Source organism: Oncorhynchus mykiss, chromosome Y (genome assembly GCF_013265735.2).
Source record: "Oncorhynchus mykiss isolate Arlee chromosome Y, USDA_OmykA_1.1, whole genome shotgun sequence".
NCBI lineage: Eukaryota > Metazoa > Chordata > Actinopteri > Salmoniformes > Salmonidae > Oncorhynchus > Oncorhynchus mykiss.
This window is the reverse complement of record NC_048593.1, coordinates 9,442,593-9,514,681: the sequence shown is the minus strand read 5'-3', so window position 1 is coordinate 9,514,681 and position 72,089 is coordinate 9,442,593. Positions and strand designations below refer to the sequence as shown.

Below are 72,089 nucleotides of genomic sequence, written 5' to 3'. Positions count from 1 at the left end.
TTTCCCAAATAGATTAAATAGCTTACCAGCTCCATAACAAGCTGCTCTGAGTAATTTAATGTCAAGCTAAATAAAAATGATTTCAGAGGTTTAAAAAGGAACAGAAAGGAATGCTATAACCGGTAGTTGTTTTGGATTCGAACCGGTTCAGTACTTTATTTTGCTGGTCGGAACAGTAAAATGGAACAAAGTAAATAATGGTTCTGTTGAGAACAAAATGATTGTAAAATACTTTTGGTTCCAACCACTGGTTCCATACTCTTTTTTTAATCAAGGTGTATCAATGTGTCCATTTGGCAGAGGCTGGTGCTCTTGCATAAGTTGATTTTGAACTTTTAGATTTTTATCATTTTATTCCGGTTTTTATGATTAACCACTTGACAATGATTTTGAGAAACTAAAACGTTATTGTTGAAATTAAACTGGTCCATTTCAAATAACGCATTTGAAAATCATACCTGGCATGCAGATCAGTAGAAATGGTAGGATAAATTGTAAGCTTCCCCAAACTTGAAACTCATGCACCACCTTTGGTCTTTACTGTAACACCCACAAAAGAATGTGGAGGTCCCGTGAAAAAAACCTGCCCCCCTCTATAGAAATCAAATGCCCATCTAACTGATTGGTCCTGTCGCTGGACCTACCCGCCTCTGTTTTTGTAAAAAAGCTTGGAGAAATGTAACCACTCTCAAAATCATAGACTGAGCTATGGATGCAAGGACTGACTGACCATGCATGATATCAACACAATCGTTTTAACCATGTTTTGAAGCCATACAGTGTTGTTCACAAATATATATATATATTTTGTTATATACTGTATATACTGTATATATCTTGGGTTTTGATGAGTATGACAGTTGATCTCGGCTCATGAGGAATTTAAAAGTTATATTCTTCAAGAATCAACGGGTCTACAGTATATCATACAAGTCCAGAAATTGATGTATAAACTAAGGATTCTTAGCTTTAAGGTCTTGGTGAGCAGTTACTTCGTAGAATCAGATGTGCTAAAGGAGGGTTGGACTGAGAACTCACAGGATGGTAGATCTCCAGGAAGAGGGTTGGACTGAACTTACAGGATGGTAGATCTCCAGGAAGAGGGTTGGAAAGCCCTGATCTATGCACGTGATGTCACTGTATATTTCTCCCTCTGTGATCACCAGCCTGTAGAGTCTCTGGCCAGTGTAAAGGTGAACATCCAGGCAGCTAAGCTGCAGCTTGAGGCCTACTCCCTCACACTCACCCAGCTCGTCAGTAAAATAGGTAAGTTCAAACCTGCTGACGTTTTCAATATAGTGCACTACTTTTGGGACCATCAGGTCAAAAGTAGAACAATAGGGTGCCATTTGGGATGCACATACATTTCATGCAGTAACAAATGCAACATTTCAGATCAACCAGAAACGTCTACACTTACATGTTACTGCCCTCGCCACTGATCAGACTTGACTTCCATCCAGTCAGTCATATGTCAGATAGAGAAGTCAGAATGGTCATTAGTAAATTGGTCCAAAAGGATTGCTCATACGGAGAAGGATTATCCTGACCTCAACCCACAACTCTAGGGTTGAGATAATGAAGCAATAACACACAAGGGGGTGTGCCTGGATACAGCCTTTAGCCATGTTATATTGGCCATATATCACAAACCACAGAGATATCTTATTGCTATTATAAGTTGGTTACCAACGTAATTAGAGAATTACAAAGAAATGTTTTGTCATACCCGTGGCATACGGTCTGATATACCACGGCTGTCAGCCAATCAGCATTCAGGGCTCGAACTACCCAGTTTATACATTTATACATACACTGGTATAAATCATGTAAATTAAACCCCTAAAATATTGCTATAGTTTTATTGATTTAAATGCAGAAACTAGCTGTGCATGAATTGATTAAATGGTTTTCTACAGTTCCCGTCTGCCCTGTCAATGAGTCACTAGGAGTCACTTATAGCTGGCGGGGTGTGTGGGACGATCCTGATCGAGAAATATCCCTCTATTAACCCCGTTATTGGGGGGGCACAACATGGTGGCACACAGATGTCAGAAGACAAGAGCCCTGCTGATGGCAAAAGTTTAATACTACACTCTTAGAAAAAAGGGTTTCAAAAGGGTTCTTCAGCTGTCCACATAGGAAAACCCTTTTTGGTTCCAAGTAGAACTATTATGGGAACCATAAAGGTTTCTTCAAATGGTTATCCTATGGGGACAGCTGAAGCACCCTTTTAGGTTCTAGCTAGCAGCTTTTTTACTGAGAGTGTAGGCCTGCTCAATACTCCTAGCTTTAAAGTACCCTGTTCATCCCTCCTTCTGTGTCTCACGCTTTTTCAAAATAACTCCTGAAAGAACAATGTAGTACCTCAAATACTATTTTTTTTCTGTTGACCAGATGGGGGCATGGCGCTGGAACGGTTTGAACGTATACTGAGTGAGACGGCAGTGCGGTTGAGTGTTCTGCGTGGCAGCGTGGAGAGCCCGGCCCTGAACGTGAAGATCCAGACCCTGCGATCAGCCGCCCAGGACCAGAACAGCCAGCTGACCCACCTGGAACAGGACCTGCAGGAGATCAGACAGGAGAGAGACAGTCTGAAGGACATTGCCCTGCACCTGCCCCAGACCTGCCCTCAGGCCTCGGGGATAGAGGGACACTAGGATCGGGGCACCAGGAGGACACTAGAGCCCTAGTCCATGCATTCTACCGCCTTCCTGGTGTATACACACTCGTTCACAACACTTCAATGATTTAAAAGAGAGGTCCCACCATGTTTCTTACACCAGAATAATTGTAATTGGGCATAGGAAGGTGAAGAGGGGACAAGTAGGGCCACAGATGATGGATAGGACATTGGTATTTGAATTATTTAGGGGAGATAGTATCTGAGTCCCAAAATGCACCCTATTCCATATAGTGGACTAATTTTGACCAGGGCCCATAGGGCAAAAGTAGTACACTGTGTAGGTATTAGGGTGCCGTTTGGGACACAGCCATAGATGAGGAGTGTAGGTGGAATCATCCAGGTATCCTTCTTAGTTTGTTCTTCAGTACTGTGGTTGTGGTTGTGCATCCCCCTTTGCTGCAGTACAGTCACACAGTTCTACCACTTTGTGTCTGTGCTTTTCAAACTTTGACCTCTACTATACTGACCTGGCTGATACCGTCAGTACCACTAAATCAAACCGTATTGGTCTTATACACATATTTAGCAGATATTCAGCCATAAGCAGTTTTCCATTGCCATTGCCCGCTTTCAACTTCCACCATCATTATCACGTTCTTTCTTTTAATTCTACCCCTCACTCCTTTTTGGCTTTAACTGTCCTCTCTCCTGTTCTAGCCTCTTAATCCCCTCTCTCCATCCCTCCTTCTAAATCCATATCACCCCTGCCCTGTTTCCTTAGTGTTTATGTTCATTCTCATTTAATTTCCCCCTTCATATTTCCAACAGCATTTGAATTCATCTGTGAATAATAACAGTCAGCTAGCTCCCTGTGTTCTATCAAGTTTTAAATAATGCTGATTTTCCACTTTGGAGGAAGGAGTGTTTGCGCTGTGGCGCTTCTCCAACCTGACACATTCATTTACACTTGAGTTATTTTTCATCAGCCCACCATAATTAACAATTAGTCATTTTGCCCTCTGTAGGGTTCAGCCTTCTACTGCAAACACACAGCCACAGACACACACACACACACACATAGTTTGGGATTCTGCGTGTGCCCCTCGCTTTTCCTCAATCTCCTTTTTTCACTTTTCTCTAAAACATTCTACCTTTCTCTCTATCTTTCTTTCTCTCTCTCTTTCTCTCTCTGAGCAAATTATGTTCTCTTGTCTGGCAAATGGAAAAGGACTAAAACAGCTAACTGTTTGTTTGTTCTATGTGGGTACCTGAGGCTGGAATACCTGCTGAATTATGGAAAATATAGAAATGGGACCTCTGCAAAGAATATGTTCCATTTCAGCAGGTGATTGTATTTTGTCGGACAACAAATAGTATATGATTGGTTTTGTGTTTAGATAATAGCCAGAAAAAACTGTTGAAAGCAAAAAATGAAAATAAAATGGATTGTGGGTGTGTGTGTGTGCACGCGCGTGCATGTTTGTGTGATTTTGTAAACAACATCTCTTTGCAATATCTCCTTCTGGCCACATATTGGTGCTGTTTACTAGTATTGAAGAAACAATTGCCAAAGCCATAGACAAGACTGTATAATGAACACCTAAAAATGTATACTGAATCAAATATCGATGATGAAAAGCAGTGATAGAAGTGCCTTATATAAATAAAATTGTTACATTAATAACTTCAGACTTGATGGGACTATATTTCTGTTCAATATTGGATCACTTATTGTAGATAAAACTAACATAAAACCTCCATGCAGTTATTGCATTTACCACACGGAGGAGACAAAGACTCACAATAATTTCTGGCATCCAGAGAACATCACTTGCTGTGTGTTGTTGACCCATATATACAGTACCAGTCAAAGGTTTGGACAAACCTACTCATTCAAGGGTTTGTCTTTATTTGGACTATTTTCTACATTGTAGAATAATAGTGAAGACATCAAAACTATGAAATAACACATGTAATCATGTAGTAACCAAAAAGTGTTAAACAAATCAAAATATATTTTAGATTTTAGATTATTCAAAGTAGCCACCCTTTGCCTTGATGGCTTTGCACAATCTTGGCATTCTCTCAACCAGCTTCACCTATAATGCTTTTCCAACAGTCTTGAAGGAGTTCCCACATATGCTGAGCACCTGTTGGCTGCTTTTCCTTCACTCTGCGGTCCAACTCATCCCAAACCATCTCAATTGGGTTGAGGTCAGGTCATCTGATGCAGCACTCCATCACTCTCCTTGGTCAAATAGACCTTACACAGCCTGGAGGTGTGTTGGGTCATTCTCCTGCTGAAAAACAAACGTACAAGCGTATCGCAGCATAATGCTGTGGTAGCCATGCTAGTTAAGTGTGCCTTGAATTCTAAATAAATCACAAACAGTGTCACCAGAAAAGCACCCCCACACCATCACACCTCCTCCTCCATGCTTAATGGTTGGAACCACAAATGTGGAGATCATCCATTCACCTAATCTGCGTCTCACAAAGACACGGCGGTTACAACCAGAAATATCACATTTGGACTTTCCACCGGTCTAATGTCCATTGCTCGTGTTTCTTAGCACAAGCAAGTCTCTCCTTGTTGTCCTTTAGTAGTGGTGTCTTTGCACCAATTTGACCATGAAGGCCTGATTCACACAGTCTCCTCTGAACAGTTGATGTTGAGATGCGTCTGTTACTTGAACTCTTTGAAGCATTTATTTGGGATGCAATTTGATGCTGGTAACTAATGAACTTTTCCTCTGCAGCAGAGGTAACTCTGGGTCTCCTTTCCTGTGGATGTCCTCATGAGAGCCAGTTTTATCATAGCGCTTGATGTTGTTTGCGACTGCACTTGAAGAAACGTTCAAAGTTCTTGATATTTTCTGGATTGACTGACCTTCATGTCTTAAAGTAATGATGCTCTCATTTCTCTTTGCTTATTTGAGCTGTTCTTGCCATACTATGGACTTGGTCTTTTACCAAATAGGGCTCTCTTCCTTGTAACAAGCACAACTGATTGGCTCAAACGCATTAAGAAGGAAAGAAATTCCACAAATGAACTTTTAACAAGGCACACCTGTTAATTGAAATGCCTTCCAGTTGACCATCTCATTAAGCTGGTTGAGAGAATGCCAAGAGTGTGCAAAGCTGTCATCAAGGAAAATGGTGGCTATTTGAAGAATCTTAAATATAATATATATTTTGATTACTACGTGATTCCATATGTGTTATTTCATAGTTTTGATGTCTTCACTATTATTCTACAATGTAGAAAATAGTAAAAATAAAGAAAAACCCTTGAATGAGTAGATGTGTCCAAACTTTTGACTGGTACTGTACATTATGCTGGGACCTCCACACTACTTCATTTAGCTGTACTGCAGAAAGCTCAGCATGATCTTAAACCCATACATTCTTAATGTATAATGACACAGGACGAGACCCAAATGCAGACACAGGAGGCAGATGGTTCGAGTCTCTGACATTTAATAAAAGACAAGGGGCAGGCGGGCTCAGGATCAGGGCAGCCAGAAAAGGTTGGAACCGTGAGAACTAGAAAACAGGGACTAGAAAAACACGCTGGTAAGCTTGACGAGACGAACTGGCAACAGACAAACAGAAACCACCGGTATAAATACACAGGGGATAATGGGAACAAATGGGAGCCACCTGGTGGGGGGGGGAGACAAGCACAAGACAGGTGAAACAGTTCAGCGTGTGACAGTACCCACCCCCACCTGGCGGCCTACCTGGGCACATACTTGGTTGACCGGGATGCCTGCTGTGAAAGTCAGTGATGAGGACCGGCTCCAGGATGTCCTTAGCGGGGACCCAGCAACTCTCCTCCAGGCCATAACCCTCTCAACCAGTAACTGGACACCCCTACCACGAGGTTGAACCCTCAGGAGGCGTCTCGCCGTGTATGCCGGGTGGCCATCAATGAGACGGGGAGGGAGGGTGGGCCTGGAAACAGGAGACAAAGGGCTGTGAGACAAAGGTTTAATCTTAGACACATGAAAAGTGGATTGTATACGGAGGGTGCAGGGCAACAGAAGACGAACATAAGTGGGTCTAAGGATTTTAGAGATGGGAAAGGGGCCGATAAAGCAGGGGGAAAGTTTACGGGATTCCACCCTGAAGGGCAGATTCGGAGTTGAGAGCCATACCCTCTGCCCGAGAAGATAGCGGGGAGCCGGCGTCTGGTGGCGGTCCACCTGTCGCCAATACCTGGCGACAGGTGGTCCCCTCAAAAAAGAGGGGACCGGGCTCTCTTCCAGGTACGCCGACAGCGACGGACGAACATCTGGGCTGAGGGTATGTTGACATCTTCCTTTTGCTCTGGGAAGAGTGGAGGCTGGTAACCTAGGGAACACTCAAAAGAAGAGAGCCCAGTGGCCAAGCAGGGAAGGGTGTTCCCGGGCGTACTCCACCCACACGAGTTGCTGGCTCCAGGTGGTGGGATTGGCCGAGATGAGGCACCGAAGAGTCGTCTCTAGGTCCTGATTGGCACGCTCCAACTGGCCGTTGGACTGAGGCTTAAACCCGGAGGACAGGCTGGCCAACGACCCAATGAGGGTGCAGAACGCCTTCCAGAATTGGGACTGTGGACCACAAACAGAGACCATGTCAACTGGAAGTCCATGGATTCGGAAGTGGTGCTGCACCATGAGCTGGAGCAACCCCTTGGCTGAAGGTAACTTAGGGGGGGATTGAAATGGGTGGCTTCAGAAAACCTATCCACCACTGTAAGGATGGTGTTGTTGCAATCAGACGGAGGGAGAGCAGTGACAAAGTCCAGGGATATATGGGACCAAAGGCTATGAGGCACAGGGAGTGGTTAACTTCTTTGGGAGTGGAGGGCAATATTGAGTAGCTTGGATAATAAGGTGCCCAGAGTAAACTGCTTGCTACTCAGGCCCAAAAGCTAGAATATGCATACAATTAGTAGATTTTAATAGAAACCAATCTGAAGTTTCTAAAACTGTTTGAATGATGTCTGTGAGTATAACAGAACTCATATGGCAGGCAAAAACCTGAGAAAAAATCCAACCAGGAAGTGGGAGATCTGAGGTTTGTAGGTTTTCAAGTCTTTGCCTATCAAATATACAGTGTCTATGGGGTCATATTGCACTGTCCAGTTGAAACATTATTGAAGATTTATGATAAAAACATCCTAAAGATTGATTCTATACATCGTTTGACATGTTTCTACGAACTGTAATATAACTTTTTAAACTTTTCGTCGGAACTAAGTGATCGCGCATTGAGCATTTGGATCACTAGGCTAAACGCGCAAACAAAAAGGAGGTATTTGGACATAAATGATGGACTTTATCGAACAAATCAAACATTTATTGTGGAACTGGGATCCCTGGAAGTGCATTCCGGTCAAGATCATCAAAGGTAAGTCAATATTTATAACGCTATTTCTGACACCTCTCCTTCTTTGGAAAATGGCTGTATGTTTTTCTGTGACTAGGTGCTGACCTAACATAATCTTCGCCGTAAAGCCTTTTTGAAATCTGACACAGAGGTTGCATTAAAGAGAAGTTTTTCTATAATTCCATGCATAACACTTGTATCTTTTATCAATGTTTATTATGAGTATTTCTGTAATTTGATGTGGCTCTGCACTTTCACCGGATGTTTGTTTGAGACAATGCATTTTTGAACATAACACACCAATTTCAAATTAGGTTTTTGGACATAAAGATTAACTTTATCGAACAAAACAGACGTTTATTGTGTAACATGAAGTTCTGTGAGTGCCATCTGATGAAGATCATCAAAGGTTAGTGATTCATTTAATCGCTATTTCCGATTTTTGTGAGCCCTCTCCTTGGCTGGAAAATGGCTGTATGGTTTTCTGTGACTAGTTTCTGACCTAACATAATTGTTTGGTGTGCTTTTTCCATAAAGCCTATTTGAAATCAGACACTGTGGCTGGATTTACAAGAAGTTTCTTTAAAATGGTGCATAAGCCCCCTGGTCTGTGGGGCGACGCACAATTGGCGTAGCGTCGTCTGGGTTAGGGAGGGTTTGGCCGGTAGGGATATCCTTGTCTCATCGCACACCAGCGACTCCTGTGGCGGGCCGGGCACAGTGCGTGCTAACCAAGGTCGCCAGGTGCACGGTGTTTCCTCCGACACATTGGTGCGGCTGGCTTCCGGATTGGATGCACGCTGTGTTAAGAAGCAGTGCGGGTTGGTTGGGTTGTGTATCAGAGGATGCATGACTCTCGACCTTCGTCTCTCCCGAGCCCATATGGGAGTTGTAGCGATGAGACAAGATAATACTACTAACAATTGGATACCATGAGAAAGGGGGTAAAAAATATGTAGTGTATAATACTTGTATGTTTGAGGAATTTTAATTATGGGATTTCTGTTGTTTTGAATTTGGCGCCCTGCAATTTCACTGGCTGTTGGCGAGGTGGGTGGGACGCTACCATCCCACATATCCCAGAGAAGTCAAAGGAGGCCAGCTGGAGCTTGCCTCTGAGTCTTGTTCTGAGCGCACATAGTGCAGGTGGTGACGAATGTTGAGGTGTCAGAAACCATAGTGGGCCACCAAAAACATTGTCAGATGAAAGCCAGGGTCCGGCGGGAGCCGGGATAACAGGTAAGCTTAGAACTGGGGAGTGCGCCGAATCAGGGACGAACATCCGGTTAGTTCAGGGTAGGCAGAAAGGACTAAACCGGGAAAACAAGAAAACAGGAAAATAGACAAGGCAGGAGCAAGGGGAAAAACGCTGGTAGGTTTGAGGAACAAAACAAACTGGCAGCAGACAAACAGTGAACACAGGTATAAATACACAGGGGATAATGAGGAAGATGGGCGACACCTGGAGGATCAGGGCATGACACCATAGGTCCTTAGGGTTAAGGCTATGAGGGAGTCAAGGTCCAAGGGTAACTCCTGAGCTGCGAGCTTGTCTTTAATCTCCTCTGGTAATCCATGAAGGAAGGTGTCGAACAGGGACTCCAGGTTCCAGGCACTCTCGGGGCACACGTGATAAAGTCTACCGCATAGTCTGCCACACTACGGGAGTGTTGACATAGTAGAAGTAGCTTTCGGGACGCCACTCTCCCGGACACCGGAGAATCGAACACCTTCCTCACCTCCGCCACAAAATCCTCCAGATGAAGGCATATGGCGGATTGTTGCTCTCAAACCGCCATAGTGAGTGTTCTTCCAGACATCAGCGTTATGAGATAGGCTATCTTGGAATGAGCCGAAGGAAACAAAGAGGGCTGCAGCTCAAAGATGAGGGAGCACTAGGAAAGAAACGTCCGGCAGGTTCCAGGATTCCCAGCATAGCGCTCCGGAAGAGGTAAGTGGGGTTCCCGGGATAGGCTGGACAAAATCACCACTGGTAGGGGGATTACTCAGCGCCCAGGAGGTCTCCGTTGTGGCATGCTACCTGATAGATAGTCCACAGAATTGCTCCAGTAATGCTTTGAGACCCTGGTCATGTCGTTCCGCCAAAGTGTAGAGTCCTTCCATAAGGTTCTGAAGTAGATCCTCATGTCTTCCAATGGTGGCTCCATGCAGGGACACAATTTTGCGGCGCTGGTCCGAATCTGCTGGGTCAGTCATTGTCAGTATGTACTATAACATCACAGGACGAGACCCAAATGCAGACACAGGGGGCAGATGGTTCAAGTCTCTGATATTTATTAATAGACAAGGGAAGGGGCAGGCAAGAGGCAGGTCGAGGACAGGCAGAAGTTCGTGAACCAGGTCAGTCAGATGGGTACAGGACGGCAGGTGGGCTCGAGGTCAGGGCAGGCAGAATGGTATGGCAAACGGGATCAGGGCAGCCAGAAAAGGACGGAACCGGGAAGACTAGAAAACCAGGAGTATGGAAAAACACGCCTGCAGATTTGACGAGACAAGACAACTTGTCTGGCAACTTACAAACAGAAACCACCGGTATAAGTACACAGCGGATAATGGGAACAGATGGAAGACACCTGGTGGGGGGTGGAGACAAGCACAAGACATGGTCAAACACATCAGGGTGTGACATCATGTTAACCCTCTGACTGGATTGTGACAGTTCCTGCTCAGACCAACCACAAATTTAAGTCGTCTGTCAGTCACTGCCTGAGGGTAGCCATTTGCCAGGTGTGTCTAACGATCTGATGGCCCAACCAGGAACATCTTCAAGGCATGTCCTTTAGATAAGGGAATGTTAAGTGTTTTGAAAACCAGATGGGTAGCTAGAGAGGCATTTTTCTAAGGAGTGTTTGGGGGAGTTTTAAAATGTTTATAAGTTACAGATGTGGTCTATATTTCTGAAACATGAAAGAACTGTTATAACTCACTGGTTCAAATTGTTTTATTGTCATTCTAGGGCTTATGAAACAATTGGTAAGCCTATATAACTGCATAGGTTTATAAATTGATACATCATCAATCATGATGTTTTGTGTACACAAGTTATATGAAGAATGTGTCTACATACAGAGTGATGTGTCAACCTGCTGTTTGTGACTGATATAAGGCTACATCCCCACTTAGCCCCTAGGTAGCCTGGCAGTGCCAAACACCACACTTTATTCTTGTTTGAGAATCAGGTTTGTTTATGTAAGAGTTAAGTAAGATGCCTGAAGGGTTGTGAGCGAGATGGAATGAAGCCAAACCTAAGCAAATGACGCATTTATGTTATATTCTTCAACAATCAATGAATAAAGATTTATTTGAAATGGTTTCAAATGCAGCCTCTGTCCCCCATTTTGACCTCTGACATGGCCCAACCTGCATTCCCCATTTTCACTTCTGCTCACCTAGACATACCAAGCTAGAACCATGGAAAAGAAAGACATTGGACTCAGGATCCTTCCCATTGAGACTTGTGTCTAGACACAGGTGTATTTAAGTGACCGTGTTCCTTACTGTCCAGATGAGAGCAACGAAGAGCATATCTTTGGCCACAGCCATAGGGATGAAAGACTGAGCTGCCTGATAACTTTTACTTATCAACCTCACCACATCCAAACTCAGAGAGATAGAGAGAGACTTGGTAAGACCTGTTTATAATTCTTGTAATTCTCCTTTTTAACTGTTCAGTCCACTGTAAACCATGTAAACCATCATCTCTCTCTCTTTCATGGGGCTGTCTCTACGAACAGACACATGTCACACATGTCATCGGTAGGGAGGTGGTATCCTTTTTGTGGGGAGGAGACAGTGAAGCATTTGTTTTTCCTTTGTTCTAGGCTGGCAGGGCTGTTTTCTGTCCTGGAATGGTGATGTACCAGCTAGGTTTGGGGCTGACACTAGACCTATATGTTGGAGGGCCTAGGTTCACTGTAGCAGACAGGCATAGGAACTGCTAACTACTTTTTGAGGCAGGCAAAAATGGCAGTGTGGAAAACGAGAAAGCATCAGATGCAGGGGCAGGTTGTACAGACCCCAGAGCTATGCTGCTGTGTGGGGCATCGGGGGGGTTCTGTTTACGGTGGACGAAGAGGGGGTTTGGTTTTTAACTTTTTAGTTATGGTAAAATTAAGTAAAGATTGTGCTCAAATGATGTAACTACAGTGCCAATAAAGTTATTGTTATATAATAATAATCCCTCTATCGCTTTTCTTGCAGTTCTCTGGCCAGAAGACATCGAAAAATATATTGTGAGTGCAGTATGATTTAGGCAATTTCTCCCCGTTACCATCTAGAAGACGGAAACAGTACAGGTGTATCAAAGCTTGGACTGAGAGACTGAGAAACAGCTTCTATCTCCAGTCCATCAAACTGTTGAACAGTCATCACTAGCCTGCCTTTGCCCAGGACCCTGCCCTTAACCTTAGTCACTGTTCTAGCCGTCTACCACCCAGTACTCTACCCTGCACCTTAGAGACAGCTGCCCTATGTACATAGTATCATTGAACACTGGTCACTTTAATAATGTTTACATACTGTTTTACCCACTTTATATGTATTCTAGTCATGGCTCATCCTATATAACTACAGCTGTACACCTTTTCTATTCATACACTCCATACTGTCTATACACACTATTATATGTATATATATATATATATATATATATATATATATATATATATATATATATATATATATATATATATATATACATTACATGTATATGTATATATATTTTGGTCTCTGACATTGCTCATTCGGATATTTCTTCATTTAAAAAAATTGCATTTCGCTGCACTTGCAATAACATCTGCAAATCTTTGTACACAACCAATCAACTTTGATTTGACATGATGATGCTGCTGCAGTGTTCACAAACTATTGGAAAAATTGGATCAGCCTTAGCCTCTATGGCCAAAGCCATAGATAAACTGAATAAAAGCACACATGTAAATGTATGCAGTCAAATAAAGACAATGAAAAGCATTTTTTTGTACTTGGGGCGTATGGACTTTAATTCTGATCAGTATAATTGGTTTGTGAAAATGTTGCTTCAAATCTCACAAATAGGTCTTAGGTAGGTCTGTACATGTCAGGGTTAGTTTCAAATCTTTTTTATTTTGAAAGCAGATTGTGTACCTTACACTTGCAGTTCTTTAATTTACCACACGAGGGTAACCAAGAATCACTTTTATTTCTGGCGAGCCAGAGAGCATCACTTGCTGTGAATTGACTGACCCACTCACTGAACTATAAAAACGGAGCCACTGTCACCGCAGCGCGCCACAGCCATAACACACAGGGCAATACCCCGCGAAGGGAAGAAGACCAGCGAGCTGCTGTCCGCTGATTTCTCCTTCCCCATCTCACTATATCAAACTCACTCCACAATGCCTGTGAATCAGAAATTTCAAGGTAATTGCAAATAACGTTATCCGAGTGGGATATTTTGGGGGGGATTATCTATCAAGCTAAAAGGGCTAGCTAGCGTTTGCAATCTATTGTCAGCTAGTTCTGTATTGCCTGTTGGAATGGAACGCTCGCCGCTCTCCGCAATGGAGCATGCAAGGGCTAGCTAGATAGTAGACCAGCTAGCTAACTGGATGAAATTAGACTACTGTAGCGAGCTAACGTCCGATCTATTTTCTTGCAGGAGGGAAAGCCTTTGGATTACTCAAAGCTCAACAAAGGGAGAGATGCGAGGAAATAAACAAGGTAAATCTGGTGATGTATCTAATGTCGATATTTGCGTTTTATTTTGTCAATGAAGGTATTAACTATTTATTTTCGACAGAATAATACCACTTGGCCTTGAACCTACTTTGATTTAGCTAGCTCATAGCTAATCAGGTTTCAGCCCGTTACGTTTGCAAATAACGTAAAGGGCATTATTGCTATATGCGTTATCTGCCTGTACTCACATTTGCATGTGATAAAATATGTCATAAATGATTAATTTCATTGTTATTGACCCGGTGACCCGTTATCTTGCCGGCGGTCTTCCCTGTGTCGTGAGAGCGACAGCCACTTGTTGCATGGCATAGCCGTCACAGCTACGTCTTCTGGGGGTCAGTCTGTGAATGTCCCTCGCACTCCTGGTTTTAATGTTTTTGCTCGCGCTAGACCAGTCTAATCTCGCCCTAAATATTTCCTACAATTTATCCAATTCCTGATTTAAAGACTAAAATCAGAAAAAGGGCAGATGCTGTGTGGCCCCTCTCCCTTGACTGCTGGAGCCGGGCGGTTATCCCCCTGCGTTTAGACGGGAAATGTGTGTTTGGGCAGCGGGTTGAATGCGCCCTTTGTGTCGGGGGCGACTGTCCGGAAGAGGGCTGGAACGGGCCCACAGCATTTGAGTAGCTTCTCTCTCCCTCTCTCTCTCTCTAAATTATTTCAATTCAAAAGGCCCTTTATTGGCATGGGAAACATATTTTTAGATTGCCTTGGCATAAGACCTAAACAAACATAAGTGAGCAAAAAATAATTTAACTACATCCATTTTTTTTTTATTAAAAATTAACAGTAAACACTGCACTCAAAGGTTTTAAAAATATAGACATTTAAAGTGTTATATTGTCAGCTATGTAAAGTGTTTTAGCAATGTGAAAATAGTTGTAGCATGAAGATAGTGGGAGAAGATAAACAGATGGTGGTATTTACAATGTTTGTGCTCAACTGTTTGCCCTTTTCTCATAGAAATGGCACACAAATCATGTTGCTGTGATTGTACATTGTGGTATTTCGCCTTACAGATATAGAAGTTTATCAAATCGAATTTGTCACGTGCCGAATACAATAGGTGTAGACATTACAGTGAAATGCTTACCATTAATGTTGTATTTGTTTTCAAATTCTTTGTGGGTCTGTGTGATCAGTGGGAAATATGTCTCTAATGTGGTCATACATTTTGCAGGTTAGGAAGTGTAGTTCAGTTTCCACCTCATTTTGTGGACAGTGGACACATATACTGTCTTCTCTTGAGAGCCATGTCTGCCTATGGCAACCTCTTTCAATAGCAAGGCTATTCTCACTAAGTCTGTACGTAGTCAAGGATTTTCTTAATTTTCGGTGAGTCTCAGTGGGTAGGTATTCGACCACTGTATAGTTGTGGGCAAAAGTTGAGAATGACACAAATATTAATTTCCACAAAGTTTGCTGCTTCAGTGTCTTTAGATATTTTTGTCAGATTTTACTATGGAATACTGAAGTATAATTACATTATTTCATAAGTGTCAAAGGCTTTTATTGACAATTGCACGAAGTTGATACAAAAAGTCAATATTTGCAGTGTTGACCCTTCTTTTTCAAGACCCCTGCAATCCGTCCTGGCATGCTGTCAATTAACTTCTGGGCCACATCCAGACTGATGGCCACCCTTTCTTGCATAATCAATGCTTGGAGTTTGTCAGAATTAGTGGGTTTTTGTTTGTCCACCCGCCTCTTGAGGATTGACCACAAGTTCTCAATGGGATTAAGGTCTGGGGAGTTTCCTGGCCATGGACCCAAAATATCGATGTTTTATTCCCTGAGCCACTTAGTTATCACTATTGCCTTAATGCAAGGTGCTCCATCATGCTGGAAAAGACATTGTTCGTCACCAAACTGTTCCTGGATGGTTGGGAGCAGTTGCTCTCGGAGGATGTGTTGGTACCATTCTTTATTCATGGCTGTGTTCTTAGGCAAAATTGTGATTGAGCCCACTCCCTTGGCTGAGAAGCAACCCCACACATGAATGGTCTCAGGATGCTCTACTGTTGGCATGACACAGGACTGATGGTAGCGCTCACCTTGTCTTCTCCGGACAAGCTTTTTTTCCGGATGCACCAAACAACCGGAAAGGGGATTCATCAGAGAAAATGACTTTACCCCAGTCCTCAGCAGTCCAATCCCTGTACCTTTTGCAGAATATCAGTCTGTCCCTGATGTTTTTCCTGGAGAGAAGTTGCTTCTTTGCTGCCCTTCTTGACACCAGGCCATCCTCCAAAAGTCTTTGCCTCACTGCGTGCAGATGCACTCTCACCTGCCTGCTGCCATTCCTGAGCAAGCTCTGTACTGGTGGTGCCCCGATCCCGCAGCTGAATCAACTTTAGGAGACAGTCCTGGCGCTTGCATTGAACCGCTCTCCTTGAAGTTCTTGATGATCCGATAAATGGTTGATTTAGGTGCAATTTCACTGGCAGCAATATCCTTGCCTGTGAAGCCCTTTTTGTGCAAAGCAATGATGACGGCACTTGATTCCTTGCAGGTAACCATGGATGACCGAGGAAGAACAATGATTCCAAGCACCACCCTCCTTTTAAAGCTTCCAGCCTGTTATTTGAACTCAATCAGCATGACAGAGTGGTCTCTAGCCTTGTCCTCGTCAACACTCACACCTGTGTTAACGAGAGAATCACTGACATGATGTCAGCTGGTCCTTTTGTGGCAGGGCTGAAATGCAGTGTAAATGTTTTGGGGGGGATTCAGTTCATTTGCATGGCAAAGAGGGACTTTGCAATTAATTGCAATTCATCTGATCACTCTTCATAACATTCTGGAGTATATGCAAATTGCCGTCATACAATCTGAGGCAGCAGTCTTTGTGAAAATGTATATTTGTGTCATTCTCAAAACTTTTTGCCACGACTGTACTCTCTGTTTATGTCACGATGGTCGTAAGAAGCGGACCAAAGTGCAGCGTGGTGTGAATGCATCATTTAATAGATGACGAAAAACACGAAGTAAACTGTACAAAAACAATAAACAAATAACGACTGTGAAGCTATCATAAGAACTGTGCTGACACAAGCAACTAACATAGACAATCACCCACCAACAAACAGTGAAACCCAGGCTACCTAAGTATGATTCTCAATCAGAGACAACTAATGACACCTGCCTCTGATTGAGAACCATACTAGGCCATACTTGGTTGATTCTTTGCAGTGTGTCAAATAGTTATCTTTTTCCTTCCTCATAATTTGGTTGGCTCTAATTGTGTTGCTGGCCTGGTGCTGGTCTGTTTGTGTTTGTGAACAGAGCCCCAGAATCAGCTGGCTTAGGGGACTCTTCTCTATTTTAATCTCTCTGTAGGTGAGGGCTTTGTGGTGGAATGTGTGGGCATCGCTTCCTTTTAGGGCGTTGGTGAATTTAACAGCACTTTTGGGGATTTTGATAACTGGTGGGTATAATTCTGCTCTGAATGCATTGTTTGGTGTTTAGCATTGTATACAAAGTATATTTTTTGCAAACTTCTGGATCCAGTCTCAATTGGGTGTCCCATTTTGTGAATTCTTGGTTGGTGAGTGGACCCCAGACCTCAACTATAGAGGCCAATGGGTTCTATAACTGATTTGAAGTATTTTTAGCCAGATCCTAATTGGGATCTCAAGTTTTATGTTCCTTTTGATGGCATAGCCTTGTCTCTTAGATCGTTCACAGCCTTGTGGAAGTTACCTGTGGTGTTGATGTTTAGGCCGAGGTAGGTATAATTCATTGCGTGTTCTAGGGCAACAGTGTCTAGATTAAGGTGACCAGATTTCTGAAATTAAAACCGGGGACATTTACAGTTCGGTGGTCAATATATAATTAAAATATCCAATGTTATTATCTATTAAATAAAAAAGGGGAACAATTCCGGTTTCATGTATTTAGTCTAACAGGCTGTGATAGAGAAAACAACTATATTACAGAAACACTACTACAGACAAGACAGAACTGTCCGATCTGAACAGCCATTCAGTGATCCTGGTAGACTAAGAGCAGAAGAGAACATGAGCAGAATTGAAAAAACAGACAATAGTACATGTGAAATACTTAACATAATAAAGAAATAAGATGCTGATGAGATTGGGACCTACGTAATATACTTATACCAACCTAATCTGTATTTTTCTCAGAATGAATGTATCTTCATCAGGATTGCTCTGTCTTTGGCCAGCTTCTCCATGAACTCCTGGCAGGGGAGGTTGAAGTTTATCTTCACAATAAGCATGGCCTTGGTGGTAGGAACAGTGAACCTATTTCTTGCTGCTGTCCATAGATCATTCATTTTGGAGAACAATCTCTCGGCTGGTGCATTACTTCCAGGTAAGCACATGACAACAGACGCTAATCTAGCCAGGTTAGTGTGTGGGATGTCGTTCTCTTTGAAGTGGTTAACCACCGAGCTCCATCTCTGACTAAACGGTGTCTCAGATGTTTTCCATTCTTCAAGTGATCCCCCTTTAGGAACTCTTGCAGGCCAGAAACCTCGTCACACAATGCATCCTCATTGATGGTCACATTGGGGCATTTTTCCTGCAGTGTGCTTGCTGCCTTCTGGATGTCTTCATGCAGAGGTTGCCTTTTTAAAAGGAGACAATGTAAATCTTTTAGATTCAGAGGTTGCCTTTTTTTGGTATGGACATTGACCCTCCCCAGCCTATTCAGTCCTCCAAAGTTGGTATTTGTTGTCGGCAGAGAATATTTTCCAGGTTACATTTTTGGATGACTACCAGGACCTCAGCTGCAATCTCCTCTGCTGTTTCTCCATTCAACACAATCAATCAGTTTTGTTTCCACAGATGTGCTGCCATCATATATCTTACATATCTGACTACTACTGGCAACAGCTTTACATGTCCATGATTGGATGCATCAATGGACAGGGACACAAATTCAACCTGGTCTAGATCCTGTGTTAGCAAAGTAGTTGCCCATGTTGCTAACACGTTACTCACTATGGCGTCACATTTTGTCCTAGCACATGTAAACTTTGATTCACAAAGCTTCCGTGTCAGTTGTGCTGTGCAGTCCATAGATCTGTAACTATGACTGTGTCACATAGTGTGGTATGCAAAACACCCTCCTGCACAGCTAAACCATATTCTTCTTTGGAAGGCTCTACCTTCTTGAAGAATGTGGTGACAGAGGGCATACCAACACGGCCAATCAGAGAGGCTTTATGCTTTTTCGTCTGCTGATGTTCCACCACTGCCGTTCTTCTCCGGCTGCCAATTGAAAGAGAGGAATTACTAAGGGTGCAGTGAACCATTCTATCGTCTTGACCTGAGCGTATAAATGGAAATTATCTCATGATTTTCATAAAAAGTGCATTTCTGTTTCTTGGAGAGAGTCTTTGTATCTCCTCTGTCTGTTCTTCTTCACTCTCCTTGTGTCACTCTTCTTACACAACTTTTTCTTCTCCTCCAATCTTTCTCCTCTTTTCTTCACCCGTCTTCCTTTCCTTCTCTTCACCTTTCCACCTCACTCTTCTACACTCTCCTTGCTTCACTCTTTTTTTCTCCCTTCATTTTTCCTTCTCCTTTCTCTCCAATCTGTATTAATAAACAGCATACTATTAGATAAAATACTTTGGTTAACAGATTCCCATTGTTTGCCTCATTTTTGTATTTTATCTCAAAAACATTGTTTGGAATAACAAATTGGCAGGCTCTGTAACCATATCTTTACCTTTCCTCCTCTGTCTCCTTCACTCTTCTTCCTCTCCACTACTAATGTTATCCATGAACATTCCTAAATATATATTTTCAACACTACTTATTATAATGCCAAACCATTAAAATTGTAATCTACAAAAAATATTCTCAGAATTAATTGTGCGTTAATTTAATATAATCATATTTTCAAAATAGCCCGTCCACTGCATGTTTACATGTGAACGTTTATTTTTTTTACCTAGCTACCATAACAGTAGCTAGCTAACTTAATGTTAGTCTACATAAGTTATGCTAGCTAACGTTAGCTATTTAAAACCTTATAGAGCACATCTATCTATATAATAAATTGTGATATAACATCACTAGCTAGTATCTTAAACGATTTTAACTTACCTGGCTTGAAAATACGTTTCTGGTGATGTTGTGGACTCACTTGACACTTGCTAGCTTCTGGCCGAGTTTTCCACAGCAGTTTTCTCTAAAACTATCGCGAGCAAGTAGTTAGTAGAAGAAGAAGAGTGAATGAAGCTGCTATAGCGAGCAGCCCCTTCTGCTGGACAAAACTAGCACAACGCGATTGAGACGTCAACCGGTAGGCTCTGCTGCCCGGTCTTTCTTGCCAAGTAAAATATTTCACTTTGCGGGCCGTTTTTAAAGCACAGTTAAAAACGGGGACATTTCCCCTGAAAACGGGGACGTCTGGTCACCCTAGTCTAGATATAATTTGTATTTGTTGTCCTGGCAACTGGACCTTTTTTTAACACCATTATTTTGTCTTACTGAGATTCACTGTCAGGGTCTAATAGAATCTGTGCAGAATATCTAGGTGCTGCTGTAAGCCCTTCTTGGTTGGGGACAGAAGCACCAGATCATCTGCAAACAGTAGACATTTGATTTCAGAGTCCAGTAGGGTGAGGCCATGTGCTGCAGACTGTTCTAGTGCCCTCACCAATTCATTGATATAAATGTTGAAAAGGGTGGGGCTCTTGCTGCATCCTTGTCTCACCCTACGGCTCTGAGGAAAGACATCTGTGTGTTCATTGCCAATTTTAACTGCACACTTGCTGTTTCTGTACATTGATTTTACAATGTTTTCACTGAGGAAATGTTTGCTGTTAATGATACCGCAGAGGATTTTTCAGTGATTGCTGTTGACATATATTCTCTTTGGGGCTAGAAGCCTGTCCTCTCTCTCTCTCTCTCTCTCTGGGGCTGAAAGTATGTCTCTCTGTCTCTCTCTCACACATTCTGGTCACATGGAAACAACCTAGAAGTGAGGAGAGAGAGAATCAGCCCTCAGGGCACAGACATCAGTTCAACTTCTAGTTTTGATTTACATTTAGTTGAGTTGTCAACCAATGTGAAGTCAATGGGAAGTCAGCAAAACATTTCACCATGTCATTGGTTTTAGGTTACAAGTTGGATGAAAAAAAGACAATGCTGTGAAGTGATGTGGAAATGATGTGGAAACAGCGTTGATTCAACCAGTTTTTGCCCAGTGAGATGTTGCGGAGAGAGGTCAATCAGGAGAATCGCCGTTTTATTTTTGTTTGTTTTGTGGGCCGTTTAACAAAATTATCATCCTTATTTCTGCAATAACATCAACAAAATTTAGACCCATATTGGTGAACTGATGACATCAACCATACACGCACAAGCATACATTTTTACTATTGTAAAAAAAAAAGAAGAAAAAAAAGCCTTTTTATTGTATACTCAAGAAAGCAGTAATTCCAGGTGCAGTGTAGTCACTAGTTGACTGATGATTGGCTCAGCCTTGGGTTTAGCGCTTCGCTGCCCGTGAGTAACATGCCTGCATCACCACCTCCAGTTCTATGACTCAGTTGCCAGACAGTGAATGCAGTGGTGTTCAGCAGATTTGCACTTCGGGGGGGGGGGGTTGTTATGAAAATAAAATGAGGCTCTCCTGCTCCTCTCTCTCTTCACCCGGCTCTTGCTCTACCCCAGAGGTGTCAAACTCATTTTCCCCCGCAGGCTTATGCGGTCTTCAAATTGATTATATTTCCTTGCTGTCAAAATAAGCAAAGAATGCTTTTGGAATTTTCGATGTTCCCTGACTAACTTTCATTTCAATGACTGTTGGAGCCTGTTGTAGCAGCAAAGGAGAACCAACTCCATATTAACGCCCATGATTTTGGAATGAGATGTTCAACAAGCAGGTGTCCACATACTTTTGGTCATGTAGTGTACATAATTTACACACAGTACATACACCATACACATACAGTGCATTTGGAAATTATTCAGACCCCTTCACTTTTTCCACATTTTGTTACGTTACAGCCTTATTCTAAAATAGATTACTTTGTTTGTTTTACCTCAATCTACACACAATGCCCCATAATGACGAAGCAAAAACAGTTTATTTGACATTTTTTGCACGTCAAAAAATTAAAACAGGAATACTGTACTCTGTTGAAGCACTTTTGGCAGTGATTACAGCCTTGAGTCTTCTTGGGTATGACGCTACAAGCTTGGCACACCTGTATTTGGGACAAACTGAGCATTCATTTTCTAGAATAAATGTTCATTGATTCTGGTGTTTTTAGTCGTGTCCGCTCTGCGTGCAATTTGTGTAGTTGAGACATACAACGGGTATTGTTAAAAAAAAGCGAACTTCTCTATTATTCTAAAATATTGTCTCAATGTGTTTTGGTGTCCATTCGACCCGGTTATGTTGAACCAAACCTCAAATGCAAATACCGAGTTGAAACCGCTTGTCAGAGCTTTGGCTCCCGAGTGGCGCAGATGTGCAAGATCAGGAACAGACCGCCTACATCGCGAAGCTGGGCACAGTGCGCGAAGCTGGGCACATTGCTCAGTTTGACTGTTCGGTTTAGGGTCCGCGGTCCGATGCAGTCGTTACAGCCCTACGTTCAATGTCCATTGAGAGTTTCCCTTCTATTCATTTAGGGGTGCTCTGTCAATGCTAAATCGTTGCCGGGCAGTCCAAAAATATGATTAAAAACGGTATTTGTGTGTGTGTGTGTGTGTGTGTGTGTGTGTACAGTATCTATCACTAGATTATTAAAAATAAAAATCATATTTTTGGAGTGGCGACAATGATTTTAGCAGCGGGGGAGCGCCCCGAAAAGAATATAGGGAAACACTGTTGCTATTAATATGGTGTGCGTGTTTGTTGCAGTGATGAGTCAGACCCACTGAATCGTGCCGCTGTCCTTGAGAGATTGCCTTTAATGCTGATTCTCATATTCACCTACAATTTCATGCTCTACCACTCACACAAACTCTCTTTATAACCCTTTCTCTCCTACTCACACACATGTACTGGACTAACACCTCTTCAGGCATCAAATGTCTCTTCATATTATATAATATATTCCATTTACTCTTTTATCCAAAGCGTCTGAGAAGGAAGTTGTCAAGGAAGTGAGTTTGTGTTTATACAGGACCTACCGGCCCGCATTGTTACAAAATTTAGGAGGTGCACGGTGATGCTGAGCTCAATTTGGCCTCGAGCATGCATCTAGATCCGCCATTATAGCACACGGAGCCTCCGACGACACGTGTCTTTAACAGTCATGCGTGTGTATGTATTTTGTGTATGGTTGGCCCTGGTAATGAATGCTCCATACAGGGCCACATTACTGAGCTACACCTGAACAATCACAATGGCTGCCTGCCTTTCTTTACTGACTCCGGTATCAGCCATTCTCATGTCCCACTTTCCTGTGCTATGGAGCACAGGAAGAAACACACTGTGTGAGTCCCAAATGGCACCCTATTCCCTATATAGAGCACTACTTTTGACCAGGACCATAAGGGCTTTGTTCAATATAGAGCACTACTTTTGACCAGGACCATAAGGGCTTTGTTCAAAAGTAGTGCACTATGTAGGAAATAGGGTTCTGTTTGGGACACAGGCTGTGTCTTTACAAGCCCTAGAGACATAGCATGGCCAGCAGCATACCACCATGCATCCCACTGTTGGCTTGGCTCTGAAGCTAAGCATGGTTGGTCCTGGTCAGTCCCTGGATGGGAGACCAGATGTTGTTTGCAGTGGTGTTTGAGGGCTAGTAGGAGGCACTCTATCCTCTGGAATACGACTTTCCCGAATTGGATCCTTTGCTCGTACCCCCGAGGGCAATTGATCTTATTCCAGAGGCTGCATTCAAAACACCGCCGGAGGAGGAAAGGTATTCGGAGTGGACTTCTAGTCTGACTCAGGAGGCGTGCACACCATCCACCACTTCCAATTCTATTATTCGCTAATATTCAGTCTCTGGATAACAAAGTACACGAGCTCAGGGCAAGGATCTCCTTCCAGAGAGACATCAGGGATTGTAGCATACTCTGTTTCACAGAAACAGGGTTTTCTTGGGATATACTGTCCCTGTCCATACAGCCTGCTGGGTTCTCAGTACATCGTGCAGACAATAATAAAAACTCTCCGGGAAGAAGAAAGGCGGGTGTGTATGTTTCATGATTAACTATTCATGGTATGATTGTGATAATATACAGAAACTCAAGTCCTTTTGTTCATCCGACCTAGAATACTTCACAATCAAATGCCGACCATATTACATCCCAAGAGAATTATCTGCGGTTGTAGTCACAGTCGTGTATTTTCCCCATCAAGCCTATACCACGACGGCCCTCAAAGAACTACACTGGATTTTATGCAAACTGGAAACCACATACCCTGAGGCCGTATTTATTGTAGCTGGGGATTTTAACAAAGCATATTTGAGGAAAACGCTACCGAAGTTCTACCAACAGATTGACTGTAGTACTCGCTCTGGAAAACATTGGACCACTGCTACTCAAACTTCCGGGATGCCTACAAGGCCCGCCCCCAACCTCCCTTCAGCAAGTCTTATCGACTCCATTTTGCTCATCCCTTCCTATAGGCAGAAACTCAAACAGGAAGTACCCATGCTAAGGTCTATTCAACACTGGTCTGACCAATCAGAATCCATGCTTCAAGATTGTTTTGAGCACGCGGACTGGGATATGTTCCGGGAATAACATTGACGAATACATGGATACAGTGACTGAGATCATCAAGAAGTGTATAGGGTAGCCTTTCTTAAAGTATGGGTCGCAACCTGTTAATGGTGGGTCGCAACGTGTCAGAGTAAATTTATAATTATTTAATTAATTACTGGAATTGATTTGGCCAAGTGCATCTGCGCTCTCTGTTCAGTGCGCTCTCTGCTTAGAAGCGTTCTCTGCTCAGTTTGGCAGCTGCGCTAGTATGAGAGGGAGATGCCTGTGTGCTTCGCGGTTTACCAGATCTTTTTTCTGCAGTTTTCGTGAAGATCACTCCGCAACACACACAATGCAGCGCTGTCTTGTTATTCCCACTCGCCATCACTCCCCTCTGTCATGAAATGGACTCATGCTAGCCAGAAGTTCTGACTGAGCTCAATTGTCATGAAACGCATGTACAGTGATGAGTTTCTCTCTCTTTCATACAAACTTATAACGAGGAGCGCCCACAATGTGTTTTGTGCGGGGAAGTGCTTAGTAAGGAGTCTCTCATAACGAACAAATGAATAAAACGACACGTCCTGACCAAACATCCACAGCGTGACGGTAAACCGAGGGAGTTCTTTCAGAACAGGGCAGAATGCTTCAGGAAACCATGCTTCAAACCTGGAAAAGTTAGTCAGCTGGCAAGGCATTGTTGTCATTTTATAACAGATGATAATAAGCAGAAATAACCGGGGTACTAACTAACTCTCATAGTAGTAGATGTTTCAATCAATCCCCTGGCCTTCTACACAGCTAATAGCTAACATTCGCCAAAGCAAGCTAGACACGGATACAGCAAGCTAGCTACCCTAGTAACAGTACAGATGAAGACGAAAAATGATCAGGCTTACTGTACATCTTACTGTATAGATTATTGTTGAAAACTAGTCTAGGTTGGAACTGTTGCTGTTAAAATAATAAAATAAAAAATTCTTAACTGCAAAATGCTTTTTGAGGTAAACACACACACAGTTCTGGGTTGCTCATCTACAGCAGGAAGCGGTCTCCTGCCTGACTGAGAAAGCAGTAGATGTTCTGGTCCAGTTTGGCACCACATACCTATGCGAGTCAGGGTTCTCAACTCTGACACACTTAAAAAACAAGTACAGAAACAGTTTCAAGGCTGAGCATGACCTCAGTGTTACACTGTCAAAAACAGAGCCCAGAATAGACATGCTCTCATTAGGACTGTGTGTTTTCTGGTCTACATCTGTGTGATGTGATCAATCTGTTTATTCCAGTTCAGAATAAAAAATATGCATTGTATTTTAACGGCAACAGTTCCAACCTAGACTTTCTTTCAACAATAATTTCTACAGTAAGATGTACATTAAGCCTAATCATTTTTCATCTGTACTGTTACTTGCTATCAAAAAGCCTGTGTGTGTTCTGTTATTCATCTGTGTGATGTGATCAATCTGTTTATTCCAGTTCAGAATGTAAATGATTTATTGTATTTTAACAGCACCAGTTCCAACCCAGACAGATATGTACGTGTTTTTAATGGGGGAGAATAAACATTAATAGATATTTATATGGATATTACATTTAATTTGTTTTTGTCTGTACTGTTTTTTTAGGCATTAGGGCAATGAAATGTACCAATATTTATGTATAGTTCAATATTTTTTCTAAGCTTGCGTTCCAGGAAAAATACAGAAATTTTAATTTGGGTCCCAAGCTGAAAACGTTTAAGAATCCCTGGTATAAGGGATGTTGTTCCCACTGTGACTATTTAAACATACCCAAACCAGAAACTGTGGATAGATGGCAGCATTCGTGCAAAACTGAAAGGGGCCAAACACCGCATTTAACCATGGCAAGGTGACTTGGAATATGGCCAAATACAAACAGTGTAGGTATTCCCTCCGTAAGACAATCAATCAGGAAAAACGTCAGTACAGAGACAAAGTGGAGTGGCAATTCAACGGCTCAGACCCGAGACATATGTGGCAGGGTCTACAGACAATCGCAGACTACAAAGGGGAAAACTGCCACATCGCGAACACCGATGTCTTGCTTCCGGACAAACACTAAACACCTTCGACCGCTTTGAAGATAACACGGTGCCACCGACGCGGCACACTACCAAGGACTGTGGGCTCTCCTTCTCTGTGGCCGACGTGAGTAAGACATTTAAGCGCGTTAACCCTTGCAAGGCTGCCGGCCCAGACGGCATCCCTAGCCACGTCCTGGTCTGCTCATGCAAAGGTAACTGGACTAAATGACTATCACCCCGTAACACTCACTTCTGTCATCATGAAGTGCTCAGAGAGGCTAGTTAAGGATCATATCACCTCTACCTTACATGACACCCTAGACCCACTTGAATTTGCTTACCGCCCCAAATAGATCCACACATTGCACACTGCCCTGTCCCCTCTGGACTAGATGAATACCTATGTAAGAATGCAGTTCATTGTCTATAGCTCCGCATTCAACACCATAGTACAGGCTCATCATTAAGTTCGGGGCCCTGGGTCTGAACACCGTCCTGGACTTCCTGACTGGCCGCCCCCAGGTGATGAAGGTAGGAAACAACACCTCCACTTCGCTCCTGTACTCCCTGTTCACCCATGACTACGTGGTCACGCATGCCTCCAATTCAATCATCAAGTTTGCGGACGACACGACAGTAGTAGGCCTGATTACCAACAATGACGAGACAGCCTACAAACTTTTACAGATGTAAAAACTGCACCACTCACAACCAGGGCTCTCTAGACGGTGGTGCGGTCTGCTCAACAGATCAAAGGGGGCAAACTACCTGCCCTCCATGACACTTATAGCACCCATTGTCACAGGAAGGCCAAAAAAGATCATCAAGGACATCAACCACCTGAGCCACGGCCTGTTCACCCCGCTATCAATCAGGCAAGGTCAGTACAGTTGCATCAAAGCTGGGACCTAGAGACTGAAAAACAGCTTCTATCTCAAGGCCATCAGACTGTTAAATAGCCACTCAGTTATACAACCCTGTCCCTTAGAGGCTGCTGCCCTATATACATAGACTTGGAATCACTGGCCACTTTAATAATGGAACACTAGTCACTTTAATACTGTTTAAATAATATTTACATACTGCTTTATTAATCTCATAAGTATATACTGTATTCTATTCTACTGTATTTTAGTCAATGCCACTAAGACATTGCTCAATTTAACGTTTATATATTTCTTAATTCCATTCTTTTACTTTTAGATTTGTGTTTATTGTTGTGAATTGTTAGATACTACTGCACAAGCATTTCGCTACACCCGCAATAACATCTGCTAAATATCTGCTAAATATCAATTAGTATTTGGTAGCATTGCCTTTAAATTGTTTAACTTGGTTCAAACGTTTCGGGTAGTCTTCCACAATCTTCCCACAATAAGTTGGGTGAATTTTGGCCCATTCCTCCTGACAGAGCTGGTGTAACTGAGTCAGGTTTGTAGGCTTTCTTGCTTGCACACGCTATTTCCGTTCTGCCCAGGGCTTTGTGATGACCACTCCAATACCTTGACTTTGTTGTCGTTAAGCCATTTTGCCACAACTTTGGAAGTATGCTTGGGGTCATTGTCCATTTGGAAGACCCATTTGCGACCAAGCTTTAACTTCCTAACGGATGTTTTGAGATGTTGCTTCAATATATCCACATAATTTTCCACCCTCATGATGCCATCTATTTTGTGAAGTGCACTAGTCCCTCCTGCAGCAAAGCACCCCCACAACATGATGCTGCCACCCTCGTGCTTCACGGTTGGGATGGTGTTCTTCGGCTTGCAAGCTTCCCTCTTTTTCTTCCAAACATAACGATGGTCATTATGGCCAAACAGTTCTATTTTTGTTTAATCAGACCAGAGGACATTTCTCCAAAAAGTATAATCTTTGTCCCCATGTGCAGTTGCAAACCGTAGTCTGGCTTTTTTTATGGTGGTTTTGGAGCAGTGGCTTCTTCCTTGCCGAGTGGCCTTTCAGGTTATGTCGATATCGGACTTGTTTTACTGTGGATATAGATACTTTTGTACCCGTTTCCTCCAGCATATTCACAAGGTCCTTTGCTGCTGTTCTGGGATTGATTTGCACTTTTTGCACCAAAGTACTTTCATCTCTAGGAGACAGAACACGTCTCCTTCCTGAGCAGTATGACGTCTGTGTGGTCCCATGGTGTTTATACTTGCGTACTATTGTTTGTACAGATAAACGTGGCACCTTCAGGCGTTTGGAAATTGCTCCCAAGGATGAACCAGACTTGTGGAGGTTTACACCTTTTTTTTCTGGGGTCTTGGCTGATTTCTTTTGATTTTCCGATGATGTCAAGCATAGATGCTCTGAGTTTGAAGGTAGACCTTGAAATGCATCCACAGGTACACCTCCAATTGACTCAAATGATGTCAATTAGCCTATCAGAAGCTTCTAAAGCCATGACATCATTTTCAGAAATTTTCAAAGCTGTTTGAAGACAGTGAACTTAGTGTATGTAAACTTCTTACCCACTGGAATTGTGATACAGTGAATTATAAGTGAAATAATCTGTCTGTAAACAGTTGTTTGAAAAATGACCTATGTCATGCACAAAGTAGATGGCCTAACTGTCTTGCCAAAACTAGTTTGTTATCAAGAAATTTGTAGAGTGGTTGAAAAACTAGTTTTCGTGACTCCAACCTAAGTGTATGTAAACTTCCGACTTCAACTGTAGATACTGTAACCTCTGCATTGAAGAGTGTAAATGACATGGGTGCGTCCCAGTAATATTTCATTGCACCTGAAGTTTACACTCGTTCACTACTTCCCACCAATCGAAATAGGATTGGATTGGTGGAGGCATGTTCACTTCCCTTCACTGAAAAGGAATGACTAGGTGCACACGTGGGAGGAAGGAGCGATAATTGAGATGTAGCCACGATGGTTAAATGTTGTGAATCTGATACCATGTTAGACCTGTTTCTCTGATGGGCTCTCAGACTCAGTTTCTCCCCTCTTCCTCTCTCCTCAGGAGTACATGGAAGACCAGAAATACCGGGATGAGGAGGACCTCCCAGAAAAACTAGATTCCTTTAAAAGTAAGTCATTCTGCCAGGAAAGACCTTCCCGGCCTGGAATGTCAGATGTATCACTGTCCCAATTTTGGTTTGAATCAAAGAGGGGTGTGAGTAAGTTGTGTCTGTGGGTTTCCTGTGTGGGTGTGTGTGCCATATGTCAATGTGTTTGTATTTTGTGTCTTTTTTTAGTGTGCCTGTGTGTTCTGACCTGATTTCTAAGTGGGTTGTGAGGCCAGGTGGTTCCACAGTGGTCCAGACAGCAGGAATGTGGCTGCTCCTCCTCTCCTCTGGTTGTTATTGTAATTCTAGGGCTCTGCGGGAACAGGTGATTTTAGAGAGTAGAATGACACTGAAACCAGGACCAGATTAGTCCCCCCAGCAGCAGCACCTTGTTAAAAAAAAAATCCTGGGCAAAACCCTGGTGTGTGTCATCATTCACGGACAGGTCTGGTCTGAGTGTGAGAGTTGCAGTGGTGTTCTGTGTGTGTATTTTACTTGCAAATCCTGAGATTATAAACATAGGCTTATCGCAGAGGAGGCTGGTGGGATGAACTACAGGAGGACGGGCTCATTTTAATTAGAGGTCGACCGATTAATCGGAATGGCCGATTAATTAGGGCCGATTTCAAGTTTTCATAACGATCGTAAATCGGTATTTTTGGATGCCGGTTTTCAATTAAGAAAATAATTTTTTTAACACCATTATTTAACTAGGCAAGTCAGTTAAGAACATTCTTATTTTCAATGACAGCCTAGGAATGGTAGGTTAACTGCCTTGTTCAGGGGCAGAATGACAGATTTGTACCATGTCAGCTCGGGGATTCAATCTTGCAACCTTACAGTTAACTAGTCCAACACTCTAACCACCTGCCTCACAAGGAGCCTGCCTGTTACGCGAATGCAGTAACCCAGGGTAAGTTGCTAGCTAGCATTAAACTTATCTTTATAAAAATCAATCAATCATAATCACTAGTTAACTACACATGGTTGATGATATTACTAGTTTATCTAGCGTGTCCTGCGTTGCATATAATCGATGCAGTGCGTATTTGCGAAAAAGGACTGTCGTTGCTCCCATGTGTACCTAACCATAAACATCAATGCCTTTCTTAAAATCAATACATAGAAGTATATATTTTTAAATTGTGTCACTCCTCTTGCGTTCATTGCACGCAGAGTCAGGGTACATGCAACAGTTTGGGCTGCCTAATTTGCCAGAATTTTACGTAATTATAACATAACATTGAAGGTTGTGCAATGTAACAGGAATATTTAGACTTATGGATGCCTCCCCTTAGATAAAATACGGAACGGTTCCGTATTTCACTGAAAGAATAGTTTCCGGATTCGACCATATTAATGAGCTAAGCTAATTATGTTATAATTAAGTATATGATTTGATAGAGCAGTCTGACTGAGCGCTGGTAGGCACCAGCAGGCTCGTAAGCATTCATTCAAACAGTACTTTCGTGCGTTTTGCCAGCAGCTCTTTGCAATGCTTCAAGCATTGAGCTGTTTATGACTTCAAGCCTATCAACTCCCGAGATTAGGCTGGTGTAACCGATGTGAAATGGTTAACTAGTTAGGGGGGTGCGCGCTAATAGCGTTTCAAACGTCACTCGCTCTGAGACTTGGGGTAGTTGTTCCCCTTGCTCTGCATGGGTAACGCTGCTTCGAGGGTGGCTGTTGTCGATGTGTTCCTGGTTCGAGCCCAGGTATGGGCGAGGAGAGGGACGGAAGCTATACTGTTACACTGGCAATACTAAAGTGCCTATAAGAACATCCAATAGTCAAAGGTATATGAAATACAAATGGTATAGAGAGAAATAGTCCTATAATTCCTATAATAACTACAACCTAAAACTTCTTAAGTGGGAATATTGAAGACTCCTGTTAAAAGGAACCACCAGCTTTTATTTGTTCTGAGCAAGGAACTTAAACGTTAGCTTTCTTACATGGCACATATTGCACTTTTACTTTCTTCTCCAACACTTTGTTTTTGCATTATTTAAACCAAATTGAACATGTTTCATTATTTATTTGAGGCTAAATTGATTTTATTGATGTATTATATTAAGTTAAAATAGGTGTTCATTCAGTATTATTGTAATTATTACAAATAAATGTAAAAAAAAAACGGCAGATTAATCGGTATCGGCTTTTTTTTAATCCTCCAATTATCGGTATCGGCGTAAGTCATAATCGGTCGACCTCTAATTGTAATGGCTGGAATGGAATAAATGGAACGGTATCGAACACATCAAGCACATTGAAACAACATGTTTGTCTCCGTTCCATCGATTCCATTCAAGTCATTACAATGAGCCCGTCCTCCTTTAGCTCCTCCCACCAGCCTCCTCTGGCCTATAGGATAACTAGATAGAGCCCTGGTGCTGTCTTTATTTCTCATAACAGCAAATGCTTGAAGGTATTGTTCCCGTTCGAGAGCGGGTGAGAATGAGCAAAGAGCAAGGACACAAGCCGTTATTGTTTTGGGAAAGAACGACAGGAGGCTTTCATGTAGCGTCCCACACTGTCTCAGCTGAGGCCTCAAGCCAACAGCCCCACGCCCCAGAGGCTCCAGGGGTTGATGTGTGTATCACACAAATATGTCTGTCAGAGCAAACTCCTAACCATGGTGAAAAGAGAGGGGGGGAAGGAGAGAGCGAGACAATGTGTGATTGTCCGTCCTTGCCCTTTATGCTCACAGCGAAGGCCTGATGGAAATAGAAGGGAGCACGGAATATGGGAAGAGGAGGAAGAGAGAGAGGGCCTCCAAGATATTTCACTCACTTTGAAGACATGAGGAATATTGGAGAGGAGGAAGAAGCCACTTGTGTTGTTGAGACTATCAGTGTGTGGACGGATGGATGGTTGATTGACAGAGCGCTTCAGGACAAGAGGCCCACTCACAGAGCAGTGTGTAGGTTGGAGGCGGAAGAGGGGCCCTCTCCTCAGAGTTCACAAACAGGGTCAGCATTGTCCCCCGGCTGCCCCCTCATCCCTCCCTACACGGTGACAAAGTTCCACAACTCAAGGCCTCACACACAAACACACACACAGAGGCTCCATTGTGACAGGGGAAACAGCTAGGCCTAATCCAGAAATCTGACTAACTACAGAGTTCCAGAGAGAGAGAGAGTTCCAGAGAGAGAGAGAGAGAGAGAGTTCCAGAGAGAGAGAGAGAGAGTTCCAGAGAGAGAGAGAGAGTTCCAGAGAGAGTTCCACAACGAGACTTGTCATTGGAGAGGCACAGGGCAGTTGGCTACTGACTGATAAAGTATTAGGCTACTGCGTGAACTGTAGGCCAGGCCAAATGAGAGGATCTGTTCATTGCCATGAGGCCAGGACCATCTTTTTTCCTCGTTGGCCTGTCTGACCCTAGCCTTCCATTGCGAGACACACCTGCTATGACCAGCTGTGTGTGTGTGTTTTCCCTTCTTGGTCTTCTACCCTCTCCCTAATGCGTTCTGTTTGTGTGTGTTATTAAAGGCCTTGAACTTTATTAGGTGTTACATTGAGACACCTCCACCCTCCTTATTTAGTCTGCTGTGTGTTAACCATGCAAGCTAACCATGCGGTTGTGTGTCGATTTTTGTTTTGCAGACAAATATGCAGAGTTTGACCTGAATGACCAAGGAGAGATCGGTGAGTAGTGGAAACGACAAGCAGCCAGGTGCTCAACGTTGATACACAACTGCGGTGCTTTGTGTGTGTGTGTGTGTGATCACTGAGCAGTAGTTTAAGACCTCTGTGTGTTGTAAGTGTGGGATTAACCAGGGGTCTATGAGGGTTTCATGTATCACTATTGCGTCTCACTAGAAAGGTGATACTGTATTTGGCCTGCTGGCCTTGAAAACAGGTGTCAGATAAGGTGTGTGTGTGTGTGTGTGTGAACCATTCTCCTCCTGTGTGGGTGTCCCCCTGCAGATATGATGGGGATGAAGAGGATGATGGAGAAGCTGGGCGTTCCGAAGACCCACCTGGAGATGAAGAAGATGATCTCCGAGGTGACCGAAGGCATCAGCGACAGCATCAACTACAGAGACTTCGTCAAGATGATGCTGGGCAAGCGCTCGGCCGTCCTCAAACTGTGAGTGCATTGTGTGCTGTGTGTCTCGGGGGGGTACGTGTTGGTACGGGTTGGTGTGTGTACGGCACTTGTCGCCAACAAATGTACATTGGCATCTCCGGGTGGGTGTGTGACTGACCACGTGCACAACTGCCCACAATGAGACTCCTCCACACGTTCCCCGGAGAGGGAGAAGGAGGGGGAGTTTGAGAAAGAGAGAGTGAGGGTTTTGTGGACAGAAAACAGGAGCTATTATATAGTTAGTAAACTGTTATTCAGAGTTTCTTGGCAGAGAAACAATTGGTTTTGTTGCAATTACAGGGAAATAATTTGGGTCGGGTACTACTAATGGCCGGAGGGGGTTCTGGGGTCAAGTCCAGTCCTGGGTTGGCCATTTGAGTGCCAGAGTAAACTAAACACACATTTGGCTTCATGCACACACACACGCCAGGGTTCCGTTAGCAAAATGTGGCGCCAGACATTTGACCGGCAACATTTTTTATTTCTCAGACATTTGAGAAATGTACAGGACGCATATGCATTGGGTGCGCCAGCTGTATAGGGCATCTACCCACGGTGCTCAGAATGACCGAAATCACATTTGGAATATGATAATTCATATTAACAGAACATGCAAATCGAGGATGCAACTACGTGCGGCACTTCTTTCCGAATTCTGATGTGCACTTTGAACATTTTACTTTTCTTCAGCCAACAAGACGAATAACGAACAGCAAAATCACTAGCCTATGTCAATCTACTATATAGTGCTCTTATTTACATATCCAAAATGTGCATAGGCTCTTGGGGAACTCGTACACTTGTGTAAGCCTCATGTCAGTGTCCAACCTTAACATGTGATAACAATACAACACAACAGATGAACCATAATTACATTTACTCACGGGTAGCCAAAAACAACTATCTGAAAACCATGCCCCTACTAAGCCACTCCTCCAGTCTTCTGATATGTCCCATTGGGTCATCTCTCTCAATAACTCAGCATCAATAACCCAGCAATTTTTAAAGACATCAACCCAACTAAGTGACCCAATGCTTGCAACACAGCAGTTGGGTCATCCAAATTGTTAACCTATGGGGGCATAGCCAAGGAAGCAAAAATAATGGCCTGCCCAGCATTTTTATACATGACACTATGTATGATGAGATGTTTAATCAACTCAGGAACCACACCTGTTTGGAAGCACCTGCATTTAATATACAGTACTTTGTATCTCTCATTTACTCCAGTTTTTCCATTATTTTGGTAGTTATCTGTAGGCTGACCAGAGGTTAGGCCTAGTAGTTAATGAATAACTGTGGATGGTTCTGTCTTGTCCCCAGAGTGAATCCTAGTTCAGGTCAGTGTGATGGGCTTAGCAGGTTTAGCGTGTGAACCACCACACGGTGAGAGGAGAAATCCCTCTCTTTCCTCATGGAGCACAGCCAGCCAATTAGATGATCCTGAGTATTTTAGTGGAACTGTGGTGTGACTGCCTGACGGCTGACTGTGGCTCGCTACATTGTCATAATGGAATCTACAGGCATACTTACCAAGGCTAAGTGCAGAATCACTGATCTACAAATCATCATGCATCCCAAATAACAACTCATTACATGATTTAAGATGCGCGAATCTGTTCAGGGCCTTGCTCAGGCTGATCCCCTCGAACACGCTGCTACAGTAGCCATTAAAAGCCATCCAGTGAAACCATTGGTAATGTAGTCAGGAACAGAGTGGGAAGTGGTTGCCAGGGACACGTTCACCAGCATTGGAGTTGCTGTGGAGGCGGTTTGGCCTCCATTGGGATCAACACTCCTTATGAGCTTATAGGAGCTTTGCTGAGGTTAACCAAAAAAGGAAAGTAAAGACGCCTCGCTCTGAATAGAGGCCGTCAGCTCTCTCTCTTTCTCTCGTTTTCTATACACATTCGTTCCCTTTGTCTATCTCCTTTGTTTTCCCTTAGTAAAACAAACAATCTGTCTTCCTCCTTCATTCTCTCAATGCCTTTCTGGGTATCTCCATCCGTCTATTTTATTCCTCCTTCTCCAGTGTTTCACTTTCAATCTTTCACCTCCCTCCCCCTTTGTCTTTTTATTTGCACTCCTATCGCTCATATTCATATTGTCTCACTCTGTAGTTCTCTCATTCCCTTGTGTGCTTGTCATTCTCTCTATCCCAATCTTGCTCTCACGCTCTCTGTGTTTTCCATTAGTGCCGGCTGTCTGCTAATCAGTCGGTTGCAGGCTCATTTTCATCTGGCTATATTTTACCACTTCATATTAACTAGGCTTCTTTTCATGTAAAGGTTTCGATTCGCTAGTCCGTCGAGCCCGCTCCCGCTAGAATGAACGATATGCATCTTCTGACGATCTATTGATAGGACAGTTGCCTGTCCGTCAGTCACAAAGTGAGCGATGACAGGGAAACGCAGCAACGAGGATGAAGCGAAGTGAAAGGTTTCACTCTCACCAAAATCTGTCCAAAATGGGCTTATTTTGGACCTAATCTTGCCTGCCTGCCTGCCTTTGGGACAACGCCTCCCATTGTTAGGGTGGAGACATTAACATCTCGTCATTTACATTAATGCTGGGCATTATACCGCATTTTACTATATACCAGTATTGGTGCACGGACCGGTTTTGGTTTTTTACTTTCCCTATAACGGTATTTGAATGTTTGGTTTGTTAAATGTGATACGCCATGTGTAATGTCCATTTGTATAGTTTACTCCACTACTGGAGTCATCCCTTTCCGCTCTCTCTCTCCATGCCACTTTTCACGCAGACCTAGTCCCATCCCCTGTCACTCAAGGAGCGCATTTTGTTGTTGCTTGACCACGAGACACTTTCGTTCAGTCTGCATGGTCAATGCAGCACATACAACAACTTGGATCCACAAGTGTTCTATAATTACAATATTAGTTTGTTTCTTACATCTGCAAACAGTTTGTATTTTCTTAGCAAGTTAAGCTAAATCGTGTTAGCCACTGTTAGCCACTAATGCTAATTGCTAATAGCTGGCTGGCTAGCTAACTAGCTAATAAAAGTACTGAGTCCGAGCAAACGTAACTAGCTAATGCAGCCTGGAGGCCTAAATCAGCATGTTGTTTGTTCAACAGTATTGTAATATTCATATGTGTAAACATACTGAATTGTAATTGGATGCATTTTACCGCCATATCATACTGTGCTATGATTGGTTAAGACCACCCAAATGGTTAGGTCATGGGCAGTTTGATCCTGGTTGGCGATATGTGAACATGCCAGTTATAGCTAGCTAATAAAGAGCTACGTTAAGAAATATCCTGTAGTACTACATTTGATTATTTTGTACAAAGTGTGCAAAACAAGACAAGTATCTTATAAATCAAAGAGGAATAGGCGAGGCATGAATATGTTGGCTACATGAATAAAGATTTAATGTAGCCAAAGTTTATAGGGTCCCCTAGGAAAACACGGACCATCACTTTGGTTCCTACCCTGTCACAATTACTCCTCCATGGCATTTTCATTCGTTGTCATGTCAAACAACACTGTATTCAAAGTGCCCACTATTATTTATATTCTAACTATAGAGTTAGAATAAACATTCTATTTCCATGATTCCAAACGTTCAAGTTTTTGATCTAAATCGCAGTTGCAACATTTGGTTAAAAATAAGGCCTAGTTTAGTGGCCCATATAGTGGCAGTGTGGAAATGATCTAAAATGAGTGCAGGAAATGCACAAATTGATGGAAATGCAGGAAATAATTTTAGGTTGAAGTTGATTTGAACAGTATTAAACAATCAGAATGGAGAAAGACCCATTGAAATAAATGTAGAATATATGTGTTGCCACCCTAGGCTCACGCACTACTCATAACGCAAATGTAGAACTTTTCTTAATCAAAAACTTTAAATACCGTCAAATTTGAAAAATACCATGATATATTTTGGCCATATCGCCCAGCCCTAATTTATATACAGATCTCTGGTAACAGTCCATTTTCTTTACATGGAGGGGGAGAGCATGATGCTCGTGAATTTGTGCGTCCCATGTTGTGTAAATTGTAACGATGAATCGAAATCCACGACTTAGCCTAATTATTGTTTTCGGGCACGTTAATTGATTTTCTTTTGGGTGTTTCACATTGCCAAACACACAGAGTCATGGCGCAAAGTAGGCTATTTACTGTGCGTTGATGATAACTGAACAGCAAGTGTTGACTACTTTATATAAGGTGTCGATCTGACTGAAATAAAGTCTTAACTCCCATATCCCTTTGCCATTCATAAATATAATCACGTTGCATGATTTATGTCCGTGGAATCATATTGGGACAAGTATACCTTTCCTAAGATGTCGGGGTTTGCCAGACAGTGACGCTAAAATGAGTGACGTCTCGTCAGTGAAGCCTAACCAATTGCATCCGTGAGAGAGATGTTCATTTGGCTCTCTATTTTGCACAGGTTACTGGTAGGCCTAGGCTGTTATCTGCAGTGCAGATACGTTCTGAAAACATTCGATGAAGATGGTGAATCATTACTGCAGGAACAATGGGCAGTGGAGAACCTTTATTCTGATCCAAAAATGATAATTAGGCCCTCATGGACTCCAGGCATTAAAACGGAATTCAACAATATTCAAAAATGTATTGAATCATCTAAATGTATTGAACATTAATTAATTTGCCCAAGTTTATCATAAGACATGAAGAGAATGCATCAGTGATTCGTATTTCCTGCAACTTTGTGAATGAGGCCACGAGAATGCCCCTGTGTGTGGCCGTTAGTGATGATCAGGGGCACAACTTTCACTGGGGATGGGGGGGACATGCTGGTTGAGACAATGCCAAGAGTGTGCAAAGCTGTCATCAAGGCAAAGGGTGGCTACTTTGAAGAATATAAAATGTATTTTGATTTGTCTTTTTTGGCTAGAAAATAGTAAATATAAAGAAAAACCCTTGAATGAGTAGGTGTGTCCAAACTTTTGACTGGGTATACAGTTGAAGTCGGAAGTTTACATACACTTAGGTTGGAGTCATTAACTCATTTTTCAACCACTCCACAAATTTCTTGTTAACAAATTATAGTTTTTGCAAGTCAGTTAGGACATCTACTTTGTGCATGACACAAGTAATTGTTCCAACAATTGTTTACAGACAGATTATTTCACTTATAATTCACTGTATCACAATTCCAGTGGGTCAGAAGTTTACATGCATACACTAAGTTGACTGTGCCTTTAAACAGCTTGGAAAATTCCAGAAAATTATGTAATGGCTTTAGAAGCTTCTGATAGGCTAATTGACATCATTTGAGTCAATTGTAGGTGTACCTGTGGATGTATTTCAAGGCCTACCTTCAAACTCAGTGCCTCTTTGCTTGACATCATGGGAAAATCAAAAGGAATCAGCCAAGACCTCAGGGGGGGGAAATTGGTTCATCCTTGGGAGCAATTTCCAAACGCCTGAAGGTACCACATTCATCTGTACAAACAATAGTACGCAAGTATAAACACCATGGGACCACGCAGCCGTCATACTGCTCAGGAAGGAGACTCGTTCTGTCTCCTAGAGATGAAAGTACTTTGGTGCGAAAAGTGCAAATCAATCCCAGAACAACAGCAAAGGACCTTGTGAAGATGCTGGAGGAAACAGGTACAAAAGTATCTATATCCACAGTAAAACGAGTCCTATATCGACATAACCTGAAAGGCCACTCAGCAAGGAAGAAGCCACTGCTCCAAAACCTCCATAAAAAAGCCAGACTACGGTTTGCAACTGCACCTGGGGACAAAGATCATGCTTTCTGGAGAAATGTCTGATGAAACACAAATAGAACTGTTTGGCCATAATGACCATTGCTATGTTTGGAGGAAAAAGGGGGAGGCTTGCAAGCCGAAGAACACCATGCCAACCGTGAAGCACGGGGGTGGCAGCATCATGTTGTGGGGGTTCTTTGCTGCAGGAGGGCCTAGTGCACTTCACAAAATAGATGGCATCATGAGGGTGGAAAATTATGTGGATATATTGAAGCAACATCTCAAGACATCCGTTAGGAAGTTAAAGCTTGGTCCCAAATGGGTCTTCCAAATGGACAAAGACCCCAAGCATACTTCCAAAGTTGTGGCAAAATGGCTTAAGGACAACAAAGTCAAGGTATTGGAGTGGCCATCACAACCTCAATCCCATAGAAAATTTGTGGGCAGACCTGAAAAGGAATGTGCGTGCAAGGTCTACAAACCTGACTCGGTTACACCAGTTTGTCAGGAGGAATGGGCAAAATTCCCCCAACTTATTGTGGGAAGCTTGTGGAATGCTACCCGAAACGTTTTACCCAAGCTTAACAATTTAAAGGTAATGCTACCAAATACTAATTGAGTGTATGTAAACTTCTGACCCACTGGAAATGTGATGAAAGAAATAAAAGCTGAAATAAATCATTCTCTCTACTATTATTGTGACATTTCACATTCTTAAAATAAAGTGGGGAACCTAACTGGCCTAAAACAGGAAATCTATACTAGGATTAAATGTCAGGAATTATGAAAAACTGAGTTTAAATGTATTTGGCTAAGGTGCATGTGAACTTCAGACTTCAACTGTGTGTGTGTGTGTGTGTCACGTTCTGACCTTAGTTCCTTTGTTATGTCTTTTGTTTTAGTATGGTCGGGGCGTGAGTTGGGTGGGTTGTCTGTTCGTTTTTCTATAATTTGGGATTTCTGTGTTCAGCCTAGTATGGTTCTCAATCAGAGGCAGCTGTCAATCGTTGTCCCTGATTGAGAATCATACTTAGGTAGCCTGGTTTCACTTTTGAGTTGTGGGTGTTTGTCTTCCGTGTCAGTGTTTGTTACCACACTGGACTGTTTCGTTTATTCACGTTTATTGTTTTGTTCCAGTGTTCTGTTGTGTTTTGATTAAACATTATGGACACTTACCTCGCTGCGCATTGGTCCTCCAATCCTTCTCGCTACTCCTCCTCAGAAGAGGAGGACGAGATCTGTTACACTATATATAATATATACAGTGCCTTGCGAAAGTATTCGGCCCCCTTGAACTTTGCGACCTTTTGACACATTTCAGGCTTCAAACATAAAGATATAAAATTTTATTTTTTTGTGAAGAATCAACAACAAGTGGGACACAATCATGAAGTGGAACAACATTTATTGGATATTTCAAACTTTTTTAACAAATCAAAAACTGAAAAATTGGGCGTGCAAAATTATTCAGCCCCTTTACTTTCAGTGCAGCAAACTCTCTCCAAAAGTTCAATGAGGATCTCTAAATGATCCAATGTTGACCTAAATGACTAATGATGATAAATACAATCCACCTGTGTGTAATCAAGTCTCCGTATGAATGCACCTGCACTGTGATAGTCTCAGAGGTCCGTTAAAAGCGCAGAGAGCATCATGAAGAACAAGGAACACACCAGGCAGGTCCGAGATACTGTTGTGAAGAAGTTTAAAGCCGGATTTGGATACAAAAAGATTTCCCAAGCTTTAAACATCCCAAGGAGCACTGTGCAAGCGATAATATTGAAATGGAAGGAGTATCAGACCACTGCAAATCTACCAAGACCTGGCCGTCCCTCTAAACTTTCAGCTCATACAAGGAGAAGACTGATCAGAGGTGCAGCCAAGAGGCCCATGATCACTCTGGATGAACTGCAGAGATCTACAGCTGAGGTGGGAGACTCTGTCCATAGGACAACAATCAGTCGTATATTGCACAAATCTGGCCTTTATGGAAGAGTGGCAAGAAGAAAGCCATTTCTTAAAGATATCCATAAAAAGTGTTGTTTAAAGTTTGCCACAAGCCACCTGGGAGACACACCAAACATGTGGAAGAAGGTGCTCTGGTCAGATGAAACCAAAATTGAACTTTCTGGCAACAATGCAAAACGTTATGTTTGGCGTAAAAGCAACACAGCTGAACACACCATCCCCACTGTCAAACATGGTGGTGGCAGCATCATGGTTTGGGCCTGCTTTTCTTCAGCAGGGACAGGGAAGATGGTTAAAATTGATGGGAAGATGGATGGAGCCAAATACAGGACCATTCTGGAAGAAAACCTGATGGAGTCTGCAAAAGACCTGAGACTGGGACGGAGATTTGTCTTCCAACAAGACAATGATCCAAAACATAAAGCAAAATCTACAATGGAATGGTTCAAAAATAAACATATCCAGGTGTTAGAATGGCCAAGTCAAAGTCCAGACCTGAATCCAATCGAGAATCTGTGGAAAGAACTGAAAACTACTGTTCACAAATGCTCTCCATCCAACCTCACTGAGCTCGAGCTGTTTTGCAAGGAGGAATGGGAAAAAATTTCAGTCTCTCGATGTGCAAAACTGATAGACATACCCCAAGCGACTTACAGCTGTAATCGCAGCAAAAGGTGGCGCTATAAAGTATTAACTTAAGGGGGCTGAATAATTTTGCACGCCCAATCTTTCAGTTTTTGATTTGTTAAAAAAGTTTGAAATATCCAATAAATGTTGTTCCACTTCATGATTGTGTCCCACTTGTTGTTGATTCTTCACTAAAAAATACAGTTTTATATCTTTGTTTGAAGCCTGAAATGTGGCAAAAGGTTGCAAAGTTAAAGGGGGCCGAATACTTTCGCAAGGCACTGTATGTATGTATATATATATATATATATATATATATATATATATATATATATATATACATACATACATACAGTGCCTTGCGAAAGTATATATATATATATTACAGCCTGAAACTGGGAGAAACGAAAACCTGGAAAAACAAAACCTTTAATAAATGTCTGTTTTTTAATAAAATACATAATTTGAAGAATAAACACTGTTGCAATAGATTTTTCCAATCTGGGAAGTAAACTCGATTAAAGTATTCCAATAATTTTACTGTGCATTTCAGATGGAATCAAGGCATTAGGATGGACACAAATATACCTCTTTCTGCAAATACATTTGAACTACTTCTCCGATTTGGCCGGCTACTCTATGTACTATACTTGTGGAAGCACTGTCTTTCCCTCCCTCTCTCTCCCTACTCCATATCTATTTAGATCAGTGTGTCCTTGTTGGGGGCATAAGCCCCCTGTTAAACTCAGCAGGGCGTCCTGTTTTGATCGCCCCCTCTGGCCTGACTGCTCATTAGGGACTGTGTCATTAGTGACTGTCGTTAGGGACTCTCGTTAGTGTGGGACACTGAATGGACACGGCACTGCAGCCATCTTAAATCCTGCCCAGCTCTCAGTTCCCAGGCACTGGGAATAGAATAGAGGCAGTCAGTCTTGGGAGGGTTGCCAAACATGTTCCCCAAACCCCATCCCTTGGTGCATGGCCCAAATCCTGCTATAGCATACACATGTGAACGTACTCTCTCTCTCTCCCGGTCTCGCAATCATGCACTCACTCTAGGGCTGTCTCCGACTAAAATAAATCTTTGTCGACTGTTCTTTCAACCAAACAATTGGTCAACATTTTTAAACGTGTATTTTTCCATATATAGACACACCCTATGTTTGAATAAAATCAGCTATATGTAGGCTACTGAGCTTGCTGATGCTTTAAGCACTGCAATTAAAAGTTAAGACACACAAATTACTAAAGAGGTCAATAGAGCCAAACCAGAAGAAAAAACCCTATTCTGGCTCAACGCCATTGGACTCTGGGAGCAGTGGAAACGCATTCTCTGGAATGATGAATCGCGCTTCACCATCTGACAGTCTGATGGACGAATCTGTGTTTGACGGATGCCAGGATAACTCTACCTGCCCAAATGTAAAGTTTTATGGAGGAGGAATAATGGTCTGGGGCTGTTTTAATGGTTTGGGCTAGGCCACTTAGTTCCAATGATGGGAAATCTTAATGCTACAGCATTACAATGACATTCTAGATAACTCTGTGCTTCCAACTTTATGGCAACAGTTTGGGGAAGGCCCTTTCCTGTTCCAGCATTACAATGCCCCTGTGCACAAAGTGGAGTCCATACAGAATGAATTGTTGAGATCAGTGTGGAAGAACTTGACTGGTCTGCACAGAGCCCTGACCTCAACTCCATCGAACACCTTTGGGATGAATTGGAACGCCGACTGCCAACCAGGCCTAATCGCCGAACATAAGTGACCAACCTCACTAATGCTCTTGTGGCTGAATGGAAGCAAGTCCCCGCAGCAATGTTCCAACATCTAGTTGATAGCCTTCCCATAAGACTGTTATAGCAGCAAAGGGGGGACCAACTCCATATTAATGCCCATGATTTTGGAATGAGATGTTCGACGAGCAGGTGTCCACAGACTTTTGGTCATGTAGGGTAAAAATCTTTGTTGACCAACAGCCTATCAACCAAACAATCAACTAGTAGACTAAATGGGGTCAGCCCTAACTCACTCACTCTCATGCATAGACACACATGCGCACTCCCACACACAGTATTTAGTTTCTTTTACTCACAAAAAAATATGGGTCTTGATCCAGGGGATTGATTGTCTCTGCTGCTGCTGCTGCTTAAAAAATCCTCTACTTTTTATGTTCTACAGCTGGACACCCCCAATGACCTTGTTGTTCAATGTACTTATAGAGTTTAATTACAAAACGCTATATATATTCATTTTCAGGATGTTGGAAATTAGTTATTGTATTAAAGAAATTATGAGAGAGATTTGGTGTAGTTTTCCCACTCTGATCATGGCATGGGGTTGTTCAATCACAGACCAATCTATCTCTTAATGGTTTTATTTAGACAAATAATCTTTTTTTTTAGCAAAATGCTATATATCCACCTCACTCTCATAGTAATAAGTAGTACTGCTAGGTTTTACACAGTCAAATGTAATAAATAACTACTGTTACGAATCCCTTTTGGCCCGACAGTCTAGGGGGGGGATGGTAATGAGACCCGTAACATAACTCATGCAATTTATAATAGTGACAAAGTAAAAGTGAGAACGAAATAACCACGACTACTGAAATCTACCGTCAAACTCAGGGTTTGTTGGAAAACACACGGTAATAGGGGGGAGCAGGAAAAGGGGCTGAGCTGGACCCAAGGAAAGAAATAATAAGTATTCAAAAACACCCCTAAACGAGACTAGCCTACTTTAACAACAGCTAACTAACTAACCAAAAATACAGTGGGTGGTCCACCCAGTTCTAACTAGTGTATTTAACAAAGTTTACCTACGGGTAGTGTATGCCCATGGGCGACTTGTCTTGGTTCCCCCTTTTCCCACCAGCAAACAAACAAACACCATAACCAAAAACAATCCTCACAGGTGATGACAAAGTACTATGGAGGTGCTCAAACAACAGAGAGGTCAATACACAAAGAGAGAGTGAAACAGAGAGACCTACAGACATGGCATTTACAGAGAGATTGAGCTCCACAGCAAACAACTGACAGGGTTTTTAAACAAAGGGAAAGGAACGGTGATTGGGTAGGAAACAGGAGGGTGTGTCTTCTGATTGATGATTGGTGACTGATTGGGGAGTGATGATTTTCACCTGTGAGGGGAGAAGGAGAGAAAAGAAACACACACAGGATACACACACAGGATACTTGTATCCGTAACACTACGTTTGTAATAAAGAAATGTACAAATTATAAAAATATAAAAAATTAAAAAAAAATAAAAAAAGTATTATTCAATAGAGCAATATGAAATCTGTATTTTAATCATTCATTAGATGTTCTTATCCAGAGAGACTTACAGTATGGGCATTCATCTTAAGATGACTAGGTGAGACAACCACATATCATAGTCAAATTTCCAGGATACGAACAAAACAACAAACATTTTCATACACCGCTAAAATCTATGAATGAATGGATTTTACACACATGAGGGTACCCATAAGCAATCATTTCTGTTGAAAAAAACACATGTGAAAAATTGGTGGATTTAGAGTTTTGGAAATAAACTCTTCACTTAGAAAAGCACCTACCGTATTCACACCTGTCACGTGTGCTACCTCTCCAGCCTCTAGGTCACCACGCTGCTCATTATGATGCGCAGCAGCGTAGCCTAGTGGTTAGAGTGTTGGATTAGTAACCGAAAGGTTGCAAGTTCAAATCCCCAAGCTGACAAAGTACAAATCTATCGTTTTGAAAGGCAGTTAACCCACTGTTCCTAGGTGGGAAAATAGGAATTTGTTTTTAACTGACTTGCATAGTAAAATAAAATTCTAAAAATATTTATATTCATGAAATCACAAGTGCAATATAGGAAAACACAGTTTAGCCTTCTGTCGTGTCAGATTTTGAAATTATGCTTTACAGTGAAAGAAATCCAAGCGTTTGTAAGTTTATCGATCGCACGATAAAAAATTAAGTACACTTAGCATCAGGTAGCTCGGTCACGAAAATCAGAAAAGCAATCAAATGAATTGTTTACCTTTGATGATCTTCGGATGTTTTCACTCACGAGACTCCCAGTTACACAATAAATGTTCCTTTTGTTCCATAAAGATTATTTTTATATCCAAAACATCTCTGTTTGTTTGGCACGTTATGTTCAGAAATCCACAGGAAATAGCGGTCACGGCAACGCAGACTAATTCCAATTAGTTTCCGTAATGTCCACAGAAACATGTCAAACGTTTTTTATAATCAATCCTCAGGTTGTTTTTAAAATATATAATCGATAATATATCAACCGCAACGGTCTTGTTCAGTAGGAGAGGGAATGGCAATGGCTGCCCAAACTCTGTTGCGCGAGCAAAACTCGTGCGAACACTTGACACAATGTTATCGTTCTGGCTCATTTTTCAAAATAAAAGCCTGAAACTGTCTGAATACTGTGTTGACACCTTGAGGAAGCAATAGGAAAAGGAATCTGGTTGATATCCCTTTAAATGGAGCAAAGGGAGGCTATGGACATGGAGTTTTCAAAATAGAAGCCACTTCCTGGTTTGATTTTCCTCAGGGTTTCGCCTGCAATATCAGTTCTGTTATACTCACAGACAATATTTTGACAGTTTTTGAAACTTTTGAGTGTTTTCTATCCAATACTACTAATAATATGCATATATTAGCAACTGAGACTGAGGAGCTGGCTGTTTACAATGGGCACCTTTTCATCCAAGCTACTCAATATTGTCCCTGCAGCCATAAGAAGTTAACCTAATAAAAACAGTTACGTAGGAATGGTGTTTGTGCAGTAGGCCTAATACATTATCACAGCATATTGGCTATATACCTGGCCTGACAATATCGTTCTTCTCAGATCATATTACACTGAACAAAAAATATAAATGCAACATGTAATGTGTTGGTCCCATGTTTCTTGAGCTGAATATAAGATTCCAGAAATGTTCCAAAAAGCTTTTTTCCTTCAAATTTTGTGCACAAATTAGTTTACATCCCTGTTAGTGAGCATTTCTCCTTTGCCAAGATAATCCATCCACCTGACAGGTGTGGCATATCAAGAAGCTGATTAAACAACATGATCATTACACAGGTGCACCTTGTGCGGCCATTTTAAAATGTGCAGTTTTGTCACGGAACACAATGCCACAGATGTCTCAAGTTTTGAGGAAGCATGCAATTGGCATGCTAACTACAGGAGCTGTTGCCAGATCATTTTATGTTAATTTCTCTACCGTAAGCTGCCTCGAATGTCGTTTTAGAGAATTTGGCAGTACTTCCAACCGGCCTCACAACCCTAGACCACTTGTAACCACACCAGCCCAGGACAACCACATCTGGTTTCTTCGCCTGCAGGATCGTCTGAGACCAGCCACCTGGACAGCTGATGAAACTGTGGGTTTGCACAGCCGAAGAATTTCTGCACAAACTGTCAGAAGCCGTCTCAGGGAAGCTCATCTGCTTGCTCGTTGTCCTAACCAGGGTCTTGACCTGACTGCAGTTCGGCGTCATAACCAACTTCAGTGTGCAAATGCTTACCTTCGATGGCCACTGGAATGCTGGAGGTGTACTCTTAATGGATGAATCCCGGTTTCAACTGTAGCGTGCAGATAGCAGACAGCATGTATGGCGTCGTGTGGGGTGAGCGGTTTGCTGATGTCAACGTTGTGAACAGAGTGCACCATGATGGCAGTGGGATTATCGTATGGGAAGGCATAAACTAAGGACAATGAACGCAATTGCATTTTAACAATGGCCGTTTGAAAGTACCGAGATACCGTGACGAGATCCTGAGGCCCATTGTCATGCCATTCATCCACCACCATCACCTTATGTTTCAGAATGAAAATGGCCCCATTTGCAAGGATCTGAACACAATTCCCGGAGCTGAAAATGTCCCAGTTCTATCATGGCCTGCATGCTCACTCACCAGATGTTACCTATTGAGCATGTTTGGGATGCTCTGGATTAGAGGTCGACCGATTATGATTTTTCAACGCCGATACCAATTATTGGAGGACAAAAAAAAAGCAGATAGCGATTTAATCGGCCGATTATTAAAATGTGTATAGATATACACATTTTTATAATAATGACAATTCCAAAAATACTGAATGAACAATGAACACTTTTATTTTAACTTAATATAATACATATGGGCTTTTGGATAGGTGTTCTTAAGGTGATTCCACAGGTTGGTGGTATTTTTTTATTTAGCCGTTGCTGACCCCATGCTTACATCTTTAGCACAAATAAGACACCTTGCTTTCCCTGGTGCCAATTCCATGTAATAGTCCCACACTGGTGCTCTGCTTTTCTCTGCCATCTGTAAAACACACACACACAGCTCTGAAGTGACAATGATACTGAAGAGTCTGCTTAAGAGACAAATACTCTCAACTGTTTGAATAAAAATAGAGTTTAAGTTACCTGTGATGAATGTTGAAAACAAAAATGGTCATTTATATATGCAGGAAATCCTATTTTAATAATGGACATGGTAAGAATTGACTACCAAAGTGCGAGTCATAATTCCCATGACACCTTCTAGCAAAATCTGAAAATGTATTTATTCCATAGGATATTTTTAGATTCACTTAAAATAAGGTCTGTGTTTCGTGTAGACTTACACCACCTTGCCAATTTTATAACTGCGTAGATATCCATAGGACACGGTAACTCTGATCAATATTCGCTAAATATAAGTGAAGATCATTTTTTTTGTAGAGTGGATTTATGAAAATATTTGGACAAACGTGACCTTATCCTAGTGAGATTTACACGGGTATCAAAACGCCAAGGCGGTTTAAGCCTGCACGAAACACAGACCTTATTTGAAGTAGATCAATACATTCTGTATGGAAGACATGAACGGTAAAATAATGAAGGAACCCCTTTCAAGTTCGGCCGCAAGTTGTTACAGGAATTATAACGCGTCGTCTATTTCTCTCTAAACCATATACCTTTGACTATTACGAGCCTGCTGCTGCCTACCACCCCTCAGTCAGACTGCTCTATCAAATATCAAATCATAGACTTAACTATAATAAACACACAGAAATACGAGCCTTAGGTCAAATCTGGAAACTATCACCTCGAAAACAAAACATTTATTCCATTCTGTATTTTATCTAACGGGTGGCATCCATGAGTCTAAATATTCCTGTTACATTGCACAACCTTTAATGTTATGTCATAATACGTAAAATTCTGGCAAATTAGTTTGCATAGAGCCAGGCAGCCAAAACTGTTGCATATACCCTGCCTCTGCGTGCAATGAACGCTAGAGAAGTGACACAATTTCACCTGGTTATTATTGCCTGCTAAGCTGGATTTATTTTAGCTAAATATGCAGGTTTAAAAATATATACTTGTGTATTGATTTTAAGAAAGACATTGATGTTCATGGTTAAGTACACATTGGTGCAACGGCAGTCGTTGATTGATTGTTTTTTATAAGATAAATTTAATGCTAGCTAGCAACTTACCTTGGCTTACTGCATTCGCGTAACAGGCGGGCTCCTCGTGAGGCAGGTGGTTAGAGCGTTGGACTAGTTAACTGTAAGGTTGCAAGATTGGATCCCCCGAGCTGACAAAGTAAAAATCTGTCGTTCTGCCTCGTTCCTAGGCCGTCATTGAAAATAAGAATGTGTTCTTAACTGACTTGCCTAGTTAAATAAAGATTAAATAAAGGTGTATAAAAAAAAAAAACATTGGCAAAATCGGCGCCCAAAAATACCGATTTCCAATTGTTATGAAAACTTGAAATCGGCCCTAATTAATCGGCCATTCCAATTAATCGGTCGACCTCTACTCTGGATCGATGTGTATGACAGCGTGTTCCAGTTCCCGCCAATATCTAGCAACTTTGCACAGCCATTGAAGAGGAGTGGGACAATATTCCACAGGCCACAATCAGCAGCCTGATTGTGTTGCGCTGCATGAGCGAAAATGGTGGTCACATGGTAATGGTGCTTTCAAGACAACTGAGAACTCTGGGGGGAAAAAACTAGGTCAAATCATATCATCAGTGGTCTTCAGGTCGGAACGTCGGTGGTCTAGAAACATACCGGAGTTTCCAACTTGGAGGTTTCCAACCGGAGTTTCCAACTTGGATTCCCGGTTGTCTTCAACGCACTGAAGTCAGAAGTCTGAGATTTGTTTTGAACACGGCATTACTCTTAGCGGAAGGAGGGAGAGAGCAAGCAGAGGGTCCGCCTCTCATGTTCCCTGCTCTTTCCTTACTTTCATCAGTTGAAACGGACCAGAGAGAGGGGACACCGTCTTCCACCTGATGGCGAAACTCGAGTCGCACCGTATCTGCCTCAGTCATGCACAAATTCATGTTGTTCCTGGGACCAGAGAAGGTCTCAATTAAAATATACACGATGAGCTGCTAATAATAATTAGAAATGCAGGACAATCGATACACTTGACTAGGAGCGCAAAGCCTTTATCGTTGCCAAAGCCTTTATCGTTGGTTTTTCAACTGAAATGTTTTGTGATCGACTTGGAATGCCTTGAAGATCGACCAGTCGATCACGATCAATTGGTTGGTGACCACTGCTTTAGTGCCTTGTTGCAAACAGGATACATGTTTTGGAATATTTTCATTCTGTACAGGCTTCATTCTTTTCGCTCTGTCATTTTAGGCCTATGTTAGTATTGTGGAGTAACTACAGTGTTGGTGATTCATTCTCAGTTATCTCATATCACAGCCAATAAACTCTGTAATTGTTTTAAAATCACCATGGCTTCATGTTGAAATCCCTGAGCGGTTTCCTTCTTCTCCGGCAACTGAGTTAGGAAGGGTACCTGTATCTTTGTAGTGACTGGGTATATTGTTACACTATCCAAAGTGCAATTAATAACTGCACCATGCTCAAAGGGATATTTAATGTCTGTTTTGTTTTTTTACCCATCTACCAATAGGTGCCCTTCTTTGCAAACCACTGGAAAAACCTCCCTGGTCTTTTTGCTTGAATCTGTGCTTGAAATGCACTGCTCAACTGAGTGAACTTTAAGATAATTGTATATGTGGGGTACAGAGATGGGGGTAGTGGTTTTAAAAGCATGTTAAACACTATTATTGCACACAGAGTGAGTCCATGCAACTTATTATGTGACTTGTTAAGCACATTTGTACTCCTGAACTTATTTAGGCTTGACATAACAAAAGGGTTGAATGCTTATTACTCATACATTTCACCTTTTCATTTTTAACTAAGTTGTAAACATTTCTAAATTGTAAATTCAGGCTGTAACACTACAGTATGTGAAAAAAGTCAAGGGGTGTGAATACTTTCTGAAGGCTATGGGAGACTGCCATAGCTTTGAGTTTGTTTTGCAGTCCACCACTGACCTCTCTCTCTCTCTGTTTTTCTCCCCCCCAGGGTGATGATCTTCGAGGACAAGGCTAATGGGGCCAGCTGTAAGCCTGACGGGCCTCCACCCAAACGGGACATAGCCAGCCTGCCATAGACCCAGGACATCCAGAGCCTCTAGACTACAGAGGGGTCATAGGGACCCGACCTCGACCATTTCACCATCCTAGGCCCCTGCACTCAGCCAGGGACTTGTGTACATAGCCTTATCAACTCCCCACCTCAGGACGCAGATGCGTCCCAGAAGGGGGGGGTGGTGTGTGTATCCTCCTCTGTTCAAAACATGTGGGAAAAAATAGGGAGGAGCAATCTCTTAACTATATATATTTGCTGTGAAGACGTTAAGGCAGATTAGCTTTTTTTTATGACCAGTACATACCTGTATATATTTATATTGATTATGGCGATGAGAAATAAGTATTTTTAATTAGCGTGATCACTTGTAACCCCTGGCGATAACTGTGGAATTGAGTCGTTTTGTGAATATGAGCAAATTGTTGTTGTGTTTGCTGGGGATCAAACTAACAGAGGTGACTGTTTTGTATGTATGTGTTAATGAGAAGATTGTGTGTCAACAACTCACATGTTCTACAGCAATCTGTGTATGGATACTAGTGAATTTATCATTAGGCCTGTTTTATCATGATTTCAATGTGGCGTTTAACCATTTGACAGATGTAATGAATTCAGTGTGGTTGTAGTTAAGAGGTTTGGGGAGCTTGTTAGCTGTGACCCGTTTTAGGGAAACTAACCCAAATACTTCATCTTATTTTCCACCCCTCCCTCTCCCCTATTTCACCACCACCACCACCACAAAATGTTCTAGTTTCTCTTTCAGATATTATATTTTTAATCGTGTTAAAGTAGCATGCTGGTGATTTTAAAGCACACGTAATAATAAGAGCACAGTTATTTTTAACACCTTTACACACAGTTGTCAACATCGTCCCGCATGTTGGATTAGTGCCATGCAGACTCTGCTTGGTCATCGTCTCACTAGGTCAGGTTTGAGAGATTATGGTCCAACCCCATTCTTTCAGACTAGAGATGGGTTACTGTAGTTGGGATTAGGAAGGGGGTCGGGGGGTATTAGGTCAGAGTATGATATGACTCTAGATCCGGTGTTGTAGATCGACACTGACTTTCTCAACCTAAAGGTGCGGGGTGCGTGAGTTGATTTTAGGATTCAGGAAAGATTGGTTTTACGGTACGTGCACACACTGAAGATTCTAAGCCTGTTAGTATGAATTATGATTAAATCACATTCTTTCCAAGTGCCTAAAGTAGCATGTGGATGGAAGTCAGAGAGAAGAGTAGAGGATGGTGGAGGAGGTTTAGAGTTGGTCTTTATTCTCCCTCCTGAACCAGACAATTAAGTTGTGTTGTAGGTTATTGTAAGATGGTTTTAAAGGTGTTTATTCATGTGTATATTAGGGTAAGGCGTTTCTTGTTTGGTAGTTTACCCCTAGGTCTAGGCTATCAGATACTGCATTGATACTGGAGATCTGAATACATCTATGAAGTGATATTAGATACGCAGCTCATGCCAGTGTCCCACATTTCCCGGCCTGACTATCCTAGTCTCCATAGTGGCACCTCTTGACTTCCGAATTTCTATCTCGTCTTTGTAAAATGTGATGTACCTGTCCCATTTCAAATGGTATTATCTCCAATCCTGCTATGTTTTGCTATTATCTTGTTCTTTAAAAAATATATATTTTCATCTCGTCTTATTCTGTACTTCTTCCTCTTCTTACTTCTCAGTCATTCCCCATCTCAGGCCGGGTTCATTTGTTTGTCACGTAAATTCTCTAATCTGTGCCTCAGCGCTGCTTTTCTATCTTTCGTTTTTTTCTCGATCTCACACTTAACACGGAATATAATAGTAACCGTAGTATTTTAATTCATTAGCTTTACATTTTTTTAATGGAAGGTCAGTTATGCATTTTCATTCCCAGTGTGTTGGGTAGAGGTCTTTTTAGTGGTATTTTCATTTAACCACCCGGACAATGCACATTTTTGTTTTGCAAACACCAAAGGAATTAAAGTTATTTCTGTTACACTGGCATATTTGTTATTGAGTAGTTTGTTGTATGAGTAGTTGTTTGACAGAGTGAAGAAACTGTTCAATCAAACACTGAAACCAGCTTTCCTGTTTTTCTTCTTTTTTTTTATATACAGTTATTGCTTCATTTTAAACCATAAACTTAATTTAATCCCATTTACAGTGTACTTTATGATTTAAATTCCATGTTACAGTAATTAATGTAGAGAAATATTAGTCACAGGCACTATAATGCTGTTCCACACATGTATACATGTGTTTTCTTATGTTATGCATTGCCTCAAGGGAATGAGCTGGTGCTCCATGGTGGAAGCCCACTACCAGTGTCTGATTATGACACATACAGTAGAGGAAATATAGACGCAGATACCTCAGGCTATACAGCCTTTCAGCATGTGTAAAACACCAGGCAACAGCACTGAGCCCCTTTCACAGCTACCAGCAAAGACACATGGAAGTACAAAGGGCTATAAACCCATTTCACACACACAGCTAAACGTGTCAATAGGCCTAGTTGCTCAGCCACTTAGTCAAATGAACATGCACATTGCAAACCAATCTCTTCTCGACATGGACACTTTCCACATGTTCACAAAAGCCTGGCGACAGAGTTCTCTGACTTCACTGGTTCGTAAAACACACAAACCCCGAAGCCTTACTATATTGTGTGTCAGTGTATGTGTGTGTCATTGTGTGTATTTGTTTTTGTGGGAGTGCTAGGAAAGTAACGTCCTGCTGGGGAAGGGGAGATGGCGGGGAGGAAGATTAGAGGCGATACGGAGGGAATACACTAATGAGCACAGCACACTGAGGAGGGAATCTGACGGGACAATAAGCACAGTTAAGCACTTGTGTAATTAAAACAATCATCAGTGCTCTATGTGAAGACCTGTCACTAATGCCAGAGGCCTGTGCAACGACAGCGGACAAAGTCCTACTGAGTTACAAGTTAGGACTGGCATCTGGCATTCACTCAAAACAAAATGCCCTACTACTCGACAGGCTGACTCTAGCCCTGGTGCTCTTGTTAAGTGCTTCACTTTGTCCATGTTTCCTGACCGCTATCCAACGGGAAAAGTTGATAAGCTAGTATCCGTATCTATCCTCCAAAAGGTGCGTCTCCAACAGCTACATCTTATAGCTGCATTATATAGGCCTGTGTGAGAGTAGTAGCCTGATTGATCATATAGGTAACTGTCTATTGCGACTACTGCAATTTTTTTCCAGCAGCGTTTCGCCACAGGTCTTCACTGATTGACCCAGTCTAGACAGACCAAACCATTTAAAACATAAATGTTGTAGCCTGATCTGATTCCCTGTGGCAGGTACCCTGCTGTTAGGTGATCATGTAACACCCGGCGCTCCCAACAACCCCCCCCCCCCCCCCCCCCCTCGTTATATTTGATCTTTCTCTTGGTTCATTCTATCCATCCAGGCTTTCAACAGCACCGCTCCCTCTTCAACCCCTCTCTCTCTCTCTTTCTACTCTTTCTTTTTTTCTCTCTCTGAGGTCTCTAATCCTGGGTCGGTCCTAATGAGCTTCAAAGCACAACATCTATTCGGCATGATAGAGAGAGCATTGAGATTAAAGAGCCTCCTCTCCTCTTCCGAACAGTGAAAAGACTGCCTCACATGTACACTGAGTGTGGAAAACATTAAGGACACCTGCTCTTTCCATGACATAGACTGACCAGGTGAATCCAGGTGAAAGTTGTGATCTCTTATTTATGTCACTTGTTAAATCCACTTCAAGAAATGTAGATGAAAAAGGGGAGACAGGTTAGATACTTATTTTTGAGCCTTGAGACAATTGAGACATGGATTGTGAATGTGTGCCATTCAGAGGGGGAATTGGCAAGACAAAATATTTAAGCGCCTTTGAACGGGTTATGGTAGTAGGCGCCTGGCGCACCGGTTTGTGGCGCTGCTGACATTTTTCACACTCAACATTGTCCCGTGTGTATCAAGAATGGTCCACCAGCCAACTTAACACAACTGTGGGAAGCATTGGAGTCAACATGGCCCAGCATCACTGTGGAACACTTTTGAAACATTGTGGAGTCCCTGCCCTGACTAAATGTTTTGTACACTCAGTGTACATTCTCTGCCTTTTATTTCTCCCTGGGTTCACACTCCTCTGCTTTCTTTTCAACTTCGTCCATCATTCATCCCTTTAAATTGTGACACCAATGGGATGATTCAGATATCATGTTACAGTAATCGCAGAAATCACAGACTCTGATGAGCCAGGATTGGGATTTATTTCCAGGATTTCTATCGGTCTGCTGCTGATTTCCATGAAATTCCATTCCCTAGTACTGACTAGGTGAATAGCTGTACAAGCAATTGTGCTTCATTCTCTCGTGTAGGCTAGATGTTCTAAATGTCACCCTATTCCCATAGGGCTCTGGTCAAAAGTAGTGCACTATGTAGGGAATAGGTTGCAATTTGAGACGTATCCCCTGTTTGGAAAGGAAATTATGCATGAAACGTTCACTGTTAGTCCAGCCTGGGGCTTTTGTGTGTGGCGTGGCTGTGACCTTTATTCTGTGCTAAATACTCCCCCTTCCAGGGCTCCCTCTCCTCCCTGGAAATATGCTGACATCTACTGGGGACACACAACAATGGTTGAACTGGTACTATTTCACATTTTTATTCAACTCAGACAGTAAGTTTGACTGTCATCTGGTGGCTGAAAAGTATTATGCACATGAGTCAGACTGATTATTGGCCAGTGATCGTCACACAAATGATGAGGGAGAATATGTTTTACGATTTTAAACAACCTTTTTACAATCGGCTACATTGCAGGGGCCAGGAGTCACGATCGTGGACTAATGCCGCGGGGAGAAAGACAGACAGGGTGGGGCGTTTTGAGATGGAATTACGCCGGGATGCCACCGGTGGGCAGCAAGCAAAGTTGGGAGAAGATGAATATTGGGACAGGGACGCAGAAAGGAGGATTTCTGAGGAAAGGAGTGGAAAAAAATATGATGAAGAGGTTGAAGAGAATGAGGAAAGCAGATTTTTTATTTCAATTTGAGGAAGATGCCGATAAAAGTGGAGATGGGTTGAGTTCTGGAGGTGAAGTGGATAAGGGCGAGTTAAATGAGGTGAAAGGTGGGGTGTGAAGAGCTCGGAGCCCAAGCATGGCATCGATGGACGTGATACAGAATAATCTGGTCCAGTAGGAGTGACATTTTTGGAGAAAGTGGATCCTTGCCTTTTACCGGATCCATGTGTGGTTTCAGGGTGGTTGGGAAAGGAGTTGAATCAGTGAAGGTAACCTGTAGTGGACTTGTGGCTAGAGTCAGAGTAGTGCAGAAGTTGTCGTATGCCAAGGCAGTGAAGAAAGTAGCGGGTGGATCAAGGATGAGGGATTTTGAGAGGATCCCTGTGAATAGCAGATATGTGCCAGCACAGAGGGATAGGCCAATGAGTGATTAATGCTTCAGTACGTTTGGCTTCTTAGTGTTCATAGCAATCACAGAAAATAGATGTTGTGGAGGCAGCTGCAGAGAAGTCCTTGGGGGTAGGAGATTTGAGAAGAGTTACAGCCTGTGTTGAGCGGTAGTGTCCAGTTAGCCTGAGGTCGGATCAGATAGGGTTAAAGTAGTGGAATAAGATGATGGGTTTTAATGAGTATAGGGTAATACAAATATATCTATATTTTATTTTCTATATTTTGTTATGTTTTCCTGTTACCCTTTCCCATTTTGTATCACACGGTGTAATTGATCTATACTATAGTTCAGTTGGGGGCGGTAATGTAACATATCAAACCTTACCGAAGAAGAAGAAGAAGACCGGAAGAGTATTTTTTCACGCTGTTTCGCATTTTCTTGCTCGCTCCAGCTAGTCTGCTCCGCCTGCCCGCAGCAGCAGATAGGCTAGGCCACTGCGGGAAAGATGGCGACGACGGATAAACAGAAACATGAAGGAAGAGTGAAAATCGGACATTATATTCTTGGAGACACACTTGGAGTGGGGACGTTCGGGAAAGTTAAAGGTAACCGTTATGGCCTTTCTTAGCGAGTTGCCACCGGCAGTTACCCGCGAGAGAGGATGGGGACGTTTCCCTGTTAGCTAGCCAGCCGTGTGCTAACACTTATTGGCCTCTAACGTCTTTTAGCTAGCTTGCTTTGCTAGGTTCGTCAACGTCGTTAGCTCAGCCAGGCTCTAGAATCAAACAGCTAAGTTAGCGTACTAGGCGGTCTACCTTTGATCGATCAACCGATAGTGCTGTCATGTGTTCAATCTAGTTAGCTTGCTAGCCAGCTAACGTTAGTTATGTGGTCGAGTTACCCAGAGCTTTAGGTAACCAAGTTTACTCGCTTGCTGGCTAACCGCAGTTGGCAAACTAGTATAATCTTAGCTCAAATTGCTAGCCAAGGCAATACAACATTAATGGTTTCTCAACCAGGAAACCTGTTTATTCAGTTAACTAACGTGAGCTGCCCAGTTACACACTGACCATCTAGCCGTGCTCGCCCCATGCCATACATGCATTTATGCAAACTATCTTGGGCCTGGCTGAATTATTGAGGACAGACGCATATCTCCAACACTTTCCATTTGTGTTGACACATTAGCCATTGTCCCTAGGTTGCTTTCAGTCGACACGGTCAAAATACCATCTTTTCTAATGGCATATCACCTAAAATTATGATAGTCAAGAGGACCAAACTGACTTGTATATCCCAGTTAGGCCCTAATATTAAGTCTATTTCAAACTAGAAAATGTACATTTCCCTTTTGTCTTCCTTGGCTTGGGATTTGAGAACAAAACTCCATATCAAGCCACCAACTAGACTATATAGCTGTTAATTCCTATTTCCTCCCAGTTTAGAACATGCTGGACATTGGACCATTTATTCCATGATCTATTATGTTCTAAATGACTGGCTGCTGGGTTAATGCTTTACCAACATAACAGTTAAATCAATAGAAGTAATTTGTACAACCCCTTCTACAGTCCTCCCTCTCTGTATAGTTCAGTACATTTTTCACCTGTTCTTCTTCTGACCAATTTTTAGTTAGGCCTATATTTGCTTGCGTTTTGCAATGAGCCGTGTGTGGATGTAGGCCTATAAGCCGTGTAGAAGGAAATGTTAACCCCAATTTAGTTTGTGTACTGCTCACAGGCGACTCGGTGGTGGTGTAATTTGTATCACCTTTGGTTCTAAACAGCACATTGCAGATGTAGGCCTGTCAGTCATGATGGATAATGAATTGATTTGATTCAATGGTAAAATGCCATGCTAGTGTTCTTTCACTGCAAGTAAGTCAGTCATCAATGCTGATTTGCTTGTCTTTGTGTTAGCTGGGATCTGCTAAGCTCGTTATGACTGGATTCTTGTTACAATATTTCCTAACCTCTCCTCCCTCCTGCCCTCTCTTGCTCTCTCTCTCCTGTAGTGGGTCAGCATGAGCTGACCAAACACCAGGTGGCTGTGAAGATCCTGAACAGACAGAAGATCCGCAGTCTGGATGTGGTGGGGAAGATACGTAGAGAGATCCAAAACCTCAAGCTCTTCAGGCATCCTCACATAATTAAGCTGTAAGTCTATAACCTCAGCTGCTTCAGGCATCCCTGCACCATTAAGCTGTAAGTCTATAACCTCAGCTGCTTCAGGCATCCCTGCACCATTAAGCTGTAAGTCTATAACCTCAGCTGCTTCAGGCATCCCTGCATCATTAAGCTGTAAGTCTATAACCTCAGCTGCTTCAGGCATCCCTGCATCATTAAGCTGTAAGTCTACAACCTCAGCTGCTTCAGGCATCCCTGCATCATTAAGCTCTAAGGCTGTGTACACACAGGCAGATCAATTCAGATATTTTTTCACAAATTGGTCTTTTGACCAAAAACATCAGCTCTGAAAAAGATCCGATTTGAAAAGATCTGATGTGATTGGTCAAAAGACCAACTAGTGAAAACAAAGATCAGAGTTGTGCTGCCTGTGTAAACGCAGCCTACATTAAGCTGAGAAGCACTCCTCGGGTGCTTCGGGCATCCCCACATCATTAAGCTGTAAGAACCCCCAGCTTTTTAGGCATCCCCACAAGCTGTAAGTCTAGAACCTCAGGTGCTTGACACGTTCACACATCTTTGGAGGGGCGGCAGGTGGCCTAGTGGTTAGAGCGTTGGGCCAGTAACCGAAAGGTTGCTAGATCGACTCCCCGAGCTGACAAGTCGTTCTGCGCCTGAACAAGGCAGTTATCCCACTGTTCTCAGGCTGTCATTGTAAATAAGAATTTGTTCTTAGCTGACTTGCCTAGTTAATGTTTTTTATTTTATTTTAAACCTTTAAGTCCAGAACCTCCAGCTTTTCAGGCATCATTAAACTGTAAATCCTAGATTATACAGCTCGCTCCATCATTTGGACCCCTACGTAATCCCACCACTGCCACATTAATGCCACCCAGAGGGCTATTTTAGGGCTTCTAATGGTGGGTTTTATAGTGTGCATCATTCTTTCCCTTTTGTTTCTGCTTCACTGATGCGCACTTTTTTTCTCCTCAATCTCTCTCCCACCCACTTCCGTGTTCTCGCTCTCTCAACCTGTCCATCCCCTGACCTCTCAATTTTTTTCCCCGCTTGACCTCTGTCAGAGTAAGGGCAGCATAAATCCAGTGTTTTCATGATTTAGCTCATTGATAAGGAAGGGTCAGGTCTCTCCTTTGTTTCTGGATTCTTCTCTTATTTTTTTAAACTAGGCCTACATCTATTGACTGAATGAAAAATCCCCGTACAATAGTCTTCTTGACCTGTGAGCGCCACCGAGTATCATTGCGTAGGCTTAGTTGGGGCATTTCCGGGCACCTGATCCCTTGTGACTAGACCTGTATTTACCCACTTAGCAAACTTTCTTTTTACACTCACCCCCTGGAGTCCGATTTGAAAATGACACGAGGCTACAGAAGAATGAGTGAAGTTGCAATTTGCCCTTTATTTACTGATGTCTTGTTTGTAGAGGCCAGTAGAATGTGAGTTTTCTGAAGCTGCGGTGGGACTGGTTTAACGTTGCACTTCACATGCTTGCTTCCTTTCCTTGGCTGCTGTGCTGCGGTTTGAGACGGAGCTCAGGCAACGAGCTTGTACGACACTTGTGTTGATAACCTTGTGGCACAGGAATGAAGAATAGTTGCGTTTTGCACATGGATGTTTGCTCTAGGGAAGTAGGCCTATGTTTAGCCAGTTGAAGGGTTCCATGGCCAGTCTCCCTTACACCGACCAGCTATTGAATGGCCCACTAAGGAGTCTTCCTGCAAAATGTCTGCCTCTATGCTTAGGATCAATAAATGCCTCAGAAGTTGAATCTGTCCTGAAAGTGCTACCTCTCAATCTTAGACTTTATATAGCAAGTTGCCTGCTTTTTATTGCTGTGGTTAAGCTTATATATAATTCTGTGGGTTTGTCATCCCTCTGAGAAGTTTGGTGATCCTTGACCATTTTCTCTAGTGTTAAACAGTAGTGCCCAGAGTTTTCTCTTGGTCAGGTGGGTGGCATAGTTATGGAAATCTCTTGGTCCAATCATGGCTATCCTATTTATTTATTTTTTTGAACTTTTGTGATTTTCCTATGGGACTGTAGGTACCAGGTGATCAGCACCCCAACAGACATCTTCATGGTGATGGAGTACGTGTCCGGAGGAGAGCTCTTTGACTACATCTGCAAAAACGGAAAGGTAAGGGGAAGAGAAACGTTATTTCCTCTAGCGTATGCAGGTTTTGGGAAAATTATAGACCTGTTTTTTTTGTTCAACCCCCCCCCCCCCCCCCCCCCCCCCAAAAACAGTGGTATTCTACATTAGTACGCCTGTTTGTTGAAATACACAGTGGTTTGGGATTGTGAGTAGTCTTGTGCTCACCTGAATCGTATTAACTTAGCTCAGGGGTTTTCAACCTTTCCTTGCCCAGGGACCCCCTCTCAGGCAAACCGTTGACCCAGGGACCCCAATCATATGTTAGCAAAAAAAATGTATCCATTTTAAACAGAATGATTAGATTTCTACTGCTAATGTTTGTCTATTGAGATTGCATTGCTGTGTACTCAATTTTATACACCTGTCAGCAACGGATGTGTTTGAAATATACCCGAATCCACTAATTTGAAGGTTTGTCCACACACTTTTGGTCATGTAGTGTATCTGTGGTTAGGAGAGTTGGGAAGTGTAATGGTTATGTCAATAATAGTTATGTTAGCACCTGCCTCATGTATGGACCACCCCTCTATACACAACAGAAATCACAAAGCTCTATCGCTGCACTGCATTCTTTCCAATGGGTTTTTAAGGCCACTAAAACATTCAAGCAAAGACATTGACCAAATATCCAGAGTGGTTACAATACTGAAATGGACTGACTGGACAGCTTAAAAGGACATTTCTCACCTCGCGTGTGTTGCTGTGTCTACGTTTCGTGCGTTTGCCACTGTGACTCCAGCTGGAGGAGAAGGAGAGCCGTCGTCTGTTCCAGCAGATCATCTCAGCAGTAGACTACTGCCACAGACACATGGTGGTGCACAGGGACCTGAAACCTGAGAACGTCCTGCTGGACGCACAGATGAACGCCAAGATCGCCGACTTTGGTAAGTCTGTCAACCTCACACGACCAGCACCTTTCTACACCTGTACCTGATTTACACCTCCAGATCGAGCCACACCTATCTGTACTAGGCTGGTGTGGTTATGCATCCACTGTAGTTACTGGAACCCTGATGGAAAGGGTATTGTCTGAAATGAAACCCTATCATTATATTGGACAAAACACTTATGTGATATTGTCTGGTCTTTTCTGAAGGTTTGTCAAACATGATGTCGGACGGAGAGTTTCTGAGGACAAGCTGTGGTTCTCCGAACTATGCTGCCCCTGAAGTCATCTCTGGAAGGTACACTTGTCCTCTCTTTTCTCACCGAAACTGGCAGATGTGATGGGGAATATGCTAATGTATACAAAAACTGCTCTTAGATTTCAATAAAGAGGATTGTTCAATTTCACGGTTTTGCTTTGTTGGCAGACCCTACTGTTCTTAGGTGTCACTAAATATTCACCATGTTAAGACTCCCTTGGTTCATGTCATTGAGCAGCTCTGTCCTCTCCCCTCCCTTAGATGTGTCCTTCCTAGTTTATGTGCAGGTAGTATTGTCCTCTGCTTCTGCCTGCTCTTTGGAGTCTAGACTTGGTTATGCTAAACTACGTTTCAGCAACTGTTTTAAAGGAATTCCTAAATAAATGTTTGCTTGATTTGACCCTTGTGTCTTCCCAGGTTATATGCAGGTCCTGAGGTGGACATCTGGAGCAGCGGGGTGATCCTATATGCCCTGCTGTGTGGGACACTGCCCTTCGACGACGACCACGTGCCAACACTCTTCAAGAAAATCTGTGACGGGATCTTCTTCACGCCCCAGTACCTGAACCCCTCTGTCGCCGCCCTGCTCAAACACATGCTGCAGGTGGATCCCATGAAGAGGGCCACCATCAAAGAGATCCGGTAAGGAGTGGCAAGAGATCAACTTTGTCTACAAAGTGCATTTAAACACCTCTATATGCTTTGCAGTAAAATAATAGAAAGAAAAAAATATTTTTTTAATTGACTTTTCTCCACATGCATCATTAAACTCTGATCACAGGGATGGCAAACTCCTGTCCTCTGTGCAGGCTTTTGATCCAGCCCAGCGTTAACAAAGTGAACCCACCCCTCCTGGTCTATATATTTTCTAGCTGCCCTGTTAAGAGAACAAATGTCCCTATGAAATAATAGACTGCCTTGAACATGCTCTGTCTTCCCTCCCCACAGAGAGGATGAATGGTTCAAAGATGAGCTCCCCAAGTACCTGTTTCCAGAAGACCCATGCTACAGCAACAACATGATCGATGACGAGGCCCTGAAGGAGGTGTGTGAGAAGTTTGAGTGCACTGAGGAGGAGATCCTGACTTGCCTGTACAGCCGCAACCACCACGACCCCCTGGCTGTGGCCTACCATCTCATCATCGACAACCGACGCATTATGTCCGAGGCCAAGGACTTCTACCTGGCCTCCAGTCCCCCAGACTCATTTCTGGACGACCAGCATCTGACCGCCGCGGCCGGCCTTAAGCCCCACCCGGAGCGTATGCAGCCCTTCCTGGCGGGGGAGACCTCTCCCCGGCCGAGACACACGCTGGACGAGCTGAACCCCCTGAAGTCGAAGCACCAGGGGGTGAGGCGGGCCAAGTGGCACCTGGGGATCAGGAGCCAGAGCAGGCCAAATGATATTATGTCTGAGGTGTGCCGTGCCATGAAGCAGCTCGACTACGAGTGGAAGGTGAGGGAGGGGATAGAGAGATTGAACAACGGAGGGAGAATTGTAGAGAGTGGGGATGAGGTTGGTGGGTGGTGGGAGGGAAAGGAGTGGGTAAAGAGGTCCGGTAGAAATAGAAAGAACTGTCAAGTGGCCCCTCCTATTTAAGTGGATCAGAGGTTTATTGGGATTTGCCTAGATAGTGATTCCACACCAAACTCAGACAAAAAGACAGTGATTAGTTTTGTTTTTCACAATTGTATCCATATAATAGTCCTTTGGAGGAAGGATTGTTGACATGTATATGACATTTGTATCTAAAAGCATAATTGAGAAATAATCAGTTGGCATATTTATTTTTGGCTTACCCCAGGCTTCCTTTAAGACGCTATAGTGCTTAATCTCTAAATGCAAAAATGTTCTCAAATGACGCTTTACCGCTTTCTCTATACGAGTATACATTTTATGAATATTGAAAAACATGAATATTTGACATATTTCAATATTTTGATGAAAATATACTCCAAGGGCATATCAAAGTTCCAGAGTGGGATCCCTGCTAGTTTTAAAGTTCTGGCACATTTTATTCTGAGAAATTGGCTTAGTAGGCAATGCAACTAGTCACAGCCCTCATTTTACTTGTATCGTTGCAAATCACCAGCAGAGGCTACCTATATTGAATCCACTTTTCTTTTCCCTCTGTTGGTAATGCTTACATTTTTTTAATCATAACTCTAAAAGTAGCAGAGATCCCACTCTGGAACTTCTTAAATATATATTTTTAAATTAAATATTTAAACATACAATATACTTGCAGTGAAGCCGCTCAACGGCTACATCACATTAGTCATCTAACAGACTCGCAACCAGGGTCAACGCCCTGCTCAAGGGCACGTCGGCAGATCGCCCACAAGGTCAAAAACAGGGACCCAATCCAACCACTAGCCCTCCAAGACCCCCCCCCCCCCCCCACACACACACACACAGAATGTTTTTAAATACAACCAAGAAAAGAGAGAAAGGAAAACGCAAGGCCAACTGAATGGTTGAGTGCATGTATGGCACTATTTATGAGTGTGTGTATATGCACGGCATCAGCCTCAGGCAAACCGGCATTAGCTGTAATAACATTGCCCCTCAGTGTTGTTCAAACTTGATTTTTGTTCAGTTTTATCTTTGACTGTCATTCTATCCCCCGCCCAGCCGCGTCACTCTCACTTGTCTCCAATTCCACATCCCAAATCTCAGCTTCCCTCGCACCTATCTCTGCTGGCCACCCTCTTCCGATTTCTACGCAACATATATCTTTCAACTATGCTGTGATGTTTAATGTACAATTTCAATCTATCTAATCAAATAGAATCCACAGATTGCGAGTTGAAGATAAATACTTTTACCAGCAGTATTAGTAATTGATGGACCCGGTCTCTCCAGATCTCCCAACAGTGCTATTTCTTTAGATCAATGTTATGCATTTTCAGCCATTACTAAACCTAAGACCAGAAAGCGGCTACTTGAGGGCAATGGCAAAATCAATGGTCTATTGATTCTATCCTCACTACAAAATCTGCAGCACTTCGATGATTGTATGCCTAAAATATATATTTTTTTAAATTGGTGGCAAGAGTTCTATGTAATTTTAGCTGAAAAGCACGAAGTCTTGACTCTTGCGTCGTTTTATATCAACTCATACACACTATACTGTGGAATCGGTACATAAAATCTCTTCCCAGCTATTTTGCAATCTGTATGGCACAGTTGTCAACATCCTGTTCCTCAAATGAAACTGGTATACATTCCTATTTATGCTTGATTGATGTAATCAATTGATTATAATCTTGGATTGAGCAGACCTTCCTGTACAATTCTGTTAACTCCATGAAAGACAATTTACCCGTTTCAAACACTTGCCATAAATACAGCTATTCTATTAACCAACACATTTGAGTTAAGCCATATTTTTGTCTATATTTTCAGGGGGATGAAATTGTAGCAAGTTTTGCAATACTTGTTAAAATAGATACTTTTGAAGGATTTTCAATTAATCGAAAATGAGACATGACAATCTGCAAAAAGGCCATTTTTTTTAAAACAATGAATGAGCTTTTTCTAGTATTCTACTTGAGAACCATTTCAGGGTTCAATTAAAACTTTTGAATAAGTGACGCTTTTAGAGCCATTTAGTGCTTTTATATTTCATCTCAACCCACCCTATTCATTATATAGATGGGCATGCTTTACCTTTTCTAGTTTAGTGGGGGCTCATATGATTTGAAAAATGAATCCTCAGGAGTAGGCAATGCCATAAGTGAGTAAACTATGATATGACTAAGGAGTTAATCAGGGCAATTTTTCCATAAATAGACAGGTATTTACCTCTCCATGGTTGCAGGATCGTATCTATTTTTACAAGTTTTCTAATGATATTAATTTATATCTTGTGATATGAATACCAACAATGTCTACTTCAGTCAGCCCATTTTATAGGTAATGTGATTTTTTAAATTTTTTTATTAGAGCCAATTTATAATATTGTGCACGTATCATAATTGTTTTACTCCAGAAAAGTCATCTAGATCTTCAATAAGACATTGCAGGGATCTAGCTTGCGGACTTAATATAAAACTTGAGTCATCGGCATACATGGACACCATTTTGTTTTTAAGCCTTGGATTTCTGATCCTGTTATTTGATCAGATTTGTTTTAATAGCATTTTGATGGCCATAACGATGACAGCGGACAGCCTTTAACTCCTCTAGACAATTCTAAACTCTGAGAAGTAACCGCTATTTACTGTTTTACAACTGGGGTTGCTATACATTACTTTCAAAGGCCTTTTCAAAATCTGATATAAATACCAGGCCTGGCTTCTAATATCTTTCATGATCTATTAGTTGTCGTATATTATCTCCAATGTATCGTCCATGTAGAAAAATAAATAAATAATAAACATTTTAAAAACCTGTCTGATCAGGATGAACAATACTTGGTTAAAAAAAAATAATAATAATAATTTTGAGTGCTATGCGTTTCGCTAGTGTTTTTGCATCACAACATTGAAGTGTAAGGGGCCTCAGTTTCTGAATCTTTAAATTTGCCATTTGGGTCTTGTTTTAATAATAGTTAAATCAGACCTTTCTGCTGAGTACCTGGCAGACCACCATTTCTATAAGCGTAGTTAAAACAAGCTAACAATGGCGCTCTGTGACTGATATACCCTTAGAGTACATTATGGTCAATATATTGATCAAAAATGATATTTTCAAATCATAAATGTAATGTAAAAAAAAAAGGTTATTGAAATAAAATTACTACTCGTATGGAGCAAGCGGTAACTTCACGAGCCCAATTTTAGCTTCACGAGCCCAATTGTAGCACCTAGACTGTCTTAAAGGAGACCTGGGTAAAAGCAACATGTCATAAATATGCTGACTTTGATTATTTCTCAATTATCCTTAAAGATCCAAATGTGTCAACAATCCTTCCTCCAAAGTACTATTCTATGGATTACGTTTCATTAAAACATGTTTTTTTTGTTTTTTTTCCCCATGAGGATTCACTGTAGCCCAATCCCAAATAAACCTTGAAAAATCTATGGTCTTAATCTTAGAGTAGTTGTAATGGTGGAAGATCAAAAAAGGGGTAAAAACCTGGTTCTTTAAACATTAAGATGCTGTATATATATTGTTTTTTCTGTGTGGTGTAAACTACTGGCTCAGTCTGAGTTCTACTATCACCTAGAATGGAATGCTGCGGTTTCTTCTCTTGGGTTCTATTTCTGGTATGGCATGACCTTTAGACCTGAAGAATAGATCAGCTGACTGACTCTCATTTTGTATTCATCTTGGAGAAATGAGAGCAATTTCTGAAGGAAATGTTCAGTTTCCTGTTTATCCTTCTCTTGCCCTGATGGATAGAAAGCAGCTATTGATGGTTTAATGTGTTTGGGTACACAGTAGTGGGCGAGGCATTTCCGATACTCTCCCATAACATAAAGCACTGTTCGGCCTAGACTTTAGAACTGCTGAAATGGTGAAAGAGCTCTCGGTAATATTCTTTAGCAAAGTATACAAATTATACACAACAATTTTGATGACTAAACAAAAGTTAGTTGCAAATCTCTGAAATACAGACCACTGAAGCAGCTACAGAAGCCATGTTGAAAAATGTAATTTTACGCTGTGTATTCCATCTATTGTGTATCTTACCCAGCTTGTGTGATTTTAAAGTATGTGTAACTAATCTCCATATCCTCCTCCCCAGGTGGTGAACCCGTACTACCTGCGTGTGAAGAGGAAGAACCCAGTTACGGGCATGCAGACCAAGATGAGCCTTCAGCTCTACCAGGTGGACGGCAGGACCTACCTCTTGGACTTCCGTAGCATAGACAGTACGTCAACCTGGACGTAACCCTTTACTCTAACAACCCGTATGCGGTTTGAAAACGGACGATTTGGTCATTGATGAGCGCCTAAATTGAAAAGCGGTGGCTGTACAGTAACATGCTATACATGACGTCTGAGCTCAAGGTCTCCGCTTTACAGCGCTGTATGGGGTTCAACTGACATTTCTGAGTGGTTGTCTTTACTGCCAACTTTGCCATTAATGGAAAATGCCTAAAGAAGTTGCTTTTCCCTGCTGTGCAATGTAAAGTGACTAGACATGGCACAGGTCTGTGTTCAGGGCCTTTGTGTGTTTGGCTGTAACCACAGAAGTATGTTTAACATTCTCTTTCTCTTCTGTCTTTCTCTGTCTGAAGATGACATGTTGGAGGCTAAATCTGGGACTGCCACTCCTCACCAGTCTGGTTCAGTGGGGAACTACCGCACGGCCCTTAAGAATGAAGCTGCAGCTGCTGCAGAGGGGGGGTCCCAAACTGAGGGGGCTAAGGAGAACGCTACCCCTGCCACATCTCTCCCTCCCACTAAGGCCTCAGAGAGCTCCCTGGCCTCCTCGCTCACCTCCTCCGTTGACTCAACAGGAGGCGACCTCGCACCCATGACTGCGGTTCCGCGGCCCGGCAGCCACACCATAGAGTTCTTTGAGATGTGCGCCAATCTCATCAAACTACTTGCACGATAGCTTGCAATCAAATAAAACAACGTTAGCCTTTTTTCCTCTGAGTGTCTTTATAAGCAATAAGCATGCAACCGATTTCATGGCTCGATTCATCCCTACCGCAGGCGGGTGAGACTGCTAGGGTTGTTCCAAGGCACTGATGATGCAGGTTCAGTTCGCAACCCTCCTGACTGACTTGGGAGTTGTCAGAGCACGGGTGGGCTTTAGGAAAAGGTGAACGACAATGACCAAGCAACTTCATTATAATCATGACAGAATACTATTTTAGAGGTGGTTTTACATTTTCATGATCATTATTATTGGCCTACGACTATTTCCCCCCCTATTTGATCACGTTCCAAACAGCGTATATGTGTGTGTGCTAAGTCTGAGTGATGCACAGAATTTGCTGTACTGTGCTCAGTGGGCGTTGCTGTGCTTTTTTTCTATAGAGAAAACAAACGCACGTTTCTGCGTGCGGAAAGGAGAGCTGTAAGGTTTTGGGGGGTGCACTTAGGGTGGCTGAGGGGAACGAGGCACTTTTGCACAGTTCCGTCTTTCTCTATAGTAGATGTCTGAGATGCTTGTGCAAATTCGGGACACTGCACTACAGGCCTTTCAGGGGTAGCTGCACTGACCATAACATGGGTTGTCATGCCAACAATGTCCGTTTGACTCACTGAGGAAGTGCAATTACCCTCTCGATCGCGTCAGGCGAAAAAGGGAGTTACTACTTCATCAGAATTATTTTTTTTTTTGTGAAATTGAATTAAGACTAGATTTCAATGTTTGTCTGTTTGGATTGGTCTGTCCCCTACATAATATAAAGAATTTAAAAATATATGCATTTTGATTTCAGTGCTTTAAATGGGAATTGTAGATTTATATTGAGAAATTATTACTGACTGAAAGGTTCGTTTTTTTTTTTTTTTTTTTTCGTTACGATGCCATTTTATTCCTTTACAGCTTTTTAAAATTATCAATTTTATTTTTTAATCATTTCTATGCACATGATTGTTTACCCTCACACTCTCAAAATGAGACCCACTGTCCTATAATGAATTCAAAAGTTGATTTTGTTAGATTTGTAAAATTATCTTGAGGTTATGGGCTACATGTGTTCATAAATCTGAATGCATGTTGACTGAGTGATGTGCATTTTAGCAGGATTGAACTAATTTTGTACACATGTCCATTGAAAGATCGGGGGCATTTGTAAGTGGTGATTTGCAGCAAGTACATGCAGTGCACGGACAATGTGTATTGATAAAGGAAACAAATCAATATTTTTTTCTGGTTTCAAAATTCTATTTCACTTTTCTTGGCCCACATCCCCCACAAGAAGCTACATTTGAATTTAAGTTTACGTATTTTCCCAAACCTTAAATTTGTCATGTGCATCTGGGGAGTTTTTTTTTTTCTGTCATTCTGTTAGCTGCCTTATCAATACTGTTGATCAGTTGTATATCAGTGAGTATAAAAGAGACATCTACTTCTATCCTCTATTGCGTGGGGCTGGTTTTGGTCTGAAGAAATCTTGCATATGGATTATGTGACTGCAAGGTCTCCTTTTTAGACCAAATGCTCATTGAAATATTTATAGGACTACAAACAAACTCTTTAGTTTTCAAGGATGCGTAAGTTCTGATTCCAAGTAGTGCATAAGGTGAATTGTGGGGTTGTTTTGAAAAAGTGTGTGAGGCCATGATCGGCTTATGTGAGTTGCACATTGGGTGAGTAGTTTTTCTCCTTTTAAGTGGGAGTGTTAATTTCTGACTATTTGCAGGATCAATATCAATCATTGTATCTGTCTTCACTGCTTTAAACCTTGTTTTATTTGTTGTGTAAAGGGACCCTACTACTAGAATGACCAATGTAAATGTCAAATGGACAGTGTTTAAATCATTTGTATAAATAACTGCCTAATAAAACAGATCAATTGCACAAGTTTTCATGCATTACTTTGTTTCTGTTGGAGGCATTGGAAAATGTCTAACTTTTGTATTTTTTTTTAATCAATACTATGATGCATGGCTGCAAAAGTCAAATATTAGAAAGCTCTTAAATTTAAAGAGTTGATCAAAATACCTTTATCATTTGTAAAACTGATGTACAGTCAATTTGGAATGTGTTCATAACCCTTGACCTTTTCCACATTTTGTTACGTTACAGCCGTATTCTAAAATGGATTAAAAAAATAAAGTGATCTGCACACAATGCCCCATAATGACAAAGCGAAAAAATAGGTTTTTAGAAATGTTTACAAATGTGTTAAAAATATAAAACAAATCTTCTGTACATGTCTATTTAGACCCTTTTTATATGTCTATGTATATAGGGCAGTAGCCTCTAGGGTGCAGGGTTGAGTAAGCGGGTGGTAGCCGACTATTGACGGCTATTTAACAGTCTGATGGCCTTGAGATAGAAGCTGTTTTTCAGTCTCTCGGTCCCAGGTTTAATGCACCTGTACTGACCTTGCCTTGTGAATGATAGCGGGGTGAACAGGCAGTGGTGGTTGTCTTTGATCTTTTTGGCCTTCCCGTGACATTGGGTGCTGTGGGTGTCCTGGAGGGCAGGCAATGTGCCACCGTTGGAACAGGCAGTTAACCCACTGTTCCTAGGCCGTCATTGAAAATAAGAATTTGTTCTTAACTGACAAAAAAATATATAAAAAAATATGAGACTTGAAATTGAGCTCAAATGCATCCTGTTTCCATCGATCATCCCTGAGATGTTTCTACAACTTGATTGGAGTCCACCTGTGGTAGACTCAATTGATTGGACATGATTTGGAAAGGCACACACCTGTCTACGTAAGGTCCCACAGTTGACAGTGCATGTCAGAGCAAAAACCAAGCCATGACGTCAAAGGAATTGTTCTTAGAGCTCTGAGACAGGATCGCTTCGAGCCACAGATCTGAGGAACGATACCAAAACATTTCTGCAGCATTGAAGGTGCCCAAGAACACAATAGCCTCCATTATTCTTAAATGGAAGAAGTTTAGAACCACCAAGACTCTTCCTAGAGCTGGCTGCCCCGGCTATACGCAATCGGGGGAGAAGGGCCTTGGTCAGTTGATCAAGAACCCAATGGTCACTCTGACAGAGCTCTAGCCTTTCTCTGTGGAGATGGGAGAACCTTCCAGAAGGACATCAATCTCTGAAGCACTCCACCAATCAGGCCTTTATGGTAAAGTGGCCAGACGGAAACCACTCCTCTGTAAAAGGCACATGAAAGCCCGCTTGGAGTTTGCCACAAGGCACCTAAAGACTCAGACGATGAGAAACAAGATTCTCTGGCCTGATGAAACCCAGATTGAACTCTTTGGCCTGAATGCCAAGCGTCACGTCTGGAGGAAACCTGGCATCATCCCTACGGGGAAGCATGGTGGTGGCAGCATCATGC

General features: G+C 42.3%; 3 protein-coding genes across 4 annotated transcripts in view; all 3 read left to right on the top strand.

Moving 5' to 3' along the window:
* The window catches only part of lamc3 (laminin, gamma 3), a 250,542-nt gene extending 246,227 nt beyond the window's left edge, over positions 1-4,315 (top strand). For both annotated transcript variants that reach the window (XM_021590591.2, XM_021590589.2), the window contains 2 exons: positions 1,167-1,266; positions 2,398-4,315. In XM_021590591.2, coding sequence (XP_021446266.2) covers positions 1,167-1,266; positions 2,398-2,660 — 363 coding nt within the window. In that variant the 3' untranslated portion in view covers positions 2,661-4,315. The remainder of the gene's footprint in view (positions 1-1,166; positions 1,267-2,397) is intronic.
* Positions 4,316-13,262: 8,947 nt separating this feature from the next.
* aif1l (allograft inflammatory factor 1-like) lies at positions 13,263-53,344 on the top strand. Its single transcript, XM_036967797.1, has 6 exons — positions 13,263-13,423; positions 13,662-13,723; positions 29,427-29,493; positions 33,079-33,120; positions 33,403-33,565; positions 51,286-53,344. The coding sequence occupies exons 1-6, from the start codon at positions 13,399-13,401 to the stop codon at positions 51,371-51,373; spliced, it is 447 nt and encodes a 148-aa protein (XP_036823692.1). The 5' UTR covers positions 13,263-13,398; the 3' UTR covers positions 51,374-53,344.
* A 3,818-nt stretch (positions 53,345-57,162) lies between these two features.
* LOC100653467 (5'-AMP-activated protein kinase catalytic subunit alpha-1) lies at positions 57,163-70,632 on the top strand. Its single transcript, XM_021590586.2, has 9 exons — positions 57,163-57,350; positions 58,760-58,901; positions 60,936-61,029; positions 61,787-61,931; positions 62,144-62,231; positions 62,610-62,834; positions 63,141-63,648; positions 67,889-68,015; positions 68,385-70,632. The coding sequence occupies exons 1-9, from the start codon at positions 57,251-57,253 to the stop codon at positions 68,705-68,707; spliced, it is 1,752 nt and encodes a 583-aa protein (XP_021446261.1). The 5' UTR covers positions 57,163-57,250; the 3' UTR covers positions 68,708-70,632.
* Positions 70,633-72,089: the final 1,457 nt, after the last annotated feature.

Bases quoted from the DNA above. Each gene is read 5' to 3' on its own strand.
- aif1l (XM_036967797.1), top strand. From the start codon at position 13,399: ATGCCTGTGAATCAGAAATTTCAAG. The intron at 13,724-29,426 runs GTAAATCTGGTG...CTCTCTCCTCAG, and splicing joins GATGCGAGGAAATAAACAAG to GAGTACATGGAAGACCAGAA. The intron at 33,566-51,285 runs GTGAGTGCATTG...TCTCCCCCCCAG, and splicing joins CGCTCGGCCGTCCTCAAACT to GGTGATGATCTTCGAGGACA.
- LOC100653467 (XM_021590586.2), top strand. From the start codon at position 57,251: ATGGCGACGACGGATAAACAGAAACATGAAGGAAGAGTGAAAATCGGA. The intron at 57,351-58,759 runs GTAACCGTTATG...TCTCTCCTGTAG, and splicing joins GACGTTCGGGAAAGTTAAAG to TGGGTCAGCATGAGCTGACC. The intron at 63,649-67,888 runs GTGAGGGAGGGG...CCTCCTCCCCAG, and splicing joins AGCTCGACTACGAGTGGAAG to GTGGTGAACCCGTACTACCT.